This window comes from Dipteris shenzhenensis, chromosome 23 (genome assembly GCF_047967505.1).
Source record: "Dipteris shenzhenensis isolate YYH24624 ecotype China chromosome 23, Dip_SZ_1.0, whole genome shotgun sequence".
Lineage (NCBI taxonomy): Eukaryota > Viridiplantae > Streptophyta > Polypodiopsida > Gleicheniales > Dipteridaceae > Dipteris > Dipteris shenzhenensis.
The window spans coordinates 53,622,949-53,695,037 of record NC_141618.1 but is presented as its reverse complement, the minus strand read 5'-3'; the positions used below and the strand labels follow the sequence as shown (position 1 = coordinate 53,695,037).

Below are 72,089 nucleotides of genomic sequence, written 5' to 3'. Positions count from 1 at the left end.
ATTGATGTCACCTTTTGGCTCATGGCTTGATGACGATGCTGTGTAGTTGACCTACTCGGTTCTTCAATCTACAATCTTCTTCCTTGTGTCCCAACTTCTTGCAATGGTGACACTTTGGTTTGTTCTTCATTCAGTCTGCAGTCACTTTGATAGTGACCCATCCTTCCGCAATGGTAGCTTTTCATTGATGTTTTACTGAATAGTGCTTGTTCTTCCATGTGCCTTGATGCTTTATGTGTGGATGCTATGCTCTGTGCTATGATCATCTCATGCACTTGTGCTTTCAGCATGCCTATGATAGCAATATGTGCATACATGCTTTGATTTGTCATTTTTTGTTGCAAAGGTCTTACCAATTGATTTATTGGTAGTGTCTAATTGCATACAATGATTTTGATCTGACAGGCGGGTAGAGCTAAAAAAGACTATCACTTTTCCTTTTTGGAGCGCGTGCAAATTCTTCTTGGATTGGAAGTTACGGCTTGTCGAATTTTTGTGAAGAAGAGGGGGCCTTGATGATGTGGCACAAGGATTCACATGCAGAATTAAAATTGTGCTTAACAAGAGGCTGTGTGCTTAGAAGGCACTACTGACTGTGCATGTTGATGTGGCATAACTAACCCTAACTCTAACCATGGTGGGTTAGGTTAACTAGACCTTGATTGAGCCTTATCTACCATGTGGCAAAGTCTTGACCAAGCTGACTTTAACTAAACTTGGGTAAACACAACCATGGTTAATTTGAATCATGATACTTGAAGGATAACGTCGTCTGGGCATCGTCTGAGCTGTGTCTCATGAGCTATGTCTCGTTTTTATTTTGGAGAAGTTGTGGCTGAAGACGGGCTACATTTGATCCTTATGCTTTCACGTTGGATAGGAGAATGATCTTGTTCACGAAGCGATCGGCTTCCCCAGGCAGTTCGATGCTATTCGGCTTCATGATCACCACAACTGAGTCGTCCTCCATGTTGCCCTTGTAAACTGTTCCACAACCACTAGTTTTGAGTTGCTTCTCCTCTGAGAACTTCAAAGTGTTCTTTTCTAGCTCCCTTGAGCAACGGATTCTCAAAAGCAGGCTACTGTGAAAGGTGTGAGGTATTGGGAGTCGGATGAGCATCCAGTTAGCCGGGCTGTTAGAGCGCTGTGAGCATGGAACTTTGGAGAGGTCATTGAGGTCATAGATGGCACACTGGGCTAGGCTAGAGTGCTACAAAAGTCGCTTGGGAGTTGTTCGGGCTGAGCGTCAGAGCTTGTGTGTGTAGGGCGGTTGACTACAAAGCGTTGCTCATAGGAGATGGCTTTTGTGTCATGGTAGTTTTGAAGAACATTGTTGATAGAGGCGCTTACTTTGTTGGAGGCCAGGCTTGTGGTCATCGTTTGTGTGTGGGCTAGCTTGTAGGAGCTATTGCTGTGGGCATCGATGGAGCCGGCCGTTGGAGATGAGGCGCTGGGAGAGGAGTCATTGATGCTGTAGATTCGGGTTGCGGTTACACTGGCATCATTTGTTGCTTGCCAGAGATTGTTGGTGGTGGCTTGTGAGTCACTTTGAGAGCTATACCTTTGTGAGTCATGAGCAGAAGGTGGATGATAAGGGTTGCTTGCTCACAAAGTTTGTAGCTGAGGCTGTTGGTGGTCATAGAAGCTGTTGGAGCTCTCTTTGCGAGATGGTTGGTGCTACAGAGAAGCCCGTAGTGAGTCACATTGTTGGGTGTCATTTGTGTGCAACTAAGTTAGTGGATGGAAGCCTTCATGTCTCTTTGTAGCAGCTTGGTCTAGGTGGCAGACTTTTCTCAAAGCTCTCAACAAACTAAACAATTAGAGACTCTCTTTCTCACAAGCTCTCTCTAAGAAGAAGAAAAAGAACAACTCCTCACAGATCTATCTCATAGATCTATCTTACAAAATAGATCTCTAAAAGAAACTCTCTCTCTCTCTCTCATCACGAATGATGGAAATATCTCAAGGCAATGAACGGAATTTTCATTCAATGGATGGAATTCTCTCAATCTAAAACTTAAAAAAAAAAAACTAACCTAGGAGAAAAACATGTGCTCCTAAGGCAAGCCTACAACTAATCTAGGAGACTAGACCTAAGCTCTGATACCATGACAAACATGTGTGCCTCAGGATCTATGGAGCGCTCTAAGGTGGATGGAACCTGTGTGGAAACATGATGAAGAGAGTGCTCATGACATGTACCTCAAGTCAATTAGGTTCCAAGATAGATTAGCTTGGACTCATAAAGAGAATCTTGAGATAGGGCAAAGTGCTTAATTGATATTACTTGAAATGAACCTCCCTTTTATAGGTGAGGGTACTTACAACCATATGCTTGCTCACATGTGGGATATCTCCTCCATGCCTTCTAAGTGCTTCTATGTGGTCCAAAAGTACTAGTTAATTAGTCCTTTTAGCCGGGTGGGCATGATCGGCCAAAAATCTCGACAGGCATGTGGACTGTTAGATCAACAGCTTGATTGAAGTGTTGTGATCAAGTATTGGTCGCGAGCCCTTGGATCAAATCGGCATTGATCTTGCATCGTTAGATTCGTTGCAAGTCTGCCACCATGTGCACAGTCCTGTCAAATGATGCTCCCCAAAATGTTAGGACTCGGGTGATATTCCGATTCGGAAACTGACAAGAGTGTAATAAAGGGGGAAAGGTCGCCATTTGTTGTGGATCATTAGATTTAGGATAGGTCTAATGGTGGAGATCAAAGAATCAAATGAAGGGCCTAGATTGAGGTGCATTTTTGAGGGTGTAGATGGAGTCATTGAGATCAACGGTTGAGATTCAGGCGCATATTGGATGGTGCGGATTTGAGGGCCTTCTTCTTGCATCTCCACTCTTGGATCTCCTTGAGATCAATTGCTCGAATTCCAATGCCTTTTCCTTACATCTCCACCCTTAGATCTATTTCTAGATGGATGGCTTAAAATGATCCCCCTACTCTTTTGATCTCATCCATTAGATCCTTGCCATTTTCAAGGGTTTTGATTTGATTCTTGTATCCTTTGATGGTATCCATTGGATCTACACCTTGATCTAATGTCTTGGAGCATTCTACCACAAATTTGAATGTATCCCTTGGATTGTAGATGAGATCAATGGTTAGGAGTGAAGATTATGGGTCTAAACCATCGGTGAGAGGTCTCCCCACCCATAAATGCTCAACATGTCCTTTTGTACACCTCAATGTACCATTGCCCCACACAAAGGAGCACTCTCATTGGTACACCTCAAATCCCTCTCTAATCCCTTGAAATTAGGAAACACTAATTAGAGGCCCTATTGAGACCCCAAATCTCCTCTAATCACACACACACACACACACACACACACACACACACTCTTACGTTGCTAGAAATAGAATTTATATACGAATTGTCAGGGAAATCGCATTCCAACAATAAATAAGGTCAACGTGAGAAGTGCTATTTTCTTATGGCCATATAAATGGAATATCATTGTTAATTAGCACAATTGGTCATGTAGACACCACTTGATGATCATGCTCCAAACAAATTACCCTCATTCATGAACAATAAGTTCTAAATTACGAGGGTTTGTTTTAAATACCACTTAAGTTCTTTGGAATCTCTCACAATACACCATATTTCATTTATGCTTTGATTCTTTGCATGGCAGTCCATGTATTATGCTAATGTTGGGCATCCAAATATGTGACAAGCACCATATGAACAAAAAGTGTATTAAGACCTTTCTTGGTCTCATAGTGGAGGATTGATTGTTGACTAATAGTTTTGTAATGAGATCTCCACATGTTAAACAACTTGTGAGCCTTCATAATTTCCTATATATAACACATCATTTTTCACACATTAATGGAGCTTTTACTCCATCTCTAATGAAGTTAAGAATGAAGTTTTCTTCTACTTTTGATGTAATTGTTGTGTTGTATTGGTTTGATATGCAACAAATTACAAACATGAATGAAATCATATAAACAAAAATGGAAACTTCTTTTGCATTTGATATGCAAGTTGTGAATATTAAAATTGCTTTCACTTTTTTTTTTGGGGGGCAGATGCTTTCACTTATTTTAACAATGCTAGCATTGAACCCAAATAGTGCTTGCAAATTCACAATTTATAGGCCTGCCAAAAAGTCTAGATATAAAAATTGTTGTCTTTAGCTTGGTCTCCTCTGCATTGGTATCATTTTCACCAAACCAATCATAGAACATATAATTGGCTCTATACTAACCATCCCATGCATCATCTTCATTAGTATAGAGCACATCATTGGTTCTATACTAATTATCCCATGCATCATCTTCATTAGTCATTGTCGGTTCATGAGCAGCAACATGAACATTAGTGTTGGATCCAACAATGGCAATGAACATGCATTGTAGTTTTTCGATCATGTGAACATATTCATATGGCATCCCAAGAAATATGAGGTTCATTATGAAGACCACATTTTTCTCGAAAGCTTTGACACACAAATTATGTGAGCATAAATCACAAGACATTTTGGCCATTTTCCCTTGTGGGAAAGGGGTCCCTTTCCCTTTTTTTTTGCATGTAGTATTCAACATCATGAGCTTCTACATTCACTTGAAAGACACACTTGAAGCAAAAACATAAGTATTTGTATTTCCTTACTTTAATATATATATTTAGTATATTCACAAAACATTTTGGACATTTTCCCTTGTGGGAAATGGATCCCTTACCCTTTGTTTCTGCATGTAGTATTCAACATCATAAGCTTCTACATTCACTTGAATGACACACGTGAAGCAAAAACATAGATATTTGTATTTCCTTGCTTTAATATATATTTTTAGTATCTTTGTAATACATTTTGACATTTTCCCTTGTGGGAAATGGGGTCCCTTTCCCTTTGTTTCTTCTTGTAGTATTCATCGTCATGAGCTTGTACTCTGAAGCCAAAATATAAATATTTGTAGTATCTTCGCAAAAGAAAAAAACATAATGGGGAGGCACCACACACTGAGCTAGGGGTATGGGACTGTTGCCTCTTTTCCCTTTGTTTCTCCCTGTAGTATTCAACATCACATGCTTTTGTAGGGGAGGTATCGTGCACTTAGCTAAGCCACACCTAGCTGCGTGCATGGTGCCTCCCCTACAGAAGCTCATGAAGTTGTTGTAAGAGCCAAGTCACGCATGGCCCACGGTGGTACCCTCTTATCATTGAGGGTGATACAGTCGTGCACATAAATCTTGTTACTGAACATTTTATTGGCCAAAGTAGAAACCCTCAATGAGCGAAGCCAGTTTGCATGTGTAGGTGATGTGCATCCAATTCGTACCTTTTTGCAGAGCAATTTGCGCAATTTTATGGCATGAGTGATCGGGAATTTCTCTTGGGAACAATCCTTAAATTTGAAGGCTGCCACACCGTTCAAAGGGGGTTTTGCCCTTTCCATGTTGCAAAAAATTTCCAAAAAGAAATGCCACATCACCCTTCAAAAACAGCTTAGATAGGCCTCAAATCTAAAGGAAATTTTAAGAGTTGCCCCAAAAAACTAGCATGACTAGGCCACCAACGCTGTGGCTAGGGTAAGAGCAATTGCTACACCCTATGAAGGCAAAGAAACAACGCCCAAATTTAGGACAGGTATATTTGGCTAGTTGATCTTGTGATAAGCACAAGTTGTCAAGTTCTTCATATGAGAGGAATTTTAAATATATATATTAAATATCTGTCAATGTTATGCATGATGATTTAGTTATTAATATAAACTAAAATACACAAGAGACGAAAGGTAACAATTATCTTAGTTGTTACTAAAGCCAATATCAACATCACCACTAAGCAATAAGGTTGTCCGCCTTGCAAGAATATGTTAGCGTCTATACCAATTAGAAATTTTGATGGATCCACTAGGCTAGTTTTATTCCAACATTTGCATTTGTGACTGGCACACATATGGCCACCTCGTGTCTCTTTGTAGTTGGAGACTCACCATGGTTAGAAAGATTTTTCGATGAAGGCCATGTAAGAATTTCCTGACTTGATTGTCCCCATCGGTTGTGAAATGGTCAAGTTCCTCTATTGACTATTTTGGTGGAAGGGGCTTTATCGAGAAGAGTGCATGATGCAAAAAGGTTTGGACTCGATTAGGAGTGAATTCAACGAGTGCTGTATTAGTACCTAGCCCTATAGCATTGTCATTGGAACGTATGTGGGTGCGTGTGGAGGTGGTGGGCAATGAGGTAGAGGGATATGTGGAGGGGGAAGGAGTGAGAGGGTTAGCATGGATTGATTGGGTTGGAAAATTTAAATAAGTTCTTAGAGGGGAAGCTAGAGGGCGGCTAGGGATGTGGGTGATGGGTAGGGTTGGGATGCTTAGGGTTGGTTTCAAATTGACTTAAACCTTCCTCGAGCATGTAGTGCATGGCCTCCAAAAATTTTTAATACAAAATTAGGATACTTGAGGGGTCATATTGGGTAACGTTATTTCAAATGAGGTAAAACATCCGAGGCCTTTGGCCATGGAATGTGGACTACAGACCCACGTTGGTAGGTTTGCTGGTTTTACTAGCTCTAATATGTCCTATTCGGAGGGAAAAATTGAGGATTCTTGGATGATGTGACATCAGCATCTAAAATTGAGGATTGTTTGGTGTTAGGGGAGGAGCTTGACATCGGCATCATTTTTGAATTGGAGGTGCTTGCTAAAAAAGTCCATGGTAAAAATTAGGTGGGCATGGCTAGAATGGCAAGGAAGGACCAAGAATTTAAATAAGAGAGAGGGTGCTAGTGAGTTTGAGGTGTATTGGGTGGAGGACACTCTATGGATATTTACATGAAAGTGGATTGTGTCCTCTACCATTCGGGGTTCTAGTGCATGAGTGCCTAAATCCACGGATGCTTGCAGGACTCATCATATTCTTTCCTGTTGACTTTTAATTTTTGGCTCCTCTTGAGGTAGGTCGAGAGCCTCCTTGAGCTGGTGTTGTAGTTGTAGAGAGAATTTGTGTTGGGCATGCAGTTCAGCATGCAAGTTTTTGTTGGGTGGCATGAGCCCATCCTGCATTATTTCTAGCTTAACACTTTTGATTGAGCTCAATTCAGTTTCATTTGAGCCCATTTGCATGAGCTTTTTCTGCTGCTAGCTCACCCTCTAGTAGAAATAGTTGCTCCCCGAGTGCAATGGTGGTAGTACAGTTGGCTTGCTCCCTTTCTCTTAGTTTGTCTCATTAATTGCTTATATGAATACCATACTGTTGCATTAGTTTTGTAATTCTTGTACCAAGTTGTTTTGGCTTGAGCTTGGTAAGGGTAAGGTCAGTGGAGGTGGCTTCCTAGTGTCGCTTATAGATGTTCAAGGTAGTGTGTGTGCTATGCACCAGGAACTCCATGAAGAGATCTTCCATGAGGGTCTTCTTCTATGGGGCCTTGGCTCTGAGCACTCGGTACTCATCCGGAGAGCTATAGTTGGAGGAAGAGCAATGGTCCAATGCTTCTGTGATGTGGATCCTGTCAAGACTTGGTGGAGTAGGTTGGCATTCCATGGGCTCCTTGTCCTTGATGGTCAAAAACAAGGCCTCCATTTGTTGGCTTATGTTGTGGGGTGGGCCTTGAGGTATGGAGTTAGAAGGTTCATCAAAGTAAATAACAAGTTTTGATCCAGCTGATGGCATTCACTAGATGCTATTGTTGTTGTGCTAGAACTTTAGTGGTCACAATTGGGGGTGTGAGTATTTGATGGCTATTCCTACCCACTTGAGAGGTTGAGAGCTAGATTTGAAGAACAAGTTTGGTGGATTTTGGCTTATCCTCACAATGTTTGATCATGAGGTTTGTCCACCGAGCTATAGCTTTGATTCTCTCTTCTTCCTTTGGAGATTCGACTTGGCCCGACTGTGGTTGTTGGCTTGGTTGCTAGTGGTGCTATAGGAACAGCTTGGAGAGGCCTTGAATTTTGGTGCGCTTCTCTAAAGGTGCGGAGAGGCCATTATTGTGCAACATATGAAAAATAAGGGGCATGATCATTTTGGATTTCCAATTTGTTGCCCAGCTTGGCACACTACTATCGGAGCTCTATATAAAAATAGGCTACCTAGTTGGATTTGAATCAAAATGGGTTGGATAGATGGGGAGAAGATTTGGCAAGATAATATTGTGGTGGTCAGCCATATAGACCTTTCAAATTGTTAAGAAACGAAGGACTCTAGCAGGTTTGACGTATGCGGGGTCCTTGATGTCATCAATTGGATTCCAGATGTTTGCTTCCTGTCAATCTAGTCGATGATCTTGCTTAATTTTGCTTGTAGACCACGGTGTTCGAGTAAAGGTTTAGTCATAATAGAGAGACCATATATATACATGCTTGATACTAAGCTGGAAATGCATAGTCTACCCCTCGTCATTGACCAAATGTTGGTTCTGTTGTTATAGTGGTCGATGAACTAGACCACTAGCTTGAGGTCAAGGAAGCATGGGAGTTGATTGATACCAAAATGAGCCCTAATGCCAACAGACTTCACTTAAATGCATCAAGCTCCTAGATAAAAGAGCAACGCATCACGATTGCCCCTGAATTCTCTCGCTCACTTAGGTCCAGTGCACATGCAAGAAAAATTGCGAGACTGGAAGCGAAGCAGTTGTGCACTGGTTGCAAAATTGAGGAGGCTCTAAAGGGAGAAGTTTTGTTCAAGCGAGTATTTAGTATGTGTCCTCTACAACCGATTGCTGCACCTGTCTGTCCCGCCACTGAGATTTTGACTGGCTATTGGTTGTAAAACTTGATTTATGCATGGGTGCTCCTTTTTACACCTTCAAAATCGAAGTTGCGTTTTTGAGCACCTGAGGCCGCTCTAGTGCTCCTTCCTCTTCTTGCGTGTGGCCTTAAGTGAAGCGCCAGTGGTGGCACTCAATGTGCTACGTGTGCACTAACCCTTAAAACCAATGCATCACGATTGTCCCTGAGTTATAGTCCGTCGGTCCACTCTTAGAGCCAATCCAAACGCTCCAAATGAGCATGACTTTGGCTAAGCACGAAATCTAGGCACACGAAGGAATTGGATGGAGCCTTCAATCGACTTTGATGTGTCATTAGTTCTCACAAATGCACCCTCCATTTTTTAGGTGCCAAACATCACACTTATGCATGGATCTATTTTAACAACCAATCATGAAAGAGGGCCCGTGAACCCATTCAAGGTGCAAACATGTTGCAACCACCATTGTGTTGTTGGACTGTGCACTAGTTGAGCATTTCTAGCTACGTGTGTACTTTTAGCCGAAAAAGAAATCGAGACCAGAGGCTAGAGGCTAAGCATGGCGACGCCCAAGGGCCATAGAGAAAAGGAGATCATGAGGGCAAACGGTTGTCATAGGAGGGAAAAAGGAATTAGAAGTGGAGGGAAGGAAGAGGGAGACTATGACACAAGGGGAAAAGGAGAGGGGGAAGAGAAGCATGTACATGATAGGAGGAGGAATGTGGAGATGGAGACATCAAGGGAAGAGAACCATACTTTATTTGAAAGAAGGGATGAGAGGAAAATATCAAAATACTAGCTAGGTGGCTTTATAAGAATGAGCGTGTCTCATCAAGGAATAGCCCCTTCCTTTTATAGCCAAAAGAGGGGGTCTCTCCCTATTAATGTATCCTCCCACATGCATGGTGTGTGTGGAAAAGTCTCCCATGTGGGCTAGGCGGTTACGCACTCTCAATTGTGTGCGACAACCCTTTGCCTCAATTTTTCACATAAATCAAGCCCCATATCTCAAGTCTATGATACTCCCTTGGTCTCTTTTCAATTTTATAATATGTTCAAACCTCTAGGAGGACAAGTGGAGGGTTGGCACAAGGAATCTTGCCACCTCATCCTACTTTCCCCATTATTTAACTTGCTCTCTTGGACCTTCTATACCTCCCCCACATGGGCCTATCCCATATGGAGGGAATAACTCAATATAATATCCATCTCCACCTATTTTATATTGCTTCTCCCATGGACTTTGAGCCATATCTCACTAAATGCAGCCTAGGTGGAGGGGTGGCACATGGAGGAGCCATGCCACCTTACATTTTATAATATTATTATCATGGATTATGTACAACACACCTTATGGGTCCTCTTACATGGAAGGGTGGCACATGGTCATGCCCTGCCACCTCAACCTTGGGCCCTATGCACACCATAGTTTATTATACTATTGCCACATATACAAACACATACATGTTAATGCCTTTTTCCTTAGACAATTTTATCCATAACAGTTCCCCCCCCCAGGCAGGGAATGCACAGCATTTCCATGCCTGGGTCCATCACGCACATAGAAAGGCTTGAGGTAACGCTTGTTGATCACCTTCTTGCCATATGGTTCATGCAGCTCCTGAACTTGTACAGACCCATTGCTACGTTCCTTGATGACTTTGTATGGACCAGTCCACAGTGGCAGAAACTTCTTATCCATTTGGTGGTCCAATCTGTTATCAAAGCATAGCACAACATCCCCCTCAGCAAAGTGTCTTTCCCATCCCTTGCAAATCTTAGCATCCAACTGGGCCTTTTGTCGATTCTTTTGGATCTCTGTTTGGTGTAGTGCAAGGCGTCGGGTTTCATCTAACTTCTCAAGTTGTACCAATCTGGCCTCTACATGTTCATCTTCTGTCATCCTCTGTTCCTGTGCCAATCTCAAGGCCGGAATCTCTATCTCTAGTGGTAAAACTGCCTCAGTACCATACACCAACTCAAAAGGAGTGTGACCTGTAGATGTTTTATGAGTGATGTTGTAAGCCCACACAGCTTCAGTGACCTTCTGATCCCATTGGCTCCTGTTCCCTACGGCCATTTTTCCCATGGTTTTACAAAGGAGGCCATTGGTCCACTCTGTTTGACCCATGGATGCTGGATAATAGATGCTAGAAGTGTGATGATCAATACCCATGCGATCCATGAGTAACTCCACTGCTTCATTTAAGAATGGACTCCCATGGTCAGATACTATCTCCATGGGTTACCCAAACCTTGTGCAGATACGTTCAAATATGAAATTTGAAACTGCCTTGCCATTTGCAGCAGGGAGGGCGATAGCTTCATCCCACTTAATGACATACTGAGTGGCTACCAAAAGATACTTCTTTTTGTGGGCAGTCATGGGCAAGGGCCCGACAAAATCTATTCCCCACTTCTGAAACGGATGGATGGACATCACTGGGTGATGTTGCGCGGGACGCAAATCCTTCCTACCAAAGAATTGACATGGTTCACAGGTTTTGCAATACAAAGTGACATCCTTGAACAAGGTCGGCCAATAGTATCCAGCATGTAAAATCTTCTTAGCTGTATAGTCACTGGCATAGTGGCCTCCACAAAATCCATCATGATAATGCTTCAATACCTTAGGCACTTCATCTACATCAATGGCCCGTCTTAGTACCCCATCCATGCCTTGACGGTACAACACCCCATCAAGGAGGGTGTAGCGCCTACTATCTCTACGGATCTTCTTTCTCTCATAGCTAGTACTTTCTGAAGGAAAGGAGAAAGCAGTCAAAAACTTGTAGATACCACCATACCATGGATCCCCAACTTCTATGGCTGCTACAAGGGTTACATCAAGGCACTCCTCTAAATCAATCAAAGCATTCTTCAAGTTGGAACAACCCCCTTTTACAATTTCGAAAGAAAAATCATATTCTTGTAGAACCGCCAACCATTTGGCCAATCGGCCCATGTGATTTGGTGATTGAAGAACCTGCTTTGCAAGACCAGTGCTAGTGAGTATAAAGAAGGACTTTCCAGCCACATAATGCTTAAATTTCTCGATGCAAAACACGAAAGACAAGGCATGCTTGTCGGCCTCTGAATAGCGTCGCTCAGTGTCGAGCAATTGTCGAGAAGCAAATCGAACGGGATACATGAACCGATCCTCCCCTTGCTGGAGAAGAATACCTTCCAGAGTGTGCTCATCAAACCCAGGATTGATATAGAAGGTCTTTGACCACCAGTCTGGATTGCGTAGAATGGGTTCTGAAGCCAGAGCATTCTTGATTTGTGCAAACCCATGATCACAATCCTCATCCCAAGAGAAATCAACCCCATCTTTTAATAGCATAGTCATGGGCCGTGTCAAAGCAGCATATTGATCAATGAAGCGGCGATAGTATCCTGCTAGATTGACACATGAGCATACCTGACGTTTGGTTGTAGGCAGGGAGAGCTTGAGGATGGCTTCTACCTTCTCGGGGTCAGGCTTGATGCCCTCGGATCAGACAACATGTCCCAATAACCTCCCTTGAGTGGCTCCAATGGTGCATTTCTCAGGGTTGAGACTGCCATTTGCATCATTGACCCTTTGGAAGGCCAATCTAACCTTCATGATGTGCTCCTTACGTGACGAGAATATACAGAAATCATCTAAAAACACCTCCAAGAAATCCCCCAAATAAGGAGCAAACACCATCTGCATAAATCTTTGAAAGGTAGCAGGAGCATTGGTGAGGCCAAATGGCATTACTTTGAATGCAAATGTCCCCCAGGGTGTGGCAAATGTGGTTTTAAGCACATCTTCCTCGGCAATTCTGATTTGATAAAATCCAGAGTAACCATCACAGAAAGTAGACATCTCATGGCCACTTACCTTCTCAAGAATGAGGTCTTGAAAGGGCAGAGGATGATGATCCCTCTTGGTGGCAGCATTGAGCTTCTTATAGTCGATGCAGACCCGCCACTTGTTGTTTTTCTTTGGGATGACTACCATTGGTGAAACCCATTCAGTATTGTGAACCGGAACAATAAACCCAGCCTCTACAAGCTTAACTCTGAGTGCAAAGCATCGGTCTGCAGGGGCCCTAATCTCCGATACTTCTGAGCCACAAGCTTCACATCAGGCTTTAGCTCTATCTTGTGCTCTATGTGGCAGTCACATGGCGAAGGTGGTGGTAGCTAGTTGCGAAGAGGTCAAGGAAATCTTTGAACATTTCGAGAAACTCATCTTTCTCACTTGGAGTGAGGTCTGGAGAAAGCATTGATTCGAGCTGTTGAGGACTAGCTGTTATCTTTTCTGCAGGTGGCAGGGTCGGAGACACCCCCATCATGTAAACTTCCTCCTCTGAGAATTCCTCCCCCCCGTCTGATTCTTCCATGGACTCAGACACTGAGGATGAGAGAGTATCACTGTTATGCTCCTCTTCTTCTTCCAGTTCCATGGCACCAGGTTGCACTGGGATCTTCTCCTGAAGCACCAAAAGACATGTGTCCTGTCTTCCAATAGCTGACTGCATCACTTTTTCTCAACCATGGTCTCCCGAGTATGGCTGGGTAACTTCTGCCTATATCTTCAATGTCCACTACATAGAAATTGACAGTGGTGGTCAACCCATTGACAGTGATGGGCAATTCCTCAATGACTCCCATGGTGGCGAGTCGTCGACCATCTGCTACCTTGATTCGAGTGGAGGAACGCCTTGTACATTTCAAATTCAATTTCTTCATGATTCGGGGCACCATGATATTACATGCAGCTCCCCCATCAACACACACATTTTTGACACGGCAATTATCTATGATGACATCTACTGTATGCGGGTGCCGATCAATTTCTTCAGAGATAGAAGATACCTCTCGTAATGCTATTAGTTGAGGGAGTGTGATGCTCAAAGACCGATGAGCAAGGTCCTGAACGACCGAATAGTCCTCTTGCCCCGAGCCGATGGGAAAATCTGAGGGTGACTACTTACTCCTACGAGATCTTTTAGTCTTCTCTGTTGGTGGGTCTGCCATCTCAACATCTGAGGGCCCTGAGAAAGACACCTTCTTCCTGGGGCGGCCCGGTCCACGGTTTGGAGAGGGGTCCGAGGTGGCACGACTTCTTTTCCCGAGGTCAAGGATCTCTACATCAGAATCCTCAGTGCCCGACTCACTTAGAAGATTCACCCTTGGAATATTGGGGCATTCTGTGCGATAATGACCCTTCTGGTGGCACTCGTAGCATACAACATTAGCACGGTCTCTTGGAGGGCGGTTGGCTTGATTTCTGATGCCCACCATCTCAAGCCGAAGATCATTCAAGGCCTTGGCTAGGTCATTGACTCCAAGTTCTATTGCAGGGGGGGCCTCTTTAGTTGGAGGGGCCACGGGAGTAGAGAGGAGGGGGGCTCGTGGGCGAGGCTGGGGAAATCTTCGAGGCGAAGGGTGAGGATATCCACCTTGTTGAGGGTAAGCATCTAAGGGAGGACCATACATTTGAGGTGGAGGCGGTGGATACATCCCTGATGAGGGGTGGGGGTATGCCCCTGAGTTAGACCCCCCGGGTTGTTGTTGCAGGAATTGAGGGAGTTGCAGAGGGACAATCGTCTTCTTTGAAGCGGGGTCAGACTGAACTTTATCAAACTTTTGAGCAATCTCATGTGCTAGCACCATAGTTTCTGGATTCTCCCATTTAAGTTTGAGGCGAAATTCATCACTGGCTCCTGCTACAAGGTAGCCCAGCATATGCTGAGTCATTCTAGCTCAAAATCCGGCATTGTCCTCCTGTGTGGCAATCAAACGGTCTAGGAGCACAGCCGCTCGATCCACATATCGACGTGCCGTCTCACCTTCTGACTACTTCAAGTTTGCCACCTGCAGGTACACATTCTCTGGCTCCTCTTCTTTGCCGAAATACTCAATCATCGCTGCTGTCAACCTTGGCCAGCTTTGGCGAACGTCTTCGGCTTGCTTCTCATACCACACTTGAGCCAAACCCTCTAGAAATGTGGGAAGAACCAATAGCCATCTGTCTTCAGTAAGAAAGTTGAGAGAAACACAACGGCACTTGAAGGCCACAAGATACTCATTTGGATTTTCTTCCACCCGTCCACAAAACACGGGAATGTCAGCCATGCTTGGAAGATGGAAAAGAGGGGCTTATCTATGGACGGACAATAGTAAGAGGAAGCTTGAACTGAAAATCGGGTGAAGATACATCCAAAAAGCACACATAGGCAGGGTAGGGTGTGATTGGTGTGGTGTGAAATACTACACGAGAAGAATCTTCAGCATAGAATAGCACATAGACAATCTTAAAAGGACCAACCCTCATGATATCACATCGATCTTTACAAGCGAGGGTTAGAGGCACAGCGTTGCATGAGGTTGTTCATCAAGGCAAACAAGAATGCCATGACAAATGTCAACAGTTGGAGAGCTTGCACATCACCTTCAGCTTCTTCCAGTTCTTGTAGTTGCCATGCTATTTCTTCAAGGAGTGTGCGGTCTGGCATCCTTCTTTTAAGCAATGTCTTTGAGAACCCTCCTGATGATCTTCCGAAGTCAGTGAACTCGTATCAAGTATGCCCAACACTTAGTTTCATGATGACCACAACCTTTGCATTCCTTACAAATGATCACCCTCCTTCGTGGCTTGCGGCTTTGTTGGGGTGGCGGTTCCACTCCCGTCATGCGTGATTGAAGTACAAGCTTCACGTGCCAAGAAATCAGCAACAAGATTTCGAGCTCGAGGGATATGCTGAATTTTTACCTCTTCAAATTGGTTGCAAAGTTCCAATGCTTGTTGATGTCGTGGAACCAAGCCTTTGCTACGCACCTTCCACCTTCCACTAACTTGTTCACACACTAGTTGAGAATCTCCTTGCACCTCCAATTGCTTGGCATGATGTTCTTGTGCCTTTTGTAGCCCAAAAATGAGCGCCGAGTACTCAGCTTGATTGCAAGTACTTGCGGGTGAAGACTTGCTGTAACAATACTCCTCACCACCCGGTGAAGTGAGCTTCACACCCACGCCAGCCGCCTTGGTCGAAGGTTTGTAAGCTCCATCAAATTGAAGAATCCAAGATGTCATCACACCGAGACTAAAATTCGGGCATCCCAAGTTTCTCGGTAGTCCAAGATAGGTAGGAGGAGAGGGTGGGGAGAATTCAACACTTGAGCCAAACGTTCAGCACCAAATAAACTTGCAATCCTTTGTTGATAGTTTATCTTAAGCCCAAAAAGAATTACAATTTGAAGCTCGAAATGAGGCACAAAAGGTTGATTAGGTACAAATGGATTCCTTGGTCGAAACATTACCAACCATAGCCGAGGCCTAGAAACCTTTGTAATGAGATTGTGAATAAACCATTTAGGACGAGCTTATCCACAGGAATCAACAAGCAGATGCGCCAAATCTCCCCCCAAGCTTGGGGAGCATCCCACCCTTCAATGAAGGACACCGTTTTAATTACCTCTGAAGCAGCAAGTAGTTCGATCACCGCACAATGAGTAGAAGTAAAATCAAAATCCTCCCAGTGTATCAGTAGTTCTTCACCATGAATCATCCACGGTGTATCATTCCACCCGTCATCTCCTTCAACAATGCACTGGACAATCAGCCATTGAAGGTCGACATGAAGATCAAGGAAGACATCTCGTGCATTGGTAGCCGTAAGGTGCGGAGGAACAGGCACCAATTCCTTAAACGCGTCGAGAAGTGACATAAATGTCTACCCTTCTCGTGTGGCGTGCATCTGTGAAGTGAGCTTGGAGAAGTTCTGAATCGACGATCTGGCAAGAGATGTGGATAGAGCACATAAAATGAAGTATTTTTGCTTTTTACAGCAAGAGCAAACTCCCTACGGTTAGAGAGTTACAGTTCCCGCGATTTCAATATATGAACAAAAATCATTACATTTTTACCACTTCCAACTTGTTGGCCCAATGATAAGTCTTTCTTTTGTGAAGAGGGAGGTCTTGGGTTCAAATCCTACTCTTTAATAAAAAGAGAGGAGAGGAGAGGAGAAGGAGAAGAGAAAGAGAAGAAGAAGGGAAGAGAGGGGGGGGGCGCGGGATCTGCTGTTACAGTTTTGCAGGGGCTCAGAAAACTGTTCGCGACCAGAAGCCGCAGCAGTCCAGAGAACTGTCGGAACTGTCGCACAGGTGAACGCAGAAAACTGTCCGCAACCAGAAGCCACAGCAGTCCAGAGAACTGTCGCGCGGGTGAACGCAGAAAACTGTCCGCAACCAGAAGTTGCAGCAACCCAAAAAAAACTGTCGCACAGGAGACACGCGAATCGAATGCACGCGCAATAGCTTAGAAAGAGCACAGATGGTATAGTTTTGTAGATGTGACCCATACGAGTAGAAGATTTGCCACTAGCCGTGGAGATTTGTATCCCAACAGCCACACCAAATCTTTTAGCCGGAAAAGAAATCGAGACCAGAGGCTAGAGGCTAAGCATGGCGACGCCCAAGGGCCATAGAGAAAAGGAGATCATGAGGGCGAACGGTTGTCATAGGAGGGAAAAAGGAATTAGAAGTGGAGGGAAGGAAGAGGGAGACTATGACACAAGGGGAAAAGGAGAGGGGGAAGAGAAGCATTCCAGTGTTTGATGTGTATGCTGTAGCTCTCATGTTGATGGAGAGTCAAGTGGCTCTGAAATGAGCCTTGATGAGGAACTTGGGATTCCCTCTGTTGTTACACCTAGTGCAAGGAAAAGTAGGCATGATTTAAAGACTCCTGCAACTGATCCAGTTGTACGGAGGTCCACTCATATTAAGTATCCAGTTGATAGGCTGAGATATGATGGGTATACAGCACATCACTATGCTTATATGGTCAAGGTTCTAGAGGAGCCAGAGCCCACATGTTTTGAGGATGCAGCAGGGCATAAAAATTGGGAAGCAGCTATGGATGAAGAGATGGCTGCCTTGGATGCAAACCACACTTGGGATTTGCCTTTGCCTCATGATAAGAAGGCTATTGGCTGCAAGTGGGTTTACAAAGTAAAGCACAATGCTGATGGGTCTGTTAGCAGGTACAAGGCAAGATTGGTTGCCAAAGGTTTTGCACAGACATATGGAATTGACTATGAGGAAACTTTCAGCCCAGTTGCAAGGATGGCAACTGTGAGAGCAGTAATTGCTATGGCTGCTGCAAAGGGATGGTCTTTGCATCAGATGGATGTGAAAAATGCCTTCTTGCATGGTGATTTGCAAGAAGAGGTTTATATGATGCAGCCAGAAGGTTATGAGGATAATTCACACCCCGATTTTGTATGCAGCTTGCGCAAAGCCTTGTATGGCTTAAAACAGGCGCCGAGGGCATGGTCAGACAAGATAGGGCAATATCTTGTCACTATTGGATTTCAGATTTCCAATTCAGATTTTTCACTTTATGTGAAAAGGACAAACAGAGGGATTGTGCTTGTAGTCATCTATGTTGATGACTTGATTATTACAGGTGATAGTGATGCAGACATTAATGAAGTGAAGCTGCTTTTGAAGCAGAAATTTGAGATGAAGGATTTGGGAGAGCTGCGTTACTTCTTGGGCATTGAGGTTATTAGATCCCCGAGTGGGATATGGCTGTTGCAAAGGCAATACGGTTTGGATATGCTGTCCAAATATGGGATGACAGGCTGTAAGCCTATCTCTGTTCCATTGGAGCAGAATGTGAAGCTCAATGCAGAGACAGGTGAGCTTCTTGAAGATATTACTATGTACAGGCGCATAGTAGGTAGTTTGATTTACATGACTATAACCAAACCAGATTTGAGCTATGCTGTGGGGCTGGTGAGTCAGTTTATGCAGGCACCGAGGAAGCCACATTTGGATGCGGCTAGGCGCATACTGCGGTATGTGAAGTCCACATTGCATTATGGACTGTTTTATGAAGTTGGGTGTGCATTACAGGTACATGGATACATAGATGCTGACTGGGCTGGTAGTGTCTGAGACAGGAGATCTACTAGTGGTTTTATGTTTTCCCTTGGGAGTGGTGCCATCAGTTGGAGCAGCAAGAAGCAGCCAATAGTTGCCTTGTCGAGCACAGAGGCTGAGTACAGGGGTGCAGCAATGGCTGCATGTGAGGTAGCTTGGTTATGGAAGCTACTTGCAGATATGGGACAGTCAATTCATGCAGCAGTTGTCATTCATTGTGACAACATTAGCAGCATCATGCTTGCTAATAACCCAGTTTATCATGCTAGAACGAAGCACATTGAGGTGCATTATCACTTTGTGAGAGAGAAGGTTCTAGCTGGTGAGATTGATCTTGTCTATGTCAGCACTGAGGAGCAGGTGGCTGATATTTTTACGAAGGCATTGGGTACCGAGAAGCTTCGCAGATTTAGGAGCTTGCTTGGTGTACGTGAGATGGATTTGAGCTTGAGGGGGAGTGTTGAGATATCAAGCTCTACCCCCGATATATCTCCTGGATGACTATCATTTATGTCACCGCCTATGATAGTTGTACTCGTGGTGTAGTTAGACTACCACGTATGTTTTTGGTTTGGGTTCACATATGAACCACGTATTCTAGGTTTTGACATATAGGGTATTTCCCTCTTCTATTGTATTGTTGTTGTGTGCAAAAGTGAAGAAAGGCTTCACCCTCCAACCTTGTGTCCTCTCTCTTTTGTGTGTTGTGAAGAAAGCTGCACTTGAGTCTCCTATCTCTCTCCCTCATTCTTTACACCCCTGTGACACCCCCCCCCCTATCCTCCCCCCCAACACTCTCCCCCCCTCTAGCGCATGTTGCATACCCCTCTTCCCTCCCCCCCTCCCTTTGCAGGCATGTCGCATACCCCCCCTCTTAGCACCCCCCCTTTGTGTGAATGTTGTGTACTCCCCTCCCCCCCCCCACAACACCGCGTGCAACCCCCCCTCCCCCTCCCACACCCCATGCCCCCCCCCCCTTGTGCGCATGTTGCGTACCCCCCCCTCCAACACCCCATGCCCCCCCCCTTTGCATGCATGTCGCGTACAACCCCCAAAACACCCTGTGCCCCCCCCCTCCCCTTCCCACACCCCATGCCCCCCCCCTCTTATGCTCATGTTGCGTACCCCCCCTTTACGTGGTGTGTGCCCCCTCACCCAAGCACCCCCCCCTTTGCATGCATGACATGTACCCCCCCCTTCCAACACTCCCCCCACCCTCTGAGTACATCTCGTGTCCCCCCCCTTTGCGCGCATGTCACATAGCTCCCCCAACACCTCGTGCACCCCCCACCCCCTCTTGCGTGCATGCGTGACATCCCCCCCCCACCGCTGCACTCCATGCCCCCCCTATCGTGAGTGTTTAGGGGAACTCGTGATGAGTGGAGATGCCACCCTACCTAGCTCCCAATGACTATATTATGGGGAATGGTTCTGCCACTTGTGACTACCAAAGGCTCCATGGGGGGGTGAACCCTTTTCACCATCGAACGTTTTGATCATTGTGATGTGTGCCTGTCTTGAGAGATGGGGCACAATCGGTGATCTAGTAGGCAAGAAGAGACTGTAAGTAGCGTCTTGGACATGGGCATGCCGTTGTTTGGGCCATGCATGATCAAGGATTGCATCGGTGCTTCCGATCATAGATGGATGTTGTTGCTTGTATATCTACAAAGGGTGGTGAACCTTGTGCGATACATCGTCGATTGGTTCCAACTCTGTGAGCACTTGATCCTGGCAGTTGTGAGCCGCTCTACATGGGTGCGTTTTGGAGCGAGTGATTCGATCATAAACAGCATTGGGCCATTCATGCCTCAGCTCAACCCCGGAGTGTGATAGGCAAGGCAAAGTGAAAGATGACTGGGGTGCCATTCGTGACCCTTGTGTGCCAGTGGATCTCCGTTTTGTGATGTCCAGGCATGTGTGGGTGACGCGTTTTGTGGGCAAGCGAAATGCCTTTGTATGGCGGGCAGTGCCTCTACCCTTATCAGTGAGCACCGTCTCCCCTCCCAAGGTGGGTTGCTTCCCACGGCCGCATGCCACATCGCGTGTGGAGTCAAAACACAGGGCTCATGCCATTCGTGTATTCGAGGATAGCTACTTGGTTGATCCTGCCACAATAGTCATATGCTTGTCTCAAAGATTAAGCCATGCATGTGTAATTATAAACTCTCTTGTATTGTGAAATTGTGAATGGCCCATTAAATCAGTTATAGTTTCTTTGATGGTAACTTGCTACTTGGATAATCGTAGTAATTCTAGAGCTAATATGTGCATCAACTTCCAACTTTCGGAAGGGACACATTTATTAGATAAAAGGCCGATGTGGGCTTGCCCGATAACGAGCTCAATCATGATTAGTTTCAAAATTGCACGGCCTTTGCATCGGCGATGCTTCATTCAAATTTCTACCCTATCAACTTTTGATGGTAGGATAGAGCCTACGCGGTGACGAGTGACAAAAAATTAGGGATTGATTCTGGAGAGGGAGCCTAAGAAAAGGCTACCACATCCAAGGCAAGCAGCAAGCGTGCAAGTTACCCAATCCCAACACGGGGAGGTAGTGACAATAAATAACAATACTGGGCTTTTACAAGTCTAGTCATTAGAATGAGTACAATCTAAATCCCTTAACGAGGATCCATTAGAGGGTAAGTCTAGTGCTAGTAGCTACGGTAATTCTAGCTCCAATAGCATATAATTAAGTTGTTGCAGTTAAAAAGCTTGTAGTTACATCTCGGGGTGGGGTGAACGGTCTGCCTCTTCCGGTGTGCACCAATCGCTCCATTCTTTTTGTCGGGGACATGTTCCAGCCTTAGTTGGCTGGGACATATTCGGCGATGTTACTTTGAAAAAATTAGAGTGCTCAAAGCAAGCCTATGCTATGAATACATTAGCATGGAATAAGGTGATAGAACTCTAGTCCTACTTTGTTGGTCTTTGGGACCAATAAGAACAGTTTGGGGGCATTCATATTTCATTGTCAGAGGTGCAATTCTTGGATTTATAAAAGACGAACTACTGTGAAAGCATTTGCCAAGGATGTTTTCATTAATCAAGAATGAAATTTGGGGGTTCAAAGACAATCAGATACCATCATAGTCTCAACCATAAACGATGCCAACTAGGGATTGGCAGATGTTAGTTCTATGACTCCACCAACACCTTATGAGAAATCAAAGTTTTTGGGTTCCGAGGGGAGTATGGTCGCAAGGCTGAAACTTAAAGGAATTAACAGAAGGGCACCACCAAGAGTGGAGCCTGCGGCTTTATTTGACTCAACACGGGGAACCTTACTATGTCCATACATAGTAAGGATTGACTGATTGAGAGCTCTTTCTTGATTCTATGGGTGGCAGTGCATGGCCGTTCTTAGTTGGTGGAGTGATTTGTCTGGTTAATTCCATTAATGAACAAGACCTCAGCCTGCTAACTAGTTACACAAAGGATCCTCTTTGTGGCCAACTTCTTAGAGGGACTATGGCCGTCTAGGCCATGGAAGTTCGAGCTAGGTCTGTGATGCCCTTAGATGTTACATGCACACTACACTGAAGAATTCAATGAGTTTACCACCTAGACCAAGAGGCCCAAGTAATCTTTTGAAATTTCATCGTGATGGGGATAGATCATTGCAATTATTGATCTTCAATAAGGAATTCCTAGTAAGCGCAAGTCATCAACTCACGTTGACTACGTCCTTGTCCTTTGTACACACCGCCTATTGCTCCTACCGATTCAATGGTGCAGTGTAGTTTTTAGATTGTGGTGATGCTAGTGGTTCGCCGCCCATGACGTTGTGAGAAGCTCATTGAGCCGTTTCATTTAGAGGAAGGAGAAGTCGTAACAAGGTTTCCATAAAGCTGAACCTATGAAAGGACCATTGACACACATGATACATCCATGAGAAACACCGCGAACCATGGATGTAACGTTGAGGGGCTACGCTCGGAGGTGCAACTCTCGACACCATGTTCCCCGTAGGAGCCGAGCAAAAGTGGGTGTGGTGTCATGGACAGTAGCAAGCATGAGAATCATCTCGTCTGCTACGTGCATAGCCCCCTCCTCCTTGCCTTGGCACAAGGCTGCATGATAAACCTTCCTGCCCCCCTCGCGGGGGGTTTGAGGCACCGAAGAAATGCAGTGGTCTGATCTCCCTTCCTCATGGAAATAATGCAAGTAAAACCGACTCTTAGCAACAGATATCTTGGCTCTCGCAATGATGAAGAACGCAAAAAAATGCCATACGTAGTGTGAGTTGCAAAATTTCGTGAATCATCGAGTATTTGAACGCAACTTGCACTCATAGCTTGTCCAAGGTTATGCATGTCTAAGCGTCCTCAATGGTGGTCCGTCCCCTCGTGGAGCAATAGTTTGCGAACGAATCAACAGGAGGTGCGCGCATTGAGATCAGGCGTATGGGGGGTGTCAATGCGCTCCCCCAGTCTGAAACATGGACCTCAGATTAGGCAAGGCTACCCGTCGAGTTTAAGCATATCACAAAGCAAAGTACAAGAAACTAACGAGGATTTTCCTAGTAACGGTGATCGAACCGAAAAGAGCACAACTTGAGAATCGTGTGGCCTCGCCGTGCGAATTGTAGTCTAGAGAGGCATCCTCTGCAATAAAGTGGATCCAAGTCCCCTTGAAAGGGGCGTCTGAGGGGGTGAGAGCCTCGTTGAGCTCATACCCTATTGCTTTGCAAGGCACTGTCAATGAGTCAAGCTATTTGGGAATGCAGTCCTAAGCGCATGGTAAATTCCATCCAAGGCTAAATACGGGCAAGAGACTGATAGTGAATAAGTAGCACAAGGGAAAGTTGAAAAGAGAGTTAAAAAGTGCTTGAAATTGCTGGGAGGAAAGCGAATGGAGGATGCAGCTTTCGACGGTTGCCTATGCCATCATGCCGACCGAGGCACAAACCGCACACACGCTCAACATGCACCACTCATAGCGAGCTTTACGCACCTGTGTGCTCAAGGCGTTGGTATTCAGGGCTTTCCATCCAACCTGTCTTGAAACACGGACCAAGGAGTGTAACATGTATGTGAGCAAGTAGGTTGCAAAACCATAAAGGCGCAAGGAACTTGAGAGGTGGGACCCCCCGTGGGTTGCACTGTCGACTGACTGTGAGTGATCTTTTGTGAATGGTTTGAGTGGGATCGTACTTACTGGGACCTGAAAGATGGTGAACTATGCCTAAGAAAGGCAAAGCCAAAGGAAACTCTAATGGAGCCTCATAGCAACATTGACGTGCAAATCCTTTGTTAGACTTGGGTATAGGGTTGAAAGACTAATTGAACCATCTAGTAACTGGTACCTCCGAAGTTTCCCTCAAGATAGCTAGAACTTGTTCTCTAGTTTTATCGGGTAAAGCGAATGATTAGAGGCATCGGGGGTTTAACACCCTCGACCTATTCTCAAACTTTGAATAGGTAAGCAGTCGCAGTTGCTCCTTTCGATGCCGATGCAAAATGGGAGCTCTAAGTGGGCCATTTTGGGTAAGCAGAATTGGCAATGTGAGATAAACCAAAATCCGGGTTACAGTGTCGAATTGCGCTGTCGAATTGCGCGCTAACCAAGATCCCACAAAGGGTGTTGATTGACTAAGAGAGCAGGATGGTGTTCATGGAAGTCAAAATCCACTAAGGAGTATGTAACACCTCACCTATTGAATTAACTAGCTCCGAAAATGGATGGTGCTAAAGCGCATGACCTATACCCGACCATCGGGGCAAGTGCAAGGCCCCAATGAGTAGGAGGGCATGGGGGTCATGGCACATCTCCAGGCACAAGCCCTAGTGAAACGGCCCCCAATGCAAATCTTTGTGGTATGTCGAGAGCCTCCCTCGAGGCAGCCGAAGGAACCACCTAGTGGACTCGGAATGGTAATTCCAAACAATCGAGGTGATGAATCCTTTGCAGATGACTTAGATATGTAGCCAGGTCTTGTAAGTGGCAGAGTAGCCTTGCTACAATCCACTAAGATTCAGCCTACTACCGCACCAATTTGTCCCCTCCTCTCCACCACAACCCCCTCATGGCTTGTCTCCTCACGTCTCTCTCTCGGGTGGGGTTTTCTACTTGCCCCCCCCTTGTGCACATGCTCACCTCCCAACCCACTGCACGCACACCCTCTCCCCGCTTACGCGCACCCCTCGTCCCCTTGCATGCACGTGCACCCTTCATTTTGTCTTGCACATGCACACTCCCCATTCCCCTTTGCATGCACGTGCCCGCCGTGCACCCCCCTTCTTGCACATGCGCACACACACCACACCTCCCCTGCATCTCCCTGGCCCTTGCAGGCATGTGCACAACCCACCCCCGAACCTTGCATGTGCCCCCTCCTCCCTCATCCCCCCTTGTGTGCATGCAAAACCCCCACCCTCCTCACCCCCCTTTGCGTGCATGCCTCCTCCCCCCCCCCAACACCCGCAATCCCCCCTTGCACGCATGTGCAAACCCCCCCTCCCAACATCCCCCCTTGTGCGCCCATGTGCAAACCCTCCAATCCCAACCCATCCCCCCTTGAGCGCAAGCCCCCTCAACCCCCCTTGCACGCATGCCCCCCCAATCCCCCCTTGCGTGCATGCGCAACCCCGTCCCCTCATCCCCCCTTGCACCCATGTGCAACCCCCCCATCCCCCATTGTGCGCACCCCCCGTCCTCACCCCTCGTTGTGCAAACTTTAAGAACATATCACACGGTTAGAATTACCATCTAATCGCACGTCATGAGTGAAGTAGTCATAAGAAAATAAAACCTTTGAATCCAACTGAATGCAACATTGTTAAATTATAAGGTCCAGCTGAGTGAAGCAATCGTATCCAAGGACAGATAAATGGTGAATTATTACTTTAAAACTGAAGTTATATAGAAAAGCCAAATGTATAGTCAGCCTCTAAAGTTATGTACCCAAGTATACAACCAAGTTTTACTCTTCTACATTTTGAAAAGAGACGACCATCGAATCTAAGTATGGATAATTACAAAGACAATTTACTATTGCAAGACATCCACGACACTGCACCACCTCCAAAGCTAAACACATAGCCAAATGTGGATCTCCTACTTTCCACATGCCCTGCATAGTCTGAATCTGTGTATCCAAGTACACACATCTCTTCTCTACCAAAGTAGAGGCACTTCTTCCTGGTACCCTTCATGTACCTCATGATGCACTTAATTGCCTCCCAATGCCTCTTTCTTAAATTAACCATATACCAGCCAACAACTACCACTACAAATGCAATGTCCAGTCTAGTAGCTATCATAGCATACATAAGACTCCCAACCGCTAATGCATAAGGAACCTTGGCCATCATGGCCCTCTCATCATTTGATTTCCAACTATCTATCTGACTCAGTTTCACATATGGAGGCAATCGAGTACCTAATCTCCAACTTTTTTCTTCCATATAGATTAGAGATGTATCTCTAGCGTCATCATCATCTTCACATTAGTGTGTACCATTAGCAACTTCCTTCCCTTTTTAGGCTTGCCTTTAGAGCCCATTGTGCCTAGAATTCATCCCACATGGAAAATTTCATCGAAACATTCAATGAGGTGTCTAACCTTGCTCTGGTGATCTTGACTCTCTAGTCATTTTTTATGTCTACTTACCATTTTTCTCGGAGATCTCCCTGAGTGCGGGTCAACTCAACATCTATAGCGAACTACCTTTTTATCCTAACGAGGGTCTATCTTACAAACAAATGGTATGCATGTAACTCCATGTCCGAATCCTTCACGCACATCATGTCTGTACATTCAAGGAAATTCATGATACACACTTTTTGGGAGCTGCAGCGTATGTTTTGTTGCATCTCACAAAGGCTCCTTGATTGCACTCCATTGTCCAGGCTGTGCAATCTTTTGCTTGGCCCACACACAATTGATCCAAGGATGGATCAACTCTACGAAGTGGGGCATGTTAACCACATGGGCTGGCACTAGCACATTTTGTGACTTCCTATGTAATTTTGCTAACAGTCCTTGAAGCCTTACCAAGTGGTACCCCCACCTCTTCTTTCTATTCAACCTCCCGCTTTGTCCCCAAGTGACCTCACAGCACGATCCTTGTGCACTTCAAGAGCAATGTAGTCATCAAGGATGACTCCATGACCAAGCCCTCCAAACAGCAAACGACCCGAGCTGGAGGTGCAGTATGGATTCGGAGCCCGATGCCATGTAGGTGCACTTGCCCCAAGCCCCCATTCTTCAATTGGCTCGATAGTGCGCCCAAGTAACTATCAAAGTTCCTCACAGATGACGACACCGACCAGCTCAACTAAGAATTGGACCAATTACGGGTTTGCCTTCTTGAAACCACTGTGTAGGCAACCACAAATAGGGCGCAACTTGAACATAGCATCGAGCTATTGATCCAAAAAGTCAACTTGCTTCGCTAGGAATACACCAACACTAAAGCGTAGTATGCTTGCCAGCCTTCGCCAGCAACATGTAGGTACCACTACTCATGCACCACTTCTTGACTCGCATCTCCAAATCCTTCGTAACCCAATGTCCCAGACGGTCTCAATGGACTCACATAACTTAGCCACACTCTTTGAGCTAATGACATCGAAGTTGGCCAAGCAATTGGCAATTACACATCGATTGGTTGGAGCAAATTCTTGTGCCCACATGCAAGCGCATGGCAATCCTTCCCCACAATGAGCATGCTCAAGACACTGATGTGGCCATCGCATGCCCCCTGACAGACCATGTAGATCATCAGCCCTAGCACACAACAGAAGACTGGCGATGCCCCTCTAGCTGACAGACATTCGAGGAATTTTGGGCTCATTTTCAGGCCCTATAACAGTATCACTTGCGAATATTCTCTCAAAAGGTGGGCATGGATAACTTTTTGCAAACTAGCTCAAAATTTGTCAGACTTGGCATATTCAGAACCTACTCTTTGAGATTTTCCCAGTGGTATGTGCCATGATGGGGTTTGGACATGAGGATGGAAAGATACAAGGAAGATTCCTTTCTTCTAAGAATCTTCCAATGTTACATTGGAAGATTCCTAGCAGAAAGCAATCTTCAAACCTCATCATGCCACAAGCCATTGGAAAGCTCTCAAAGAGTAGGTTCCAAATATGCCAAGTCCAATAAGTTTTGAGCTAATTTGAAAAAAGTTATCCATGCCCACCTTTTTGAGAGAATATTCTCTTAATGTAATTCTTACAGGGCCCTAAAATGAGCCCCACATTTTCCTAATGTCCCCGGGGTAAGCACCCAAAATGTGGCCCACAATCTCGATAAGAGCAAAGCTCCCTTGTTCGTTGAGCATCCCCCTCACTGATTCCCTGCATCTCCTTTCTAACCTCGCCCAAGGATCCTCAAATGAGTCCCTATGCACCATGCTTCTAAAGGAGCAGATTTGAGGCCTTCAACACAACTCGGATATTATGATGGTAGAGCTTGAGGCGGAAAAACTTCATTTTGACCTGGAGAGCAAGTCTTGTAGCAAACATGAGTAACATAACTTGGGCTTGAAATTGTCTCACTCAAGCAGGTCCAACGGGTGCTCCAAGGTCAACTACAGTTATAACTGAAGGTAGCTATTAAGCTAGACCCCAACCTAGAGCTAGCTTCGATCACTCCACCTCCCACTGGTACTGCCTCCATCCCCCACACCACTCATGGGCGGAAGAAAAGAACACAGATCCCACACCTCACCCACGAGAACGCCAAGCTCAATCAAAAGATGATTGACGTACACACGGGCAACCAAACTCTCATTTGCCCAAAAATGCCTCATCTTCTAGAACCAGGTGGTCCAGGAGGCATGCCATGGTCTCAAGCACCTCGCACAACTAGCCGGATAGGCCAATATAAAACAACCTCCATGATATTTGGCCATGTCCCAACTCAACCAAGCCCACAGCCAACATCCAGCTACACTGCCCACACTTGTAGCTTCACTTTTGCCTGTTGCATCACATTCAATAATTGTCACCACTCCCATGGACTTTGACAACATTGAGGTGGTGGTGGACTCGTGACCCTCCGCCCATTGGAGGTAATAGCAGAATATTTAGACCTTGACATTTTTTAGAGAACACTTTCTTTCCCAACCCCATCATATAGACAATATGGGGAAAAAGGTCCCAAGTGAGCTCCTCGGTCCAGACGACAATGCTGAGGAGCTACAAAATTTTAGTATTGGAGTTTTGCCAACATGGGGAAACTCTTTTCAACCTGGAACAACTAGAGTATCAGTGGCAACAAAGCATCTGTGAAGCTCCCTAGTGATACGAACTCATGTGTTGCAGATTAAGCTCCCCACTTGCACTCCACAGGAGTAGGATCTCAAAGTGGTTTCCAACTAGCTACTTAGTACATATGCGAATCGCATCGACAACATCATTCTAGTTATTTTTGACTCATGGTAAGCATCGTTCGAGTCATTTGGCTCTCAACCCCTACATTGCCTAAACTGATGTAAATATTTCTTTAGATCCCCATAGGCATTTGACTTCACTAATGCCTTGATTATGCAGCATAATCAAGTCCTACTACCACCATAGGGCGTTCTTGATCATGAACATCTCTTTGGTTAAATGCCAGGCATCATCACAAGTTATGTGAGACATAGGATATATAGGATGCATCGCCCCTTGTATAGTCATTGCTAAATCCTAGATTGTTCTATGATACAAGTATTTTTAGCTCTATGGCTCTTGACGTTGAGTGGTTAGACTCTGCAAGACAACTTAAGAGTTATGTTTATTCCTTTCAGTTATCTTTGCATTCTTTCTATTGTTTTTGTTTTGTATCAAACATCATGCATTCCAAACTATGCTCTAGCTCATATCCGTTGAGTTCCATTCCCTTGGCTCATCTGCTTCGTTTTCGACTCACAGCATTGCATTTTTTGCAACCGTTGTATCAATAAACTCGGTAACGAAGTATAATTAAACATTTGTTAACAAAGACAAATGTAATGGTGATCAAGACATGTAACAAATAAGTGGATATTACCTTTGCAGGAGGGCCCCAAGAAACAATAAACACATACAAATATAAAGGTCTAGATTTCACGGACTACAAATGGAATACATGTGTGGAAAGGCGAATACCTGGAGGCTTGAAAGCTTTATATAGCTTGCAAAATAATTGCACCAAGAAGGCACATATGTTCAATTGGGAAATGAGAGAAGTTTGTGTACATCATCATTGTGTAGACATTTATCATGTACTAATGTCCAGCTTGTGCACCCAGGCTCTCTAGGATTTACAGGGAAAGAATAGAAACATACATAAACATTTCCTAATAGGGGAGATAGGGGTTAAGGCACAGACACCCTACCCCATCCTACTCGTTGAAACAGGTATGCTACTTCTACAAGGGGAAGCATTATGTCAATTCATGTCCTACCTCAACAAAGTTAAGAAGATGGATACCAGTAGCATACCACACAAGACGATTGAAGCTATGCAAATCATGGGCTAGCAAAGAGAAGGGATAAAGTGGATGGAATCATGACATATTACAACTGCCGATCTACCAAAAGCTACAAGTGACATCAAGGAGCTAGTGATGCAAAAAATATTGCAAAAACTGTGGCAAAACCTAGAGGGGCCAAACTACAATTCTACACAAATAGAAAATTAATTCAATGGACAATCGTGGAATGCATAAATATCTCGAGGAAAACATATCAATATTTAAAAGACATCTAATCTACAAAATTAGAACTGATTTCATGATCTCGAGGTGAAGAGGGATAGGTGGGCAAGACCCAAGACGCCCAGAGAATAAAGGATCTACAAAATCTACCCCACGTGGCAAGCAAAAGATGAGCATTATGTACTCCTAAGATGCAAAGCTCGCACACATCAGAGAAAGATATGAGAGTAGCATAGATAACTACTAGAGCGGCTAAACAAAAAGCTAGAGAGCTACTTGAAAGAGGTTCTAGGACATCGCAACAAGGTAGTGGGGCTAGCCCACAAGCTAGCCCAATAAGTGCTCACTACATAACCAATTGTAATAGTTTCTCCCACTAGATGTAAGGGCTCATTATTAGTTGATAGTCATCACCAATACCATAGATCCTACAAGGTCTCACACAATTTAATACAACCAAATCATATCATATCATATCCTCTCTCTCTCTCTCTTTATTTATTTATTTATGTTTTCATATATTTTTGGATTTATTGAATACAAATGCATTCTCATTCTACCATTTGTTTTAGGCTCACTTTCCTACAATCGCAACCTTATTAAGACTTATCCATGCCGATTGAGCAAGTTTGGAATACATGGGGTCGCATGAGTTTTAACAAAAATGGGATTTATAAGCTAAGTACTTGGACTTTAATTTTTCATATATTTATCAAATTGCATAGACCAGTTATTTGAAATTTTAAGATGTGCTTCTCATATCAACATCGAAAACAAGAAAAGAGGATTACCACCAAGTTTTCTATCATGTCTATCATTAATGGATTTTTAGACGAATGGAATGCAATTTGCTTTAGTACATTTAAAAAATGCAATATCACATCTAGTATGGGAGAATTAAATTCTAAACTTATTCCTACAAGAAATTTAGACTAATAACATTAGTGCAACGGTCTCATGTGCTACCATACAATGTGTCTAATGCATCCTTCATTTTGCATGTGGAAAATAACCAAAGCTTACAATTGGTATAACAATTAGGCCCTTTGTGAAAGGTATACTAGATTGGATGTCAATAAATAACAACCCATTGATATTTTGGGGTAAACAAGAAAGAATCTACAAGAACCCAACAATGCTATTTGTCAACAACAAAGCATATGCTAAACTTCAACTCTAAAACAAATCTCATCCTGAAGATGTGTTTTACAATGTATGAGCAGTTGCATCCAAAGCCCAAGCATCCATGCAAGCTAGAAAGAGATATCCTACTCAATTGTTCCCCATGTGTGTCAATGGCACTATACGAGGACAATCCGGTCATTACAAGCAACAGCATAAAGATGATAGATTAAAGTCAAGGTACACTTCAGTATGCAGTTTAACATCAAAACTGCATTACCTTTTGGGGATTTGAGATTAACATAAATGAAATCTACAATGCAAGCCTATCAACACTTGAATTGAAAGAGATCACAATACCTCTAAAATCTGAGTGAATATAGCTCTAGGAAAGCAAGCTTAGCAAACTACTTTTTCTAATGACAGCAACCAGACTAGTTGCATTCTTGTTGTTCAAATACATTTCATATTATAGAAAACAACCCTCCTCATAGCACACTTTCTTGCATACACAGTGAATTAATGCCTACTCTAAAGCCCAACTCCAATTTCTTCTTTACTATCATCAGTAGTCAGCATAATGGTTGAGACATTGTAACGAAGACGATCAATATATCACTCAGAAAAACACATCAGCTAGCTGATGACGAAGATTTCATCGCACAGAAGTTGAGGAAGGATTTTAAAAAATTGTCAGTTGACAACTGGCAGAAAAAAGATAGATTTTTCTCCCACAATACACGGAAGTCTGCTTTCTGGCATGTCAATCTTTCTATCTAGACTCCCACTCCTGAGGCTAAGAAGTTTTTGTACACAAGACTTCCGTATACATCAGCTTATGCAGGACCGGTTATTTGAGATTACAGACAAACCTTGTCCCTCAAAGTTTGTAGGTGTCATGAAGATCACTGATTACAAGGGGTACCTCGAGGAGGAGTTGGATTAAACACAGTAATTAGATTAATGTAGGTATAAAGTCAAATTGCATCTGGCTTGTCTAAATGAATGACTGCTCTTCACTGAGGCCCTATGCAGAGAGCCAAAGAATGTGACCCGCTGTTCTTTTGGATTGTGTGCAGGTTGCTGCAATGATTTCATATGAAAATCTCACAGCAAATCATATTTCAGTCAGTCCCTTCATTCCTGTCCATACCCATAGGTGGACACTCTTTACTGAGGTTGAACACCCATGCCTTTCTGTACAAGTGCCAAAACCTGGGTTGCCAGAGTTGCTGAGAACCGAACAGAGTAGCGTTGGATGAAACCCTCAATGTCAATGGATTCCAGTGCAGAGGTACTTGGAGCTAATGAGGCTGCTGTTCCAGGCCGTGATGGAATGTCCATGGAATCTGTTCAAATTTTTATCCATCAGTATTCAAAATTATGATCTCCATCCATCAATCCCCGCCTCTCTCTGTCAAAAAATAATAGCTTGCATTGGGAAAAGAAAGGAACATGAACAAAAGAGCGGCTGGAATACCACCAATTTTAAATGGTAGTGATGGCTCCTCTTAGCCAAAAAATGGTCAAGCAGCGCAATCTGGAAATGCCTAATAAAGAACCAGCCATCTCAATAGCCCAAGAGAGATGCATGATATTATGAACAAGGGGAAAAAAACCATCTGGTAATACAAGGATGCCAGAAGGAAGACAACCAGAGACCTGTCATAAGCTAACCTCCTCGGTGCAAGGGCTTTTGCACCATCATTTCATGATGCATAGGTTGGTCATCACCAGAGCCTAAGCAAGGGGGACGACAAATTAGGATAATAAAGCAAACCCATAATATACACATTGCTTGATGATGTGAATGCAAGGAATGCAATCCTGGATAAAATTCAGTAAGAAGCACAATTACATGTTGGAGATGACAACACTCAAAATGAAGAATAGTCCTCTTGTCAGATCTGCCTCGAGTTGTAGGGCCAGATGTTCCCCATGCTTTGGTTCGGGCCTGTTGGTTGTTCTTTTCTCATATCTGTCTCGGTCTGACGTATATTTTGCTGCTTTTCGCAATGGCCCGGTACTTCCCACTTTCAGGTTTAGTTGCTTCGTTTCTACTTCATGCCAAGCAAGAGCCTAGCAATCCAATTCTGTTGACCAAGTTCGCAGAGTCGCTCTCTCACAACCTTCATCTTGGTGATTGTGTTCCTGACTGATTGTCCCTCATCCGTGTGCATGTCATATAGCTTTATCTCAATGTGGAGGATCCTTACAGTGTTGTTTCTCTCATGCATCCCTTTCTCTTCCCTTCCCCCCTACCCTTCTAGCCCGCCTCCCCCGCCCCTTTCCTCCTTCTCCCCTCCCTAATCCAACCTCTCCCACCTCCCCTTTCCATCCCCTTCTTCTTTTGCCTCTTTCATTATTCCCCCGCAGCGCTTTTTGAAACGGACGGAGCCTCAAAAGTGTTCGAATCGGCCTCCTCACCTCGATTGGCGATGAATATTCCGTCAGCCAATCCTATTCCACCTCCACTGGCCGCAAAAACTATTACATTTTCTGAAGACAAGTTGCAACAGCTCAAGAAGGATGTAGAGATTGAATGCTCTACCACGTTGATCGCACACATCTTCAAGTCTCACCCTTCCAAATCCCAAGCCAGAGATTGGATGCTTGCAGCTCTTCCTCCAGACCTCACTCCATGACTTTTAGATGTTCGTCTTATGGGACGAGGTTTTTTTCCAAGTTGTCTTTGACACTCTAGAGGCTGCAAGCACCTTGCTCAAAGCTGAGATTTTACACCTGGGACACAGGAAGATTTTCTCTGACGCCTTCAGTATTGGTTTCAACCCAGCGGAGGTAGACAAGGAAAATTTTTCGCTCTTCATCAGATTTCCCAGGCTTCCCCAGGTTTACCATCGACTTCTTCCTGTTATTGGGGAGCATTTCAGCATGGTTGCTGAGATTCTCCCCCCTCCCTGGGTTGCCATTGACTACAGCAGAGGCAACCAGGGCTGATGGGGTACCTAGACTTAGGGTCCTCCATTAGGATCCTAACCTCACGATGGACCATGTTATGCTTCAACGCCCAGATGGTCCTTTCTTTCGCCAGAGAGTAGAGATTGCAAGCAAGCAGGTCCGGTGCATGATATGCAGGACCATTGGACACTTCGCTAGGGATTTTCCCAGGAAGAAGAAAAGGCCCAAGAAGCCTTCTGGTACAACAATCCCCCCACGGCCTCGACAGGGGGGTGGTACAGATCCAACACTTGCTCCTCGGCCTTGACAAGGAGGTGGTACAGGTCTAGCACCTGCTTCTCAGCCTTGACAAAGTGGTCCTCCTCAAGGTGGTGGTACAGCTGCTACACGCCAAAGTGCTCATCAACAAAGCACTTCTTTGGTACCGCCGCCTATTGCCTTCGGTGCCTCATGACCTTCAGGGACATTCGTCGCACACCTCGTTGGATTCCGGTCCGTGTGCAGATTCCACCTTAGTTCACGAAGATGCATTAGTTGACTCTGCTTCAGTTCGAGCTGTCCCTCCAATCTCACCTCACACAGTCTAAGACGCTTCAACTTCACCTTCTTCCCAGTTGCAACTTCTCCCCTAGACCCAACAAGTCTCCCTTTATTTGGTTCAGTGCCAAACGCTCTCCCCGTTCTCAAACACGAGAGGTCTCCACGGCCGTTCAAACATAGGATCGTCTTGAGCAGTCCTCATTTCCTCCCTTGGATAGGGGGATGGGGGTGGTTTACACTATTGATCCTCTTCCCTTAGAAGAGATTCTTCGCAGTCCGGTGTCTGGCCTAATTCACAGGAACTCATTTTCAGCTTTGACAGATGCTTCAGCTTTCCCAAAGGAGAAGTGTGTGCCCTCTACTTTTGGTAAGCCAATGATTGGGTTTCGTGTTGACAAGGCTTCTTCGTAAGGTAGCAAGGTTTTTTCCCCTGTTGATTTTTCGCCACTTGGTTTTATCCCTCGCTCATCAAGCATAAGGTCTTCCCATGTTGAGGGGTTTGTTTCCGCCATTAGGTCGATAAGGTTTTCCATTCTGCATCCTCCCGTCGATCAAGATTTTTAGTTGGAACATACAGGGCCTAGGTGGTGTCCCACATCGCCATTGCAGATAGCTGATTCGGGATCAGCTTCATCCGGGTGTTACTGGGGATTCCATTGATGTCTTATTTATTCAAGAGCGCAAATTGGATTCTAGGGATTATGCCAAGTCAAGCAAGTTGCTTTCTGGCCATACGTTTTGGTCGCCTACCTTAGGCACTAGGGGAGGCACTTCTATTTCAGTTTCACAATCGGTTCTCCCCTTAGTTGTTGGACACGAAGTCATTATCCCCTCTAGGGCTCAGTGGATTATTCTCTTGATTGGAGGGCGTAAGGTTGGTTTCCTCAACATGTATGCCTCCAACATTAGAGGAGAGCGTTTCATATATGGAAGGATTTGCTATCCTGGGCCCCCGTTGCAGATCCATGGATGATTAGAGGTGACTTCAACATGGTTGAGTAACCATCATATAAAAAAGGAGGTAGAGAAGGAGGACTTCACTCTTTGGAGAGAGCAGCTTGGAATGTCTTTCTTTTTCACTACTGTGGCAGAGATACTTGGTTGGACGATGCCTTTCTTATTCAACTACAATCCCTCCTGTTCTCTTGGTCGAACAAGCTGCAATAGATGTCTATTCATGCATGCATTGAGAGATTCTAGGTAGATGATTGGGCACTCGAGAGGGTGGATCGGTATGCATTGTTGCTAGGGTTTCCACTTCAAACCACTTTCCTGTTGTGCTGGCTATCTCAGAGCCTCACTTGAGAGGCGGTCTGCCAGCACCAGGATTCCGGATGCCTTGTACGCAGAGAAGGACCTTACTGAGGCAGCCTTGTGGATATGGGTTTCTCATGTCCAAGGTGGGCAGCCATCTCCATGACATGTAGCTGCTGTCCTTTCTGGTATTAGCAACTTTTACCACTTGGTTGCTAGTACTAGGAGACGAGATATTCTCAGACGTGAGATTGGTATTCGCCAACAGTTGGCAACTTTGCAAAGGGAAGAGCAAAAACGGCCTTCAGATGCTTGGATTCAAGAGTGCCTTGCTACAACAAGGGCTCATCAACAGACATTGCTTGATCAAAGAGTAGAGTATGCCTTTCATGCACGAGAGTCCTTCTGGATACAAATGGGTGGCAGAGTCAATAAAAACTTTTTCTCTACTCTTGGCCCTAGACATAGTAGAGAGAGTGTATCCCAACTTATTGACTCACACGGGGTTTTACAGACAGATCAAGATGACGTCATGTGCATAGCTTCAGATTTTTATGTTGCCCTTCTTACTACAGATCCTGACACACAAGATAGAGAGGATGATAGACATGTTATTTGGCAAAGCATCCCTTTGTTGGTAAACCCGGATATGCATGTTTTGCTTGATGCACCTTTCACCAGCACAAAGTTCAGGACTGCACTTTTAGCCCTTCACAAGGACAAGTGCCCAAGTTCAGATGGCCTCACCCCTTCTTTCTTCACTGCATTTCGGGATATGATTGGAGACTACATTACATCAGCCTTGCAGAGCAATCGGGACTGGCGAGATGACCGGGTCGCTCACAGAGAGTCTCATCCACCTTATCCCAAAAGGAGGTTGCAATATTAGTGTCCATGTGGAGGCCTATCACACTTTTGGGGGCATGTTACAAGATTCTGGCCAAGGCAATCAGCCTTCAATTGCAGCCTCTTCTCCCAAATCTTATTCATGACACTCAGACGGGATTTGTGCATGGCAAAAGCATTTTTTATAACATCTCCTCCTTTTGGGAAGCTTCAGAGTGGGCTCTGCAAAGCAACCAGAATTGTCATTCTACTCTTGGATTTTCAAAAAGCTCATGACAGAGTAGATTGGGGTTTTTTGAAGGGGATCCTTCTAGGTTTTGGCTTTACAAATGCTTGGATCAGAGGTGTTTCCTCTTTGCACAGATCAGCCCACAGCCACTTATTGGTGGGTTAAGGGGTGAGAGATTTCAAATTTCCAGATCAGCCTATCAAGGATGCCCCCTTGCTCCTTTTCTTTTTTTGTTCGTGGCTGAAGCTATAAGTATCTATATTAGATCTCAAGCTGATATCTTTGGGCTGAGACTTCCCATCAGATGAGAAGAGGAGTTACATGAAAGTGAGTTGGCAGATGACACGGCAGTTTACTTGGATGCCACACCACAGATGCTCACTTCTTTCAGGACAGCATTTATTTTGCTTGGCGGCAGGGACGCAGATAAATTGGCATAAATCCAATGGCTTTTGGATCAATGATGAGGACACTCCAAATTGGGGGCTTGACATAGGTTTCACTTGGGTTCAAAGGGGTGTGCCAGCCAAATATTTGGGTTGCCAGGTCGGCTTGGATATTTCCTCCACGCAACAATTTGCTCCTGTGTTGGAGAGCATCAAGGGGAAGCTCCTTTTTTGGGACTCCTCCAAGCTGGACCTTGCCTCTAGAGTTGTGGTAGTCGACCAGGTCCTCTTGGCCATGGCCTAGTTTGTTCGTTCTTGCTGGTGCCGTTCTAAGGATTGCATCATTCAGTCAAGAGACCGATCATAAATTTTCTTTAGAGTAGGCTTGATGGTACAACAGATGTTTTAGCTAGGGTGGCTTGGGAGACCCTCATCCTCCCTACACAAGAAGGGGGTCTCAATATTATTGATTCAAATTTACAGTGTAGAGTTTTACTCTGCAAAATGCTGGTGCGCGAACTTACCATGGCAAGAGCCGTGGAAGGATTTCTTTATTAGCAACATACAAACTTACACACCTTCAGGAGGAGACTGGATGAGCAATATTAGATGGATTTTCACCGCAGCACACCTCAAGTCTCCTTCGTCCCCTCTCATGGTTGCCATCTTGAAAGCATGGACCAGCTTCAGGAGCACTCTTCGAAGGATTCTCCCTTTCTCTCGTGAAGAGATTGATAGGCAACCATGTGGAATGACCGTATATTGGATGATCTTGGCAGACCACTTGGTGCTTTACACTACATGCAGTGGTCCAAATGGAAGAGGAAACCTGCCTCATCTCCGGGGTCATGGAAAGCTTTCTGGAGGCTTCCAGAGGAGACTAAATCTCAATTGACATGACATCTCATAGGGAGTGCAGAGAGGATCTTGCAGATTGAGGCAACCCTTCTAGTGGATTGGGTAGACACAGATGATATGCCTCTCACTTGCTCCACTTGGGCAGGTGCTTTTACGAGAGGGGGTTTTCTCTTCAGGTTTTGGCCTTTCAAGATGCACATGGAGGTGCCTTGGTTTTTTATGTGCATCATGGTGGCAAATTGTTCAGGTCTACAAAGGACATCTTGCTTGAGTCTGCCTTTCAACCTATCAGGGTTGTAGGTATTTTGGAGCAGGGATCACAGGGTTGGTCTTTTGGAGCAGGGATCAGATTCAGAGTGGCTCCTTGACCTAGACCTCCGACTTCTCTACACTGGATCTTTGAGACTTTGGCTCTACACAGGAGTTCCCGTTAGGTATTTGCAATGAGACCCTGGAGAGTGGGAGTGGATTGACGCAGGGCATCGAGGGAAGAGCATCCCCTTCTTTCGCTACACAGTCGGTAATGCCAGGAGATTCCAACTCAGTAGTAGAGGTTGGAGACCTTCTAGAGTTCCTCATTGGGAGACATTTGATATCACTGCGGATTTGAAGAGGTGCTTCTGGAGAAGACTCTAGAAATCCCACAAGAATAGAAAGATCAGTCTTTTCTTTTGGCTTTCTATCCATGGTGGGATTGCAGCGAACTTTTGGAGATCTAGATTCGGAGCCGACCCTACTTGCCCTCGTTGCCTCTCTGCTTTGGAGACAATTCAGCATTGCTTATGGGATTGCAGACAGGCGAGGATGATTTAGATGGGGGTAGCCAAGATTTTCAGTCACTTTGTGCACTCCCCATTCTTTATGACATGGGGCTCAGTGGCTTGGCTCTCTTACTGGGCCTCAGGTCTTTTATGAGAGCCATGACTCTTCTAGGGCCATTTCGATTCAACGTCATCAAGTTGAGTCCTATTCTTTGGATGTGATACCACACCTTCCTTTTGCAATAGTACATGCCTCTATGGATACCTCTTAGGAGATACTAGCGAGCATAGCAACCTGGCATATCTAGAGAGCCAAATGCACGGAGACATTGGAGGGAACTCAAGTTCATTCCTTGCACACATTGGCTAGTATCTGGATAGACACCATACATACTTTGATGGCCATATGGACGAGCATGCAAGGAGACTCCTGCGCAACCTCAGCTAGGAGGACTTCTTTCTTCAAGGAATGGAAGGATTCTCCTTTCTTCTCTGAGACTCCTACAAGGTTGAGGTGGCACTTTCAGCCTCAACCTTGGTTGTTTTCCACCTCATTTTGAGGGGGTTATTTATCCTCATGGTTACATGATGTATTCCACTTTGAGCTTGCTCTTGCGGGTTTTTACTCTTACTTATAGAAGTCTTTCTTTTTTTTTTTTTTTTTTAAGATGGTCCATGCTTGAAATGCAATGTCTGCAAGCTGCAATCGTGCCAATGATAATGATTGGTCACCTCCCCGTTTGCAAGCCTCCATATGAGGAGAGCATTGGGGGGTGAACCTGGGTTCTGAGAGGCAGCCACATGGGCAGCATCATGGCTACCATGGGGGCAGGGATCAGACAAAGAAAAGGATGATTGAGGGCGTTCCACATGGACAGCAGCAAGGCTGTCATGTGGGCAGCACATCTAGAGGGAAAACAGGCTGGAACAGACCTGGTGATGACATCAGCAAGTGTCAGGGCAAGGACAGCAGCTTGTACAGAGCCATTGGAGCAGGTTCTGAAGGCTGGAACAGGAAGGGCAGAGAAAGGAGCAAGGGGGGCTGGCCCCTTGCCCTCATATAGGGGCTGGTCATCCTCCTTGGTTAGGCTCTGGTGATGACCAACCTATGCATCATGAAATGATGGTCCAAAAGCCCTTGCACCGAGGAGGTTAGCTTATGACAGGCCTCTGGTTGTCTTCCTTCTGGCATCCTTATATTACCAGATACTGCCTCACCCATAGCCTGAGGCAAGAGATATCACAGCTCCGTAAGAAGGTCGCAGCCGTAGTAGCGACAACCCCTCTATCTTCTCCATGAGCTCAAAGATTTCCCTCTATGTATTGGCGGCCTAACAAACAAATATACAAGATCCCCAACTCACACAAGAGAGCCACAATGGCACCTAGGATGGTGTCTCTCTCTCTTGACGCCAATAAAACCACAGAATCTATGGCAGAGATAACGGAGTCACTTAAAGCCTGCATCGCTAAAGCTCAAGCATCGTACACACGTCAAGCCAACAAGTCCAGACGACATGTCCAGTATAAAGAGGATCAATGGGTGTATTAAAGAATCATCAAGCAAAGATTGAAGCAGGTGGGCAAGCGCTATCCTAAACTGTCTTTCAAGAGCTTTGGACCATTCCCCATTATCCAAAAGATCAATGATGTCTCCATGAAGTTACGACTACCGGACAGTTGAACAATGCATAATGTTTTCCATGTAGCTTGGTTGAAGCCGTATTTTGGACCTCCTCTTACTAAAATTCCGCTCTTGTTGATGCATGAGGAATGTAAAAACGAGGAAGCATTGCGACGCGCAGAGTTTGCCTAGGTAGAAAGGCAATAAAAACTAGATTGTAAGGCGATGCTTCTCCAACACAAACAGATGTTAGCCACTATGCAAGCCAGTTTGAGTACGGTAGCAATCACTGCCACAACTTTGTTATCAACAAAAGTAACTTCGCTCACCCGGTCCACACCAAATTTTGCTAAATATGATGGTAAGTGTGACCACTTAGCTATCCTTCAGTTTATTCATCAATTCATCGCTCAATTTCGGTTAGCGCGAATTCAAGATGAGCAAGACAATCCACCTAGCAACCCCTCATCTCATTGGTGAGGCGGTTACCTGGCCGCAACATTGGACTAGTAAGCATACTGACCCAACAACTTACAAGATGAATTTTGTTTGGGCAATGTTTCTTACTGATCTCAAATCCCTTTTTCTACCGCTACAGTATATGCTTAACCTGAAGGATCGTCTCTCCCAGCATGGGTTGCCTGTGTTGTCTTACAGTGACAAGGTCATCACACTGGCGCAATAATTCAGTGTGTCTAAGAGCGATAAGTTGAAGTGATTCATTAGGGGATTGGACACTAACATTCATTTTCCCGTCCGCAACTTCAACCCGCCCGATACGAGCTAGAGCCAACTCTCACCCAGAATCAAGAAATAATGTTGATGGGAGAAAGCCCAAGCAAGTCTAGAAGGATTCCAAAGCCTCGTAGCAATCAACCAACCCAACGAGTAAGGATCAAAAGAAGGACAACTGGTAGCAAAAGAAAGATGGCCAGTCTTTTGATCAGAAGGAGTCGTCCAAGCCCAAGATGATTCCAAATGAGAAGGCTAAATCGAGCATAACGGGAGGCTATTACAACCTGACGACGAACAGAAGCAGTTCCACGAAGAACATCATTACTTTCATTGCCACCACATTGTTGGGCACGGCAAAAAGGATTGTCCTAAGTGGCTTGCCGAAAAGGCTGCGAAAGCGCCCACTTACACTATTGCCACTGCATTGGCTCTTTCATCCCTGCCACTAGCCTCAGTGGCAAATGCTCTCTTGCTTGCTTTGAAGGTTGTTCCCTAGATGGTCTTTCAAGGTAAGAAGGAGGGCAACCTCTCAAACCAAAAGAAGACTCTTATTCAAGTGTATGGCACAACTAAAGGGCATCAATCCATTGTTTTGTTTGATATGGGGAGTTCAAAAGATGTCATCTCTCCTCAGCTTGCCAAGACTAAAAAAGAAAACGAAAGATATATTAATGTCCGCGGGAGGCCTCGCGGGCCTATGGGACAAAGTACAGAATCAAGTAGCTCATAGAGACCAGTGTGGGCCGAAACAAAGGGCTCACTAAGGCCCTTGTTGAGTACTAAAATGCTATACTAGTACAAAATAGAGTAGTAAAGTAAAAATGCAAAATGAGAGTGACATGAAGATATCAAGTGCTCAGAGCTAGAGTCCGAAGTGTGTGAACCGGTCCCACGTATCCAAGCTCCATGATGGCTTTCTGATGAAATGCAAAGAGCTCACGTATCTGCATCAGTCGGGATGTCTCCCGTGGTGGTGGAGGAGGTGGTCTCCTCAATCTCTGGATCCGATGGGCGTCGTGTACGATCTCTGTGTCTCTCGTCTGGCATTGCTGTGTCGGCTCCGCTGATCCATATATCTCTCATGTTGACTAACTCCTCCTCTGTCCTAGAGTGCCCTGGGGCCGAGAGGGGTGCACTTTGGTGCCTCACAAGCTTGCAGTGGATGGGTTCACACCCGGCTTATGCACCACATCACGCATAAGGCCATCCAAATTACTTTTTTAGTTCAGAAGGTTGTCTCTACGCGAGACTTTATACTAACACCTTTGATGGGGTGCGAGTCACGACATGATCCTTGGGATTCAAAGATTCTATGGGCTTGTGCCAAATCTTGATTGGCAGTGTGATACCTTAACAATTGTGAAAGGTCTACCTTAACCTGTCGTGATACGCAGTGATCAGAGCATACCAAGGATTCTGTTAATCTCTTATATCCAAGCAAGTCGTGCCGTGCACAAGGGTGCAATGTGTGCACTTGTTTATGTCCACTGCCAGATCATTTCAATTCAAGCCGCTTCTTCGATGGGGCAAGCCATGGTTGATCTACTTCTCAAAAGTTCCAGGACATTATGATCCAGAATAATCTACCACCTCAACTACCTCCATCTTGACCAGAAGACCATCGCATCGATATTATTTCGAACTCCACACCCCCAATAAGTTTCCTTACCAACTTTCCAAGCCTATGGAAGGGGAGTTAGAGCAACAGTTGTCTCAGTTACTGCACACAAGGTAACTCTTTAGAAGCGTGTTTCCATGCTCTCTCAAAGAGTGTTATTTGTATCTTTCATTTCTCCAAGTATTATAGAAAATTCTTTCCCGATTGGCGAAAGGGGGCCCTCAACGGATACAAGAACCCAATTGAATCTCATCTCTATTCTCTCTCTACCCTCATCTCCTTTCTCTCTCTATGGTGCATAACGATAATTCCTCGCTAAAGGTTTAAAGAAGGTCTTGTTGTGATTACACGATCAAATAACCGTTGCATGATACATGCATTCTAGACTTGGGAAGGATGCATGATCTCATTACCTACAATGGTCTCAACCAATGGCACTCTTCAGGTGGTTTTACTTGTTTCCTGCATGGGGAGGCCTCTAGCGTGGTCGATTACATCATTGGATCTTCTGCCTTCGGCTCTCATATCACCGATTTCAATTTTGCACCACCTCCTTCACAAGCGGACCACACATAACTTTTCTTTCATATCTCCACCCCCTGTCTCGCCGTGCCGCACACACCATTGCCACTTATCATGACATACACTTTAATCGCAGTTTTTTACTTGCATACTCTACCCAACTCTATACATTGCTCACATACATCGATTGCATACCCTTTCTAGAGGACCGAGCAGCTTTGATCACTCGCTCACTTCCTGAGGCTACACTTCACGCATTCTTGTACACTACTCGCTCCACACGCCCACTACCTCTAGGGACCGTTCCCTGTAATAGATGTTACGATCATGACTGTAAGGCTCTACACTATTAGATCAAATTTGAGACCAAACAAAATCTTCTATCCAACCCGAGCCGAAGTGTGAGTATAACCAACTTGTTCGTCGCCGACAAAAACATGCTTTTATCCGCAAGAATGAGGAGTTACTGAACACATTGTTTAGTAACTCAAGGATTTTTGGAGGAAATTACTAAGGCGACGGTCCCCCTCGCCTCTCATAGATACCCAAGTTTGACATGCTTATGCACGCATCTTACATGATATCCCACATCAACCCAACCCTAACCTTTCACACACCCCCCACCCCATTTCTTGCACCCTCTTCACTAAGGGTGGCGAAAAGGATGCCGTGACGAAGCTTCATAAAGACCAGGCGAAATACCATGAGGGTTTGTGCATTGAACTTACTTTAAATGGGATTAACATCCTAGCCCCGATCCTAGCAAAGCTATTTGCCTTGGCTTCTTGGGCACCTGGACCCTTAACACCATTTCACCTATTCCACAAGGCAAGAGATCCCATGGACCAAGAAAACTATAGGACCATCATGATTGGACATGTCATGTCCAAGATCTATGCATCAATACTTGATACCAAGGTTAACTGCTTTGCAAAGAAGCAGGGGCTCATAGCAAAGGGGTAGGCCGAATTCCAACGTGCCCACAAGACCATGGACCACTACACTCAAATGTATAATCGAGAAAGCCAAGTTACGAAATCAGCCAACTCCTAATCTATCACATATGCCACGCCCCACATCTTGCACCCTCTTCACTAGGGGGAGTAAGGGATGCCGTAATGAAACTTCATAATGGTCAAAGGAAGGATCATGAGGGACTGTGCACTGAGTTCATTGCATCTGGGATTAACCTCCTAGCCCTGATCTTAGCCAAGCTATTTAATTAAGCTGTTTGCTTGGGGTTTCCGCACACCTGGACCATCAACACTATCTCATCCATCCACAAGGGAGGGGATCCCATGACCTCGGAGAACTATAGGACCATTATGATTCGACATGTCATGTCCAAGATTTATGCATCAATACTTGATTCTGAGGTCAGTAGATTTGGAAAGTGTCAAGGACTCAGAGCAACGAGACAAGCTGCTTTCAGGCGGGATCATGGGACCATGGACCATATTCTCGCACTCAGATGTATCATCCAAGAGGCGAGGGCACCAAAGCAAAGGGTTTATTGTTGCTTTGTGGATTTCCGCAAGACATTTAACACCGTTCCGAGAACCCATCTCATACGACACCTACAGGATTTTGGGTTACAACCAAGAGATCATTTGGGCTGTCATGGCACTTTATGAGTGAGTTTCAGGCAGAGTCCGAATAGAATCTGGATGGACAGACGAGATCATGAGCACTATCGGGGTCAAACAAGGGTGCCCATTATCACCTACCTTGTTTGGCCTCTACAGCAACGAGCTCAAGATAATGATGCAGGCACAGGGAGGGATAGATTGCTCTCGCACGGGCACACTGATCCGGATATTACTTTATGCAAATGATGTGGCTCTCTTGTTCTCCTCAACAGAGGAGCTCTTGAGACACCTTGACGCACTACAGTCCTTTTGTGAGTCTCATGATTTGAAGGTCAACTTGGGTAAAACCAAGGTTATGATCTTCAATACATCTCGAGTTGTCATGCACAATGAGCATTTCGCATTTGATCGGTCCCTTGTTGAGGTAGTTTTATCATACACTTATCTTATGGTCGTCTTTTTCGGACTCATCTTCACTATGAGACCCGCGATACATGCACGTCTGAGCAGAGGATATGCTTCATTGGCTAGACTAGAGAGGCCATGCTTCCACTCTCACTTTCAAGATCCACAGACCAAAAGGTTTCTTTTTGACTCGTTGGTCCGCCCAATAGGGATGTATGGCAATCCATGCTAAGGGCTTGACTTGTCGCATACAGAGTGGGCCAAGGTGGAGCGGCTACAGGTTCTCATGTTATCACGGATGATCCGTGGTAAGCCATCCGTCCCTCACCAGATCATTCGGACGGAGTTTGGGTCACCCCTATTACAGCTAGATGCTGCATTTCAGGTCATTACCGAGTAAGGGAGAATGGGGATTACACATCCGGGCGTAGCAGGATACCATGGCTAGCATTGTCCTCTTCTATGGCACTTGCAACAGAGGGAGACCAGAGGTGCTGGTATGCACACACAGAGAGATGGTTTGAAGGACTAGGGCTCCACATGGATAGACTACCTCTTTCCCAGTACAACATGGATGCTCCTTTCTCTCCTCTCCTATCACACGAGATCAACCAGGTTATCCGTAAGGATCTACTACAACTACACTCATTCCGGACTTGGTTGGGCCCGAGTGATCTTCCAATGAAGCTGGGCTTCTACAGAGATCACTTCTTACATATCACAGCAAAGGGTTTCATTGATCCACCACGATACACGCAGATTCACCTACCCCACTCATTGAGGATCTCTCTTGGGCGGTTCTGGGTCTATTCACACGGACTTCGTATCGAGAGCGACAGAGTAGAGTGGTTACTTAAGAAGAAGCGCATATGCACATTGTGTGACATGCAGGAGGTTGAGACAGAGAAGCATTTTATCTTCAGATGTCCTGTTTACTATGAGATCCGAGGGCGTTTCTACTACCTCTTCAGAGATAGTTATGGGGTTTTGGCCCGTTTCCTCTCCTACCTAGACCAACGATGTTTGGCTAGTTTCATTCATGAGGTGCTCAGATACCGCGATAGGATACTCCAAGCACGAAGACAGGAGTAGACTTCTTCCTCGATTGATACTTCTTAGAGCTCTATCACGGAGTTCTTTCAGCTAGATCACATAGACTCCCCCCCACGAGGCGAGACCTCCACATGATCGTGACCCGACATCTCAAACAGAGGGTTGATTCACAGATCATACTTAGAAACATCCCCTCCTTGTTTAGGGTCAAAGCCTGACCGACAGGGATCACAGTGACCCTAGTTAGACACAGAGCTACGACCAGGAGACGTACCAAGACCGCACCCTTGGGGGGGCAACAATGCTCTATTGCTGACCTCATGCCTCCACTTCCATAACCTCATCCATCTTGATGTCTTGCTGCTACTGATGATGATGATGATGATGTCGACGATGATGCTAAGATTGATATATATAGTCGAGATATGACTATGTTGTACTTAGAAATTAGTACTGCCATTTTGCACTTTTTTGCATTATGCATTGGTGTGGATGCTCGTTTAGTAGCTCCACTACCACAGCTCATTGTATAAGGTTTTTCACGTCTCATAGACCCGTCTTACGAAGACTTTAATAAACTCTCTCTCTCTCTCTCTCTCTCTCTCTCTCTCTCTCTCTCTCTCTCTCTCTCTCTCTCTGCACTCCCTAGGAGCTACCCTCCCTAAGCTGATGTACTAATTGGTTTTCAAATTGTCCCATAGACTTCTTGGTCTTTTGTGGACGTTAATAAATCTCTCTCTCTCTCTCTCTCTCTCTCTCTCTCTCTCTCTCTGCACTCCCTAGGAGACACCCTCCCTTAGCTGATGTACTAATTGGTTTTCATGCTGTCCCATAGACTTCTTGGTCTTTTGTGGACGTTAATAAACTCTCTCTCTCTCTCTCTCTCTCTCTCTCTCTCTCTCTCTCTCTCTCTCTCTCTCAGCCTTCAGGGATGAGACGAGGGATACAAGAGGAGTCCAAGGATCAAGCAAGGTCGCAATATTGTACAAGTCTTCCCTCGCTGGAGCCATCTACATTGAGAGGAAGGACGCACACTCCCGATTCATGTGGATCTGGATCCGACGCACAAACACCTGTGACCTTTTCATAGCAGTATGCTACTTCCCACCAGACACATCCCACTTCGCTAGAGTGGCACGAGAGGAGGGTGAGACATCGCCATATGCACCCTTACATCAGGATATCCCAGACATTTCAGCCCGCGGGAAAGTTCTCCTTGTTGGGGAGTTCACCGCCAAGACGAGCTGGACTTCCGAGACGACTCTATCATGCTACCAGACATGGACTTAGACGGAGCAAGTATGATTAGGACCTCATCGGACCGACATGGGCCTGTTACACCATATGGACACGCGCTCCTTGATCTGGGCATGATGCATGCTCTCATCATCTACAACGGGCTTGACCTATGGCCCTCCTCAAGTGGCTTTACTTGCTTCCCACATGGGGGGTACTAGTGTAGTAGATTACATCATGGGATCCCCTATCTTCACTTCATGTATCACCAACTTCACCGTAGCACCACTCCCTCCAAGAGCTGATCACACATTCCTATTCTTCACTATCTTCACCCCATGCTTAGCCACACCACATAGGAAGCACGGCACCTACCACGACATACACTTTGATCACAGCCTCTCACCAACCTACTCTAGATGCCTAAACAGACTCCTAACCTACATCGATCACATACCACTCATAGAGGACCATGCTCCCCTGATTAGTCGCACACTCCACGAGGCTGCCCTCCAAATCTTTCCCCACACCACACGGTCCACTAGACCACCACCTCTTGGTTTTGTACCTTGCAACAATTGGTACGATGCGGAGTGCAATGCTTATTGTCAATAGCTCTGACTTGAAACCAAATGTCACCTCCCGAACACACCAAACACGGTATGCAAGTATCAACATCTCGTACGTTGGAAGAAGCAAGCATTTCTTCGTCAAAATGAGGAGCAGCTGCTACACATCTTGTACAACAACTCTTAGGATTTTTGATAGAGATTCCTTGAGTATAGGTCTCCATCACCTCTCACCGACTTGAGAATCTAGCACACATATGCACACCATCTTTATGATGTCCCACACCATCCCACTTCACATCTCACACACACATCGCCCCACCACTTGCACGTTGTTCACCAGAGGGGGAGTCAAGGATACGACATTGAAATTGCACAATGGCCGAGCTAAGGATCACGAGGGGCTATGCATTGAGTTTATCGCATATGGGATCGACACGTTAGCCCCAATCCTAACAAAACCCTCCCATGCTCTCCTCATATGGGGGCTTATGGATGGGGAGGTGACCTTTCCATCATGAAGACCATAGAGGAGAAGAGAGGCCCAGCCAGGCTGCTCAAGTTGAACATCAACGTCGTCCTATCATTGAGTTCCTCTTTTGACGATGCCAGCTCTCACGAAGGAGCTATCGATCGAGATCATCTCTGCTATCCTCTACCAATTGGAGGATTTGCTCCACCAGATAGTGTATAGAGGTTCAAAAACCTTGGTGAACAATTGACTGACTAGTTCCCTACAATTGACTGACTAGTTCCCGCATAGCCCATGGCTCTCATGTGGACAATTATGCTAGGCTATGTTGCCCTCCCACAAAGACATTGAGGTATACTTACCCCACATGTTCTTTTCGTCTTCAATATCAGCCTTTGGAGCGGATGCTTGCTTCAAAGTTCAGCAGCTCCATCCCTTAGCTTTTACTGTATTTGGTTTTCTCCAGTCTCATTGACCCTTCAGTCTTTTGAAAACTACTAAAATTTCATTCTTTCTCTCTCGTAACAAATTGTCAAGATATAGAAATTATCTACCTTGAAAGTAAAAGGTGCATGTTCACAAAATGGCTTTCAGTTAATTACAATTGCTAAGAGACAGGGTGTTATTAACACTAATAAGACTTACCACTTTCTCACAACTCACAAGGCATTGATCCTTTGTAGATTGAGTTGCAGAGTACACAAATGCAATGGGCTATATGTAAATGCACGAGGGAGTGCAGGGAAAAAATATGGACTTAAAACCAAAGGGAAATCGAAAAATACCATTCTTGCTGGACCTGACAGAGCAATGATCCAAGGAAAGATTGCTGGAATACTCCATAGCTGATGGAATGTCACAAGCCAGAGCATTTGAGTTATTCGACTGGTGTGAGGAAATCATAAAATCAGACAGCAGCCAAACTTTTTGCAAAGTTGGTGGCATAAACTCTTGATAGAGACTGGACAAATTTGGAACGAGAGTATCAGCATCTTTGCTGTTCAATGACTCAAGCCCTCTGAACAAATCTAAAGCATTGTCGACAGCTCGTGACAACTCTTGCAGAGCATTCTTATATTTGTCCACCGGGTTTGATGGGCTCAAAGGATTGACAGGCATCGCGGTGGGAAGGTCTGCTGAAGAATCAAACCTCATGCCTTCATCATCTCTATCCTTTTGAGTAGTAAGAGTATCTTGCTGCCCTCCTACCAACAGCCAAGGCACAAAATACTAAATAAAAAGATGCATGCAAAAGTACTCAGACGACATGATTAATGGGCAAATACACAGTAGTGAAAATTGAAAGAATAAACACTTTGAACAATCATACCTGGAAATTCCGGTTCGAATTGTATCAAGTCGGTGATAACTTCATTTTCCTTTTCCAAGACCATCTTACTAGGGTAGGTCAAGTAAGCATCTCCTTCCCCTATGTCAAAAGGCATTTTTTGTTCCTCGGTTGTATATCCTGTGCATCCAATTACTGGAGAGCGTAATTGTGAGCTCAACTTCGCTGAGCAGGTTTGCAAGCTTAACAGCTTCTGTTCTTGACTTTGTACAGCTGCTTGAGAACAACAGTTTTCAGATGGAGATGCACAACTGAAGGCCTTACATTCAACTCCAAGTACAACATTGGTGCAACCCTTACCTTCACCTTCAAAAGTATGAGTTTGTTCTAGTCCTTCAAACTGAGCTTCTGAATCAAGAGAACTATCCCTTTCATCCGAAGGAGAGATAATTGCCAAATCCTGTTTAGACTCCAGGAAATTTCCCAAAGCGGGTGGAGAGAAAGCACCTGTGATAGATGTAAACGTCCGTTGAGATCTGTCCTTACGTGAAATTTCCATTGGGGCCTCTTCACCTATTAGCTGCTTTACAGGACAGGATGCTGCCTCTGCTGCTGTGATCCCCAGATGAGCTAAATGCTCTCGCATTTGCTGCACCTCAATGGCCATGTTATCCTGAACAAGTCCACATAAAAAGAAAACTAAGTCTTATGACTGACAAATAGACAACTCTTGGAAACCTTAAAAAGAATTGAAGCTGTGGCTCCATCAGAACTCACCTGTCGTTCTCTAAGTTTCAAGCATTCCCGCTCTTTTGCAAGAAGGGAAGTATTTCCAACCTCAGTTGGTGATGAGCTTCTGTTAAGAGTGTGCGCAATATCCATCACCGGAGATTCTTGAAACAAAGACACTATTGGCATTGTATGACTTGCCTGAGCAAAGAAACGAGCAGAGAAGCTACTTCTGGCTGATGCTTGTCCGGTATGAACCTTCAAAATGTAAAAACAAACATTGCATTTGCAGTAAAGCAAACAAAAATGGAATTAGCTACATGAAAACAAAATCATTACCTTGAAGTGGTTATTCATCCACCATCTGCTTTTAGCAACAGAAATGTTTAATTATGAAAAGGCTGGTCTGTGACTTCTACTGTAAATCTATATTTCGCTCCCCAAAGTAAAAATTCCAGTGAGTGGAGTTAAGTTGTGGAGGAATACTTATTGGCATGACAAAAGCTTGTGTAGTTTAGACATGTTGACAGTTCGGGTTCTTTCCCAGTATGAAACAGTTAGTTGATGTGCTTCCAGGGAATAGAAAAGGAATGATCAGCTTCAGGGAGACAAATCTAGAGCATGTAAAGCCATGGTAATGTCCTGCCTTATAGACAGGACCAGAAAATTTCCATAACCAATCTGAGAGAGAGAATTTGACAGGTGTCCTGCTTTACACAAGCTTTTGTCATGCCAATAAGTTGTGGAGGAATACTTATTGGCATGACAAAAGCTTGTGTAGTTTAGACATGTTGACAGTTCGGGTTCTTTTCCAGTATGAAACAGTTAGTTGATGTGCTTCCAGGGAATAGAAAAGGAATGATCAGCTTCAGGGAGACAAATCTAGAACATGTAAAGCCATGGCAATGTCCTGCCTTATAGACAGGACCAGAAAATTTCCATAACCAATCTGAGAGAGAGAATTTGACAGGCTTTACACATGATGTCTCAATGGGAAGATATATTTATTACCAATCCTCGTTTTGGATCAAATATAGGGATTTGCAAACATGTAGCTATATAACATGTGACAATGTGTCCCCATATTGGAACCTTTGAAGTACTTTTAAGCCACATCGCTTACACAAGAAATTGCCCATCCAATGGCCTTACATCATAAAAGCAACCATCACAAGATGTATCACCTAATCTGGTTTCTTGTACCTAAATTAAGATATCAAGAGAATGATAACGATAGTAACATTAAACCTGATGATATATCACATGCACGACATGGAATTGGATCAAAGTCTCAGTAGCTATCAATAGTCTTCTATCAATTTGCACGACACATTCATTCCCCACACAAAAGTCTTTTCACATTGACACTATGGTTTGAAATCTAAAATGCAATGAAATTTTGATCTTCAAGCTGACGAATCAAATGCTTAAATTTTTACTTTCATGATTATAATCTCTTATATCCCCTTCTCTACCCACTTCATAATACATGGGTAAATAATAATGCACGCCAGTATGTGGCCACTGGCAACAATGACAAGGTGTTTTTTCATTTTTTCCATCATGAGCGTTGTGGCCTTGAACTCTTTGCAACTTGTTGAACGAGTATATCCCCATTCTCCTCCCTTTTCCCCACTATCTAATTAAAGATCTTAAAGGTAGTTTATGCCTCCACACTATTTTTAGCATTTTCTTCTAGGAATGCTCCACTCAATGCTACTCTCTCACAAACATTGTAAGCATGGTTCTCTTGACTGCATTGGTGAAAATGATGTCCTTTAACTCTTGGAATCTGCCTAGAATAGGACCTTCTAATCAACAATCTAACTGGAAAACATGGTGGAAAACATAGTTTTTTCCATACGTTTGCATACGGCATATACATACGAGTATGGAAGTATGGAAAATTATGGAAAGATGCCCCAGGCTGTGAATACACACGTGGCCCTATAATTTTTCATACTTTCAAAACATAAGGTATAGAAAATTTTATCAACAATTTTCAGGTTTCACTACTTAAGCACTCCAAAAGTATATATTAAACCATTCAATCTAGACATTTGAAAAGTATGATATTCAAAACATACTCTGCTAGATTTTGGGTCACATATGATATGCCATTTCATACGTTATTTTCTCATATGTTTGCATACGTCTGGTATATGAACCATACGAGTATGGCAAAAACTATTGTGGAAAACTGCTAAGGGAACCCTTTCTACTCATCCTAAAGCTCCTCTATGATGAAGGAAGTCATTTTGGCTTAGGCTGAGGCTGTGACAATACCACCTAATATGGCCATCTCTTGAAATTTTCCTAATGAGGATGATCTTCCTTCTTATGGACTTGAAAAGGACAATGGGAACAAGAAATCCAATCATCTATCCTTGATGAAATCCACCGAATCATATTTGGCCACATTTGGATCATCCAATCTCCATTGTCACAATATGTACAACACTTGTGTCATCACATGGTAGCTTCATTTGGAATTCTCATTGTTGTCTACGAGAACCATTGAAAAGTAGCTTTAAAACTGATTGAGCCATTAAATGAAAAACTAAAGGTTTTCCAATCACACCTCTAAAAGTTTACCTTCTTGACAAATGACGACTTGATTGTTCAACAAACACCCACCACAACCTTTGATGCATGGTCTTGAGTCCAAAAAGGAGGAATGTCCAATCTTGCTCACTTTCAAGCCTCATGGTCTTACTCCTTTATGGAGCCTAACACAACATCGTTTTGTTCATCCTTGGCTTCATGAGTAGCACGACCTAGTTCCACCTTGGCTTATTGCATGGCATGAGTGGCACCAATATATATCAACTATAAGACTAGAGGGATGAGAATCTTTGATTATTGAGCTTGCATTTGCAACAAAGCATGCATCATGGTAGATGGCACAATGGGTGCTTCTAGTGTATTCCCACCTCATGGAGGCACCACCTCATCATCCTAACTAGAATTGGAAGGCATTTCACTGTTATGGTCGATTTGCCAAAAAGTGTTGCAACCATACATTTAACATTTAAGGGCCTCCCTAAACTATCACACACAAACTCAAGAAAATATTTTGACGCTCTGATACCAATGAAAGAGAGACGAGCTAAACTCCCCCCTACATAGTAAGAGTATCCCACTGGAGTAAAAGCATAACTGAGCTGAAAAAAACATCACAAGTGCTTGCATGAATGTTAGAGAATAGTGCAAAAAAGAATCACCAAGTGAAAGTGGCTCCCTACCGTATGTTGCAAATCCAAAAGGCTGAGTATTGCAATTGTAGTAACAGATGAAACCTCTTGAAGAATGAAATGGAGAAAGGAAAATTGCTTCTACTCCCTATAAGGCTGAAAATGGGGTTTTTGCTCATGGGCAACTAAAGGGCTGCTATAGTGAAGAGCTGAAGACTGAATGCAAGATGGGATAGAATAGGATGGTCCCTTGGAATAGACTCGAGGCAGCGATCTGTAGGGATAGACCTACCTCAACATGATCCATATCTACCCTTGGTCAAGACAACTCTTGATATCCCCTCATCGTTGATAACCCCACTCCGCGCTCACCAATTCACCACCCATCATCCAACCCCACCTCTCTACCTTTGCACCAGCCCTCTATCGAGCCGAGATCTCAAGAGGTCTAAGTTACTCATTATTGGACCCACCAGATCTATGGGAGCCTCTCCTCATAGAGGTACGTAGCATTCGGGCACACGAGGCAAAGTTGACCCGGTTTGCACAGGAGCAAACCAATTTCACCCAAGAGCAAGCGATTGTTATTCAGCAACAAGGCAAATCCCATCCAGGAGCTCAAACAGGACACCTTGGAGCTCAAGGAGTTTTCTTCCTTGAGTGTGGCCTTGAGGGGTAGACCTGCAGCAACCATGGAGGCTGAGATAGCCACCATGCAATCAACCATAGCAGAGACATCCAAATGGGTAGAGGTGGTGAAGCGAGAATCTGCAAAGGCAACTGTTTCGGTACCCTTTTGGAGCAACAACAAAGGAACACTCATGCACACCTAGCAGCTTTGCATCATAGATCGTCTCTGTGGGATCACCCCAACATATCTATGGATGAGGACCTGACACCTTTACAGATAGAGGAGAGATGTGCCCTCTTACAGCTGCGTGATGCAGCTCGCAAAGAGGGGAAGTGGATAGCACTGCGGAATGGATGTCTCATCATCGGACCCCGCCAACCACTTGACCGCTCCTCCACTTAGGGGAGCGAGGTCTATGAGACTCAAGATACTAAGACCCTTGCTTGCACCATTTGGGACTGTAATGGTACCCTCTAGTCCGAGCCTGGGAATTTCTCAGAGTCATACATAGAAAAAGACATAGTCTTCTACACAGAGACACATCAGAGGCCAAAGCACCCCTTACCAATGGTCAACGGATACACTTGGGAGTCAACCTATAGGGGGGAGACGAGGGAGGCAAGCGGAGTATGGGGATCAGGAGGAGTAGCAATCTTATACAAATCATCTCTTATTGGGGCAATTTCAATTGAGAGGAGAGATCACCACTCTAGGTTTCTTTGGATCCGACTACGACACACCGCTAGCCGTGATCTCTTCATAGCAACCTGCTACTTCCCACCAAAGACCTCACATTTTGCTAGGGCAATACATGAGGAGGCTAAGGCATCACCATATACGTCCCTCTATCATGATATTATGGATTTCTCGAGCTGCGGAGAAGTTCTCCTAGTGGGAGACTTCAACACGAGGACAAGGGTGCACCAGGTGCCACTACTAGATTTTCGAGAGGATGTTTTACTTCTCGACATAAATCTGGCTGACGTTGACATATCACGAGTGTCTGTGATAGACGGGCCGCTACCACTTCTTATCAATATGCACTACTAGATCTAGGTACGGCACACAATCTCATTATTTACAATGGTCTTGAGTAATGGCGGTCTTGAGTAATGGCCCTCCTCCGGCGACTTCACCTGCTTTCCGCATGGAGGGGGGTCTAGCATAGTTGATTATATCTTGGGATCCCTATCATTCACATCACATATCACAGACTTCTCCGTCTCACCACCACCACCTTGGGCTGGTCACACATATCTCTTCTTCAAGGTCACAGATCACACTTAGAGACATCCCCTCCATGTTTAGAGTCGGGTCTCACTCGACGGGGGTCACAGTAGCCCTGGTTAGACGCAAAGCTATGACCAAGAGATGCACCTTTGAGTGACTAACAACACTCTATCGCCGATTTCATGTCCCCATTGCCACATCCACCTTGATATCTTGATGGTGATGATGTGATGATGATGATGATGATGAGATAATCGACTACGGACATGACATGACTATGTTGTACTTAGAATTTCGTACTGACATTTTGCATATTTTGCATTTGCGTTGGTGTGGATGCTCGTTTAGTAGCTCCACCACCACAGCTCGTTTATACCAAGTTTTTCACAATCTCATAGACCCATCACTCTTCCAAAGACTTTAATAAACCTTCTTTCTTTCTTTCTTTCTTTCTTTTTGCCCTCTTCGATTTCCTCTAGCGCCCCTTTGCCTCCTCATTCTCTCCTCCGCAGCAGTCCTCTGTCTCTGATTCTCTGTCCTCTCGCCTCCCTTCAGTCTTCCCTCCTTGGCAATTGTTGCACCTCCAATCCCTGATTGAATGGCTAACTCCACTCCCTGCTCGAACGGCTGGCAGCAGCCCTCCTTAGCAAACCCTATAACCTCCCATCCACTCCATGCTCCTCACTCGACTGCTCTCCATCCCCCCCCATTGCCCTTGCTCTTAATTTCATCCCCTCTCCGACCTCAACCTCCATCCCCTCCACTCCATGCTCCTTGCTCCACTCCCCTCTCTGACCTCCTCAGCTCGCTCACCTTCACCACTCTCACCCTCTCACGACGTGGGCATGGCAATGCAAATGACAAAGGCAGCAAGCTGCCCTCCTACACGATGGCGGTGGAGGAGGTGCCAAGGGTTAGGTTAGCTCATTGTTAAGTTAGGGTTAATGTTAGGTGAAGTTAGCATAGGTTAGACTGCGTGTTAATCAAGTCTCTGTTATTACCTTAGGAAAGTATTAAAAATGTGACTTAATAATCTGAATTAATGTAGATTTTGAAGTTTTAGATTCATCTGGTTTTTTAGGATGTGATATTTATATGCACTTTTAAAAAAACTTTGCTTTGGAATCATGGTGGTCAGAGCTATGTAGTGAAAGTCACATATTTTTATGTGAAGAAGAGCCATTTATGTTATCTTCATCTTGTAGTATCATCCGAAATTCCTATTATTATGCCTATATCTCTAAAGACATAAATTCAGGAAATCCCCCTAAAGCAAATGTGGTGGATAGGAATTTAAATGCACACTACCTTGATTGCAGTAGATAGCTTGCCAAAATGAGCACTGAAGAGATCTCTGCCAGGGCTGATGTATTGTTCATTATCCTCATCCTCCTCACTTAAGTCATCACGCGTTGGAACCACCATCTGTTCTTCATGCTCAGCCCCTTCAACGCCTTCTTTGCCTATCAAGGATTCTGGAACACTTTGTTCAGAAATAGGGACTTCATTTATAATTCCAAGCCCGCTGTTCAGCATTGCCATTTGTGTTAATTCCGAACTAAGGGTTGATGCCCTTTCATTACTGTTTGTCGACATACAAACAAGTGGAGCAGATTTTTTCAGGGGTTCTCCTGTAATTTGTTTACCAGACCTGGACTTATCATCACATTTATATCCAGTAATCAGGCAATTTAATGGAGTTCTCGACTCTAGCTCGTCATCTGAGAGAGAAACCACAACACTGTCATCATTTCTACCATCTTGTAGTCCCTGTTCATCTCTTCTGACATTCTGAAAACCTCCGAAATGCTCTTCAGAGTAAATAATCTCTGTTTCATCTCTCTTTTCTATGTTATCTGCAACAGGTCTGAGCTGATGTCCTGAAGAAGAAGCATTGTCTTGGAAAAAATCATCCTCGTCAAAAAACAATGTATGCACAGTCTTCCAATGTGTATCCTTTCTGAACAGCAAGACACACACAATCATTCTTACAACAGACTCCTTTAAATGGGCAAAAGAATGAATAACAACAATTGGCAGACAATATCATACCGTTCTGAGGCTTTCAGACTGGTAGCTGAAGCTCTACTAGGTTGAGACTCAACTGAGCTTTCAGGTGAATTACATGTGTTGGCAGATGCCCCTTCAATCGTAAATTTGCGTCGAAGACCATATCTACTTGGATGAATTGTTGCAGGAGGCGTGACTACTTGTGGTTCAGAGAACAGTTTATAACCTTCAGAGCCGAGTCTCTGCACAATAGAATGCTTTGAGTTTTATCTGAAACTGCTCTGATTAGCTGGACCCAAACTACATATCCAAACAATAGAAAAGAACATATTTACACTCCATTTAAACATGTAATCTAAACAGGTAAACATAACAAGTGATTTGAATATCATACCTCTGCCCATCTGGATTCAGAAGAGTGCACAGAATTTTCTGCAAATTCATTTTCGTCTTTCTCCGCAATGGTCTCTGCAACCTTGGCCTGTGCCCAATGTGGCAGCCTCGACACACTGAATTTAAATGCCGGAGTGATGCTATTTGTGAGCTGCGGCACAGTTGAAACAACTTCACAAACAGCAGTATCAACGTCGGCTGCAGAGACTATATTTCTGTCAATGGGTGGATTCTGCATCTCCTCCTGATGTCCTTTGGACCCAGGCAGTTGAGTACATGAATGCAAAGTTTGTGACTCAGCTCGAGTAATGCATCTTTTTCGCATCATTTTAGCAAGAGTGTTAGGAAGCCTCCACACAAAAATACAGCTGTCTCCACTAACCTGATCCAAATTGCAAATCATCAATCAGCAAGCAGCCCAACTCAGCTTGAGACATTGACAGCTAAAACGCCTCACCACTGCCTGCTTTGGTAGAGGATTTTCAAAGGAGCACATGGCATACTTTGTCATAAAAGTGTCACATAAATGCACCCCTGGGCACACTTTATCATAAAAGTGTCACATAAATGCATCCCTGGGTATACATACCGATATAAGCCGCCTGCAATCAGGCATAAAGGTCACCCCTGTGATTACTTCCGCATGTCCTTGTCCCAGACACACCAAATCCCCATTTGAAAAGTCATATATTCGCATACTTTTGTCAGAGTGGGAGCACACTAAATATGTGCCACTGTGATCAACACGAACCTGAAAAGTCACATATTCGCATACTTTTGTCAGAGTGTGAGCAAACTAAGTACATGCCACTGATCAACACGAATCTGCCATGCTTAGAAATGAGAAATTAATTGAAATTCTATCCAGAACTGGTTGAAACATCCAAGCCTGCTTCAAAGGCTCTTAGAGACAAAGAATTCAACAACAGTCCTTGCATTATCATAGTGATACCATCATCAATGCTGCCGGTAAAAGCTTCTCCACTTTATACCTTTATTGGCTCACCAGCCTCGCCTTCAGGTTTGAAACTTCTCACAGACTTTCCGCTTGCTAAATTAAGCACATTCAGCTTCTTATCCTGAATTCAAACATTTTATGCTATCAGCTTTTCTCAGCCAGCACAAATTTCTTTTAGAAAGAGAAAACAAGCTCTATTACCTGTTAATTCTGTCACCTTAAGCTACCAAGCAAAAGACATTATTGAGCATTATTTGAATTTTATGCCAGAACCTGGCCAACAGTTACTGCCAGCTTGTTGGATGGATCAATGTCCATGTCATACACTGTGCCGCGGGAAGCCATCTCTTGATGGTAACGTGTGCTCTTCAGGCCAGTAGACGTTGACTCTATATTGCGAAACACCACTGATCTGCAAAATATAAAATATTGTTTGATCTGTGGCATTTTGAAAAACGTTTTTACGAACATCAGAAGCAACTATCTTTAATGTGCATTTTTACTGTTTTCAAGGAATAAACAGCCATACTTATCTGCACTACAGCTAAGCAATTTGGAACCATTGCAGGCAAACTTTGCTGTGGTAATCGAAGCCGAATGATCATCCAATGTTTCGATCACATCAAAATTTCTGTTATTCACAGATAGCAGCAAAACCCAATCAAACTTTGACTGAAAAGCCCCATATGACAATAATTTTCAGCAAAAACGTCAAAGGACGTTGAAAGGCAGACTCCACGTATCATCAGGGATACAATGTAATCTGGATTATTCGTACCTCCTTATGCATTTCAAAATAAGGGATACAATGTAATCTGGAAGAGCTACACATACTATCAATGATTGACAAAAAATCCTGAGGACACGCCATAAATGCAATTTAAACACCGCCAGGTTTCAAAGGCACTAGATATCAAATTCTATCGTACAGGCCAAAGTAAAGCTTGTCAAAAGCTAACAGACAAAAAGGTCCCTTTTTAATCAAATGTACAATCATATTCAAGGCTATCAATTTGTGTTGCAAGTAGCAAATGCAGAGTAGATGATGTCTACTTCTCTAAGCAGAGAATCAAGGAGACTCATTGAAGCAGTTCGCAATGAATACCTGCTAGCGTCATATATGTGCACTAGACGATCTCTACCACCAGAAGCCAAAAGCGACACCTCTTTGAAATGATTATCCACACCCATCATAGCAACGGTACCAAAACTCAGTGTAAGAATCTCTGCATCATGCGCTTCCTGCCAAGTATTTCCACAAGTGCCAGCACAGTTTCACCAACCACCTGTCAAATGATGCTGTTAAATAATGCCATCTCTGAAACACACACAAGCTCTAAATAGTTTCCTGGGGAAAGATAAGTCAATACTCAACACAACTTTTATGATTGTTCCAAGAAAACGTCATAACCACTGCTCCTACCATTGCCCATGCATTGAGTGATTATTACCTTAAAGCTCACAATTTGAAGAGAACGCAGATCATAAATATGAAGGTTGCCACTGCGGTCTCCTGCTGCGAGATAACTCCCATCTGAGCTGACGGAAATTGAGCGGAAGCCCTTGTACGAATCCCCTGATTCTTCAGAATCAGCAAGAGAGGGCTTTACTGTCTGTTCAGCTCGCTTGTCTGCAGGACAATAATAGCACATCAGCACGCACTCTACCGAGCATTGTTCAGAATGCTTTGACACAACTCAAAACTTTGCACGCCCCGGATCTACATAACACTATACTTTTAACCCATATGCAAAGAAATCAGAGCAGCCAACCTTATACATAGTTGACGTATAGTTTGTCTTGGACATAGAGCTTGACTTAAACAAATTCTCTCCTTTTGGTAGTTTTAAGGCTTTGAGCAGTCAAGACTTGAAGATTTATAAATCAGCATGCTCATGAGTCATAGGTAGGCATGTATATTTACAGCTGGACAGAGATGGGGAGTCTCCTTTAGATAGCAACTCGAATGAATATGGAATCATTCTTTTAAGTCTCAAACCAAAGATCACAGTGACCTTGCCCAGGCAACTGCTTACCCAAATCAAAGGTAGTCGAAAAGTCATAAGACCTAGAACGGTGACTAGACATAAAGCAACTTGCATGCATGTGCAATCATGCTTTGAAGCCTTTAAAAAAAGACTTAAAAATGTGACTAGCAAAGTTTACATCTTACAATCTGATAATTTCCCATAGCATATAAGGGAATGTAAATTCAAGGACAATGAACACTATTTGGATTGGACAATGTTTGAAGGTCATTACAAATTCATACTCCTTGGCTAGGCCCAAAATCCATACAGCACTTTTTGTAAGCATGCCTTTATCACAATTTCAACTTTTGTGCAGGCAGGAATTCTAGATGCCCAAGGTCCTTGAAAGGATGGCAACATACCTGTGTACAATACCCCTAATACGCTCTTATCATAAGCATTGCCAGGCTTTGAAATTGATGCTGCTGCTTGAACCAAACAATCTTCTCCATCATGCGGAGAGTCAAGGTGCCATAGTCTGATGCTACCATCAGCTGAGCATGTTGCAAATGCTCCATGTCCATCTAAGTCTCCTCTAAAATTGAGAGAATCGTTGGTTGAAATAATGTCCATGCTCTTGTGGTGGTTTGGAAGATTTGTAACATCCCAAATACACCCACTGTGAGACAAAAATGCCTGGTATCTTCCCACCTGCAGAGGAACGCAAAAAATTAAACCTGTGCTGCAATGAGCTGTTGCATTCCACCGCTGTACATAACACTCCCATTTCCAAACAGGAGACAATTTGAGAAAAACTGATGACGTCCAATATTATGAGCATGCATTGTCAGGATATGCTGTATTTTGAACTATATTAAGCACACATAGCTAGCAAAACTCTACACAGACCAAAAATCTCATCAAAACAAGCAACTCACCTTTGAAAAACTATGAACATCCCATATGAAAAGACTGTGATCAGCATATACGACAGCTGCAACAGGCCATACCTTTGAATAAGTTTAATGTCAAGTAGGCAAAGCCTAACTTAAACCTTCAAAAGACTTACAACTTACCCAGCTTGTCTCGTGTGACAAATCGGCAAGCAATAGAATCCGGATACATAATTCCATTGACATTATGCATTGCAAGGTAAGCACAAGTATTGGCATCAGTGAGATCGTGGAAGCCAATCGGTGCAGGACGTGGCAGGGTTGCCACAAATGCAAGAGTCTCAAGCATGAAGATGCGCACAATACCATCACTGCATGCGCAAGCGATATGCAATCCAGAAATAGCTAAGCCATATCCTTGGCGAACCTGAAGAACCAACAGAACATACATGGTCAGGTATCTGGACGAGTGACTTGAAGCTGGTGCAAATTTATCCTTCATAATCTTTTGAAACACACCTTCAAATTGACCCATTTTTTGACTGCAAGGCCTCTATGTAGCAGGCATAGAATTCCTGCAAAAAAGACTAGTGATCAAATCCAAGGTTGCATCTTAGAGCACATTGTGAAATAAGGAACTGTCATTATGAGTTTAAAGATGCACACTAGAGCGAGCCAAAGCTTAGTTGAGCTTGCCTGTATTAGTTAATGCATAAATTGGTTGAATCTCATTCACTCCATCTGCTGAATCTTCTGCTGAAGTTACTGCTACAAAAGAACTTTCTCGTAAGCTACCTAGATTTACATTTCTGCCATCCATAATCAGAGTTCCTATGCCTAAACCAGATCGTTGACGGCCTGCATGCAATCCAATAGTCCAGCATTTCAAGTGACTGGTCCCTGCTGTGACAAAGAAACTCGCATCCGAAGCAAAACACATCCCACTAATTGGCAACAACGCTGTTGTTGCTCTCACTTTCGAGATCAATGTTCCAGATTTCAAATCCCATAGACAAAGTAATCCATCATGAGGGAAGCCAACTGAGACGAGGTGTTTCCCTGGTCACCAGAAATGTAAAAGGACTATTAAAGGACATGTTGCATAAAATCGGCACAACTTAGAGTGCATGGAATTGTATAAGAGTCTAGGATTAGCAAATGCTTAAACAGTCCAGGCCTATTCCCAAATTTGGAATCGTAGATATAATCGAGTCCTGGAATACTTGCTGTCTTCGTTCACAAGAGCTCATTCACGAAGTTTCAACCCCATGCACTTCACCATGCAGAGCATGAACCACATGCTCTGTGACAACAAAGAATATATCATCTCATCGGCAAGCAAGGTGCGAGTACACGCATCGAGACATATATGCTCTATGTTTATACATTTTTAGACAGAACATGTTGATTTTTGCTAGTCCTGCAGAGACAGAGGCCAGACTCAGCTATGACCAAATGCAATCACTATTGAACTCACCATTTGAAGAAAACTGAACGCAGGAAATTCCATACTTGTGGGTCTTCAAATCAGCCAAGCATGATCCAGTAGATGCATCCCAAATAATAACTGCTGGTTGATGCCCAGACTATAAAACCAGAGGTTTACGAAATTATTACTAGAGCAAACTTTCAATTTATCCACATCAATCTTGGAAACAAATCCGACTAAGAAAAGTCACGTGCATTGATGCTCGTCTATCGGACGTCTTCAGGAATTGCCTCCACGTTTCAGAAAGCATCGCCAAAAATACAACATGAAATGTCAGGGAATACCTCTCCAGCTGCGACAAGATTTCCTCCTTGAGGTGAATAAGCCACACATGTGAGAGCCTTAGGAGTTCTTGAAACCATCAAAAACCGTGTCTGAAGGTTGGTTGTTGCATTATAGATGACCACCACAGATCCAGCCAAATATGCAAGCTCCCCAGTAATGGAATTGCACGCCAACCCATTGGCGTTGACGGTCGTAAGGCCAATCACCTTCTCAAGCTGAAGCTGCAAAACAAAGAGGACAATTAATGGCAGTCCATTTGAGAGCATTATTACGGTATTTACTACATCCAGGCACGCGTTTTATTATTCAAACTGCTGACTCTCGTTCGCCAACTGCGCATGCGCTAGCGCAAATTTTTAACAAGGTTGATTTGTTATCCGATGTAGTTGTCTGCGCGCACCTTCTCAAAAGATTCAGGCCGACGAGCTTTCCGCCTGACAAGCCTCATGATATAGATAGGTGCGGGAGGTGTAGGATGAGTAGCAGGAGCTGTGAGCACCTGGAAAAGTGGAAATCGGAGAGGTCCCTGTGGAAAAGAAGCAACAAGCAGCAAACGAAGGAGAGAGGGAAGATGAAAATGACACACAAAAAAGGCGCCCTTTTCAAAACCATCTAACTGAAAACTCTTCAGTCCATTTCCACCCGACCCTTACTCCACGCCACCCCGTACAGGGCCTTAGCACATGGATGAGTTTAGTAGCCACTTTTTCTCCCGTCAAGGGCCTTGGTCGGTGGAGATGAGATCTCCACTGTCCGATTAAAAAGCTGCGGACACATGGTAAAAAGACCACAAGCACACCGCAAATGAACGCGTCAGCCATTCCAAAGACCTCGGACGAAATTACCCATTAACACTTGTCCCAAACTGACGCATGTCAAACTCCAGTTCTTGTGCCTCGCTATAGCTCGTTGTGCCACGTCGTATCGCTCCCCACAGATCATAACAGAGCAGTCCATTCACTCCACCACCTGACCCTGCGCCACCCTCCATCCAATTGCTGCGCCACCTTGATTTACGGCACCGCCACCTTGGATTCACCCCCTCCCAATGGCCCTCGACAAGCCGAGAAAGGGCATGAGTCGCCCTTGTTCGATCGGGAAGCCACCAAAAATGATAGCTCGTGGCCTGCCGACCGCTTATTGCCTTCCTGGGGCTTCCCTCCCAAGAAAGGGCTCCCCATGCCCTTTCCCTCCAACCATCCTGGACCATGGCCTCTACACCCTCGAAACCAGAATGGGTTCCCCTTTTTTAGGGATTCAAAAACATGGAAGGATGGCATGTTTCCTCCTCGCGTCTCCTAAACACGTGAAATGATGTCATGGTGTCCTCTTTCACCTAAACCCAACCCTAGTTCTTTTTTTATTAGCACATGGTGGAATGGGAATAGGATAGAAATATGCATGGGACCACCTCATCCTATTTCTTCCCATGTGCTAGGCCCCTCACTCGTGAGCATTGCCTTAAATAATATAGCTCTTTACACGACTCGCCATGCAGTTTATTCAAGGGCGTCATGCCACAAGGTGGCATCACATTTGATCCCCCTTTTACTGGACGTGGACCAATTGGGCAGGCAAAGCCCCACCTCCACCCCCCAGCACGCCCGCCATGCTAAATGTTTGGGAAGAGAAATAAGCTGGTTGTTGGGATCCTCATGTGGAGTGCTAAGGTGTTTAGGGTTAATTGCATGGAGTGTTGGACATGGTGAAATGCATGATGAAGCCTTTGGGTGGCCACGTGGCAAGCTTGAATGACGTAGATATTGCATGAAGAGAGCCGCCTTCACTCGTCTTCTCCAATCGGTTCGATGAGGGTCAGCTTCCAAGAATTCAGGGAGGTCATCTGACCTCTAGCACCTTTAGAGAGCTAGGCAATGCTTCTAGCAAGCACATGATCAATCGGTTTCCTCAGGCGGCTCTCTGAGCATATAGTCTTGGGCGTATGTCAAAGTGTCGTTTATTGTAAGAGCAAAAAGCCCAATCGAGATGAGCTCATTTGCTACGAGTTCTCTCTACTCAAAACTATTTCATGAGCATTGTTATTCATGTTTACATTTTATGTGAATTCGTAATTGTAATATTGCACATGTGATTGAGAAAGATCACAAGCCATCATTGGTGGGGCTTGACGAACTTTGGACCTCATGCCACGTTTTAACCACTTGGCTAACTCTTTTGTTTGTATTTGCTCTAGCAAGCACTTATATCTATAATGACTCTCGCCTACCATGAGGCGTAAAATAGAGCTCTCTAGTGAGACATCAGGGGAGGGTACAAACACCCTAAGAATGAGGGAGTACAACTACTCGTGAGTCCTGCTTGTTTTTGCTAGGGTGTGTGGCCACTTTGAATGGACCAATGAAATCAATCCCCATTTTTCAAAGGGTAGGTCGGTCTAATTGCCTTTGATCTTGGAAGGTGGGCCCTACGACTCGTTGGCATGCATCACAATTCTTGCAGTGTTTTGCAACATCCACATAAATGCTACTCCACCATAACCTTTTTTTTTACCATGACTTGGGTGGAAAAATGACCACTGGCCACACCTTGATTTGTTTTGTCCATGACAATTACTCTTTCATGTGGAAAGATGCATTATGGGAGGACTATGTTTCCTCCTTTACATCACAGTTAACACATACTTCCAAGATCTGTGCAATAGTGCCATTGTCTGTGGAGGCACCTGCAAGGAATGTTGCCATAAGAGATGATGTCTTCATGTATATCCTTGTACATTAACACTGTGAATACTCTAACATTGGGAAGAGTATATATCATATAAGTGATCGGTGCCACAAAGGGATGATTCTAGTTTGTGGATTATTTTGAAGTTGATCTCCTACAACAATCATGTCTTCATGCTTGCTTTGTTCATCGGGTAGAGCAATGCCTTATGGTCCACATAGAAAACAAAAGGGTTGCCCAAAAGGTAGTGCCAAACTTTTTGAACACTATGGACTATCCCAATGGCTTTCCTTTTGATGGTTGGATAGTTCATGTCTGCCATTGAGAACATTTGGCTTGAATAATAGATAGGGAAATCCAAGTTCCCATCTAGTTAAACCAAAATGGACCCAATTCATTAGGAAAAAAGGGAGCTCATTTTGGGGCCCTGTAAGGAATTCTTTATTTTCTCTTTTATCTCTCCTCGAAAATGTGGAGAAAGCAATAAAATACGGATGTATGTCAATTCATGACTACAAGTGTGTCAGTCCAGTAAGGAATAAATGAGTCCTTTTAAATAACAGAGAAGACGATGCATTAAACTCTCCATATAGATTCTGCACCTCTTTAGATGGCGTGCTAGCGCCCTCTCAAAAAGAACCCGTGACTAATCTATCTTATCACATATTTGAATGGTTACCGCAAAAGATTAACAATGGGTTTTATACAAAGTAGACGAGACGAAGAACCAAACCTCAAGAAATGGCTACGTGCAACCATACTGCTGAAGAAGAACCTCAAAATAAGAGACTACACCATTTGCACATTGATTTGGAAGAACAATATGCACCACTGTAGAAAAGAGGAAAGGGTCCGCTTTTAAATCCTAAGCGAAAGGAAAACATGAGAAGAGTAGGCTCCTAGCGTATCGACTTATGGTGCGATGGATAGATTTACACAAAATGCACATTGAGAAATTCGAGACCTCCATTTTCCAATCCAACGACACTATTGAGATTTGTGGATGACGGGAACAATGGATTGTATGGATACATTTTGACTCAACATTCAACTGCGGAAATGTACAAGACATTGTATGTCCAAGAAAGAATGGAGAAGGCGCAAGAAATGTCAATAAATTCAAACTTGAAAGACCAGTTGTTGTAGAGGGAAATCGAAGAGCATTCAAAAACAAAGAATGAGCTACGAAGAGCAAGAATGAAGAGAATGGTTCTTGGAGACAACGAAGGAAGAGAAATCAAAACATTGTGGAGTTGAAAGCTGGCACTTCAGGATGTAAGTGTAGAGTACAGAAAGCAAGGTAAGAGCACATCTTGTTTAGCCATTGTAATCATATATGTGTGTCATTCTTGCAAGCAAATCTATGATATTGCAAAGTATACTTGCTGCAGGGAAATTTTAGACCTCAGAAAGAAAACGTTGATCCTAATTTAATTCCTATCAAACAAATGAAGGATTTAGTCTCCACTGTTGTCCGCAAAGAACATGATCGAGGAAATAAAGTTTAAGAAGGTAAAACGTGAAGCTCTTGAAGACTTTGTATTGGAAAGTAGAGCTGATAATTCAAGAGGCTCTTGTTGTGAGCAGAGTGAGCAGAAAAGTATATGCTTTAATTTTTAAAGTTATGTCATCTACATTAATAGATCAACGGATAAAACATGTGCTATTACCAACACTAGCACAAGTGTGGAAGGAACGAGGTCTTCTCAACTAAGAAATTGATAAGTTCATTAGATAGTACTTTCATATTGAAAGTGTATATGAAAGTGAAAAGGGTGATGGGAGCAAGGAGCGGAAGCAAGAGGGAGATGGAGAAAGGTGAGAGAGCAAAAGAGATTGTTGGGGATAAAGGCATAATCTCTTTTGCTCTCTCACCTTTCTCCATCTCCCTCTTGCTTCTGCTCCTTGCTTCCATCAATTGGTATCAGAGCCATCCTACCCACGAGCTTCTCCTCGTTCCCTAGCCTCCCCTCGCACTGTGTGACCTTTTTATCACAGGAAGTCACTTGTTCTTGCTGCCCACACAATCCATCCGCTCTCCCTCGCTGCCCCCAACTGTTTCGTGGAGTTTCATCGTGGGAATCACTTCTATTCTCGTGCTCCTAATTGGAGACATCTTTTGGGTGAGTGTACTTGCTATTTTTCAGCATTTTTGATTGGTTTTTGGGCTATAGCAAGCGAAATACAATGAGAAAGTGATCAAGGACACTTTCCAGTTGGAGCTTTTGGTATTGCGACACCTCCTACTACAGGGCAACTACATTTGGATCACATTTGTTCAGATCTGGTGCTATTTATGCTGGGCAATAGTTTTCATACACATAAGAGTTGAATTTTGTCTATCATTTTGGGGTTTTTCCTCTAGTTTTTGCACTAAATCTGGTCACCTACACCTGTAGAGGAATCCTGCCAAGTTTGGTTGGATTTTGACTGCCCGTTGTGAAGTTCTTGCTGATTTTCAGTTTCCAGCCACAGGGCAAGTTGTAGATCTGTGGATTTTGCACATTCTACTGCTGATTTGACATCATAAAAGTGGTTGCCTACTTGAAGGGACACTATCTGCCAAGTTTGGTTAAATTTCGCCTTCGTGGTGCTGAGTTATCATCACTTTTAGGGTTCAACATGTCGAAAAGTGACACGTGGCAGTGGATAAGGCACATAAATTTGGGGCTTTTGCAATTTTATGCATTGGAAGGCTTGCTCTTGCACATTGAAGCAAGAAATTTTCAGTTTGGGACACATTGGAAGAGGGAATCTCAAAGAATTCAAAATATTCCAAGAATATTCGTTGAGCTTGATGCCAGAGGTTATGCATTTGTGAAGTAGTGCTTGGAGCACTTGGATGCATTGACATTGTTGCAAAAGTGGTACTGATTTCCTTTATGCTTGGATTGTGCACATTTGTGGTAGTCAAAGTTTGACTTTTGATCTCAAAAATTGGGGCTTTTGGTGCACAAGTGCTCAGCAATTTTTGTGACACTGGAATAGTGTCTTGGATGCCAATTTTGGATGCCTTTGTGTTGAGAAAAACGAGAATATTGTTTGCTGCAGATTTATGACTGTTTTTACTATCATTTTGGGACAGTTTCTCTGAGTTTTGGATGCCTCTATCTCTGTCACAAGTTGGGACAGAATTTTGAGTGAGTTACACTCAGTTTTGCAGGCATATTTCACTCAGTTTTGGAGTTATATCGGTGTAGGAAATTAATTACAATTTTGGTATTGTTTATGTATTCAAAGTTGGAATATATATTGGCTACAAGTTCTCTCCAGTAGAGGACAAATTTTACAAGCTTTTTTAATTTCGTTTGCTGATTTTTTATTTGCTGAGATATGGCTTCAAGTGGGAGTGAAGGTGGTTCGCTTCTTAACATCAAGAAGTTGGAAGGAGCACACAATTTTGCCATTTGGCAAAAGCAGTGCTATAATGTGCTTCTTCAAAAGCATCAAGCCTGTCCTATCAACAAAAAGGGAGAGAAGCCAACAAATGTATCAAATGATGATTGGGAAAGTGTTGATGAATTGGCACGTTCTACAATCATGCTTTCTATTTCAGATGTGCTTCTATTTAATGTTGAAAATGAGAACACTGCATGGGATATGTGGAAAAGATTGGAAGACTTGTATGCTCAACAAAGTGTAGCAAGCAAGGTTTATTGGCTCAAGAAGCTCATGGATCTTAGGATGAAGGAGGGCACAACTATGAGTGTGCACCTCAATGAGTTCAACTCTATCATCAAGTAGTTGGCAAATAAAAAATTCAACATTGATGATGAGTTTAAAGCAACATTCTTGCTTTGCACTCTTCCTGAGAGTTGGGATATTTTCAGAATAGCTTTGAGCAATTCAAATCCTATTCTTATTTATGCAGATGTTGAGAGTTAGCTTCTCATGGAGGAGATGAACAAGAAGAACAATTCTTTAAGTAAGTCTTCCACTGCCCTTAACACAAGAGGAAGACCTCAGAATAGAGGCAATGACCACCAAAGGAACAGATCCCATAGTAAGTCACGTCCTAAGAAGGATATTGAATGTTTTCACTATGGCAAAAAGGGGCACATGAAGAAAGATTGCTTTAAGCTAAAAAGGGAGTAGAAAAAGAGCAACAACAACAATCAGGATGCCAAATATGATAAAGGCAAGCAACAAGTAGAGAGTAGTAATAGTGGTGTGAAGATTGAAGAGGTAAATGCAGCCACTCATTAGAGTGAGGATGACATTTTGTTTGTTTCGTCACTTGATGCACATGCTTTGGTCACAGAAGAAGATGGTGACATGACCACTTGGATTGTTTCAGGTGCTTGCTTTCATGTGACACCACACAGGGAGTGGTTTTGCTCATATAATGGTGGTTTACAAGGTGTTGTGCATCTTGGAAACAATTATGCATGCTCTATTGTAGGGATTGGAGATGTGAAACTTGCATTTTCTGATGGCACACATTTTATGCTTCATGATGTTAGGCATGTGCCAAAGCTGAAAAAGAACTTGGTTAGTACTCGCCAATTGGATGATCAAGGCTACTACACTATGTTTGGTAATAGTAGGTGGAAGATAGCCAAGGGAGCCAGAGTCATTGCAAAGGGGTATAAGTGTGATACTTTGCATACTTTGCATGTTTCTGATGTAAAGAATAATGTGGTTGCTGTAACTGAGGTACCAAAGGTTTCATTGTGGCATGGCCGGTTAGGACACATGAGTGTTAAAGGAATGCAAGTACTATCTCAATTGGGTTATTTACCATCGCTAAAATTTTCAGAATTTAAGCATTGTGAGCATTGCATTTTTGGTAAGCATTCATAGTCACCACATAAAGTGACATTGCAACAAAGATTGACACCCTTAGATTTGGTACATAGTGATGTATGTCAAATGCCTCAGTTGTCTATGGGTGGTCATGAATACTTTGTTACATTTATAGATGATGCCACAAGGAAAGTGTGGGTCTATTTCATCAAGAGGAAGGATGAAGTTTTTGGTGCATTTCAAAAGTGCGTTGCATTGGTTGAAAATTAGACAGGCAAGAAGTTGAAATGCTTACACTCTGATAATGGAGGAGAATATGTCTCCAAAATATTTCATGAATTTTGTGACATGAAAGGGATAAAGAGGGAACTCACAAGCCCTCATAATCCTCCATAGAATGGAGTTGCAGAGCGAACAAATCGGACTATTCAAGATAGAGTCTGTAGTATGTTGTCTCATGCTGCCCTACCCCATGGTTTTTGGGTAGAGGCTATCCAAACAACCATTCATGTCATCAACAGGTCACCAAATAATCGGTTGGATGGTAAAGTACCTGA

At 44.1% G+C, this 72,089-nt stretch overlaps 1 protein-coding gene, 1 non-coding gene and 2 pseudogenes across 2 annotated transcripts; 3 read left to right on the top strand and 1 right to left on the bottom strand.

The window, feature by feature from the left end:
- The first annotated feature begins 20,746 nt into the window (after positions 1-20,746).
- On the top strand, positions 20,747-22,531 carry LOC147887567 (18S ribosomal RNA; annotated as a pseudogene).
- A 301-nt stretch (positions 22,532-22,832) lies between these two features.
- On the top strand, positions 22,833-22,985 carry LOC147887566 (5.8S ribosomal RNA). The gene has a single exon (XR_015543263.1). It is a non-coding gene; the product is annotated as a 5.8S ribosomal RNA (ribosomal RNA).
- Positions 22,986-23,100: 115 nt separating this feature from the next.
- On the top strand, positions 23,101-24,659 carry LOC147887565 (25S ribosomal RNA; annotated as a pseudogene).
- Positions 24,660-32,162: 7,503 nt separating this feature from the next.
- On the bottom strand, positions 32,163-64,587 carry LOC147887564 (Transducin/WD40 repeat-like superfamily protein). The gene is made up of 21 exons (XM_087394978.1): positions 64,502-64,587; positions 64,101-64,322; positions 63,805-63,913; positions 63,024-63,386; positions 62,847-62,902; positions 62,511-62,754; positions 62,373-62,428; positions 61,857-62,145; positions 60,916-61,094; positions 60,570-60,706; positions 59,994-60,095; positions 59,738-59,876; positions 59,499-59,585; positions 59,096-59,257; positions 58,508-58,888; positions 58,156-58,355; positions 57,412-58,063; positions 51,097-51,306; positions 50,362-50,992; positions 49,817-50,236; positions 32,163-32,764 (listed from the first exon to the last, which is right to left on the bottom strand). The coding sequence occupies exons 1-21, from the start codon at positions 64,547-64,549 to the stop codon at positions 32,586-32,588; spliced, it is 4,866 nt and encodes a 1,621-aa protein (XP_087251104.1). The 5' UTR covers positions 64,550-64,587; the 3' UTR covers positions 32,163-32,585.
- Between the last annotated feature and the right edge of the window lie 7,502 nt (positions 64,588-72,089).

Excerpts from the sequence above, each read along its gene's own strand:
- LOC147887564 (XM_087394978.1), bottom strand. The coding sequence starts at position 64,549 with ATGAGGCTTGTCAGGCGGAAAGCTCGTCGGCCTGAATCTTTTGAGAAG. Across the intron at positions 62,429-62,510 it reads TGTCACACGAGACAAGCTGG|CTGTCGTATATGCTGATCAC; the intron begins GTAAGTTGTAAG and ends GGCCTGTTGCAG. Across the intron at positions 51,307-57,411 it reads AGCTATCTACTGCAATCAAG|GTTCATACCGGACAAGCATC; the intron begins GTAGTGTGCATT and ends TACATTTTGAAG.